The sequence below is a fragment of the Crinia signifera genome, chromosome 11 (genome assembly GCF_055691185.1).
Source record: "Crinia signifera chromosome 11, ASM5569118v1, whole genome shotgun sequence".
Classification (NCBI taxonomy): domain Eukaryota; kingdom Metazoa; phylum Chordata; class Amphibia; order Anura; family Myobatrachidae; genus Crinia; species Crinia signifera.
The window spans coordinates 69,544,044-69,616,132 of NC_139227.1; the positions used below are offsets into that span (position 1 = coordinate 69,544,044).

Here is a 72,089-nt window from a genome sequence, read left to right on the forward strand (position 1 = left end):
TCAGGCTAAATTGTGAAAAAATGGTCTTCTATTTCCTCATATAGGGTGAGGAACACAGTGGTTAGTTTGATTGGGGCAAATGATAGAATCATTTGTTTTTAGTGTATGGAAGAAACCATGTGTGTATAAGCTGGGTCACCTGACCTGTGGGGAGTGTGTGCGTTTACAAGTAGTAATTGCCAGGAATTGGTCCCATGGGGGAAGGGTTGATAAAAGTAGGAGGTAAGATGTGATGGAATATTTGTGTAAGGGTGGGGGGTGGTGGTTCTCCTGTATGTGGAGGGCATATTCCATCATCTACAGTTTCTGTGTGGTAGTGTGTGTCTGATTGTCTCATTTAATCAGGCAGGACCGCAGAATGCTTTGCATAGTAATTCCTCTGTGGGGTGTACCACTGCTTTTACCAAATTTGTGTTGTGGTATTCGTAATGAATCTTTATTACCCTTGTTCATTTTATGGCTGCACTGTGTTTGTATTTAAATCCTCTATGTATAGCTATGCTGCTAGGAATGCCCAGTACTCGTTAATCTGTAAATTGTGCTCTTGTGGCAAAAAGCTTTATCTGCGGTGAGAAATGCATTGTTTTGTAAAACCGTCAGATCAGGCTTTCAGTCCATGCAAGACATGTATAGCATTTAATTAACAAAATTATAAAAATATTCAACATTTTACTGCTTAGTTTGGTACCGTCAATTCCCTGTTCTCCATACAATTATTCTAACTTGTCACACATTGTAATAAATTAGCTTATTTGTGTCGCAAGACAACCTGTATAAAGTTAAACTAGCTCACTGTGAAATGTTTAATAAAAGTGTTTTTGTTAAAAGTTGTTTTGTTATTTTCATGATCGACCAAGGTTTTTATACATACATACATACATACATACATACATACATACATACATACATACATACATGAGTCATAATTCAAAATGGAAGAATTATTGTTGCCCTATTTAAGAATTTGACACCTACATTCTTAGGGGGTTATTCAATCTTGGGTCACGGCTGTCAAGTTGGCCCGACAACTGTGACCCTGTCCCATGCTCGGTCTGCTCGGCCGAGAATTTGCAGGCGATATTCAATGTCCCGCCTGCAGAGGGACGAGAAGGGGGCGTGGCCGCGAGCTGTGGCCGGGAAGAGGCGAGCTGCAGCTGGGAGCTCGTCACTTCCCATCTGTTTTCAGCAGAACGGGCCCGACAGCTTGTGAAGTTGGGCTCGTTCTGCCGAGATCCCCTGTTCAATGCTGTCGGGGAAGACCGCTTTGAATAGGGCCCCACAGTAGTCGACCCCCCCCCCCCCCCCCCCCTCTCTGTCAGGAGATGGCTGCAAGAGATTGAATACCCCCCCTTAAGCTTCAATATGTGAAACCAGATTATGTGATTGTGTTATGAAAAAAAGTGTAGTAAGCAGCGTGGTCTACAGCATTCATCCGTGACCACACCAAAAGAAAACGCTGCAATGTTTTGATACATTAGAATTACTTTGTATCAGTGCAGCAAGTGTTATGTCACTGTACTACACAAACTTGCCATATTACAGATGGCGCCGGGCTTGTCTTTGCTGGGGATGGCGGAGGACTCGCCACCCGCCATCCCCCGCCCCGCGCCATCTGTATGTCGGAAGGGGACGCGCGTGCACGAGGTGCACGCGCGTCCCGTTCCGACGGTGCTTTTGCCCGGGTCCCCGCCGGCTTCCCCGGGTCCCCGCCGGTCCACACCGCCCCCCCGCAGCCCTGCCCGTCTCCCTGAAGCTGGAGACGGGCAGGACTGCACCCGCCGCGCCGCCTCGCCGCCCGGCTATTGAGACGCTCGTGCGTGGGAGACGCACGAGCGTCTCATTCAGCCAGAGCGCCAGATTGCTGGCGGATCGCCAGGGACACGGTCCTGGCGCTCCGCCAGCAATAATAAGGCCAGCTCCATCTGTACATGAATGCTTCACCATCTGTCTAAAGGAAAATCTTTGGCCGATTAATCACTCATTGATCGATTTATTTCTTTTTTCACTCGGACAAAAAATTTCACAGTGGGTGAAGCACTTTTCATAGTAGGAAAGTGGTTCACTCTGCCTGTAATAAAGGGTCAGTGATGATGCAAGAGCGGGCATCAGTGCTAATTGCCAGCTCATACACACTAGGAGATTTTGTTACTTGTGCATTATCACAGTGCCCTTTACGAAGTTTGCATAGTGGTGTATTAAGAATACCAATACACCACTATGCTGCCTACGTAACTTACGTAAACTACATAAGTTATGTAACTTGTTCAGGAGCTGTGATTATACACAATGGTTCATATCCCCATTGTCCACGTGGGTGTGGAGTTAATTTTATAAAGTGTGGCGAGTGCATCAAGCCACCGAGGGGACGCATATCCGCAGGGCTCGCTGCGCTTGCCACGCTTCGGGCTCAGTGGCTCGCCACGCTTTATAAAATTAATTCCACGCCCAAGTGGACACTGGGGGTATGACGTGGATAGTGGGGATATGATTGTGTTAGTGTGGGAAATGTGTGTTGATAGTGTGTGTGTGCGTGTGTAGTGCAGTGTTTTATACTTACCCTCAACAATGTCCCCGGTGCCAGCGTTCCCCTTCCCAGGCACTCACCCCGTGTCCCCGGCGCCAGCGTTCCTCCTCCATGACACTCCCCAGCGGCACAAATGTACGCAATTAGCGTAGCGCCGCTGGGGGAGCTGGGAAACCATGTGATGCTCCCCCAGCGGCAGTACACTGAATTACGTACATTGCTGCCGCCTTAGCCCAGGATGCGTGTGTCGTCGTCGTCCCCTTGCCGGTTGCTGGTGTCCGCTGGGTGCTGCCGGTATCTCCCCCCTCCGCCCACACTCAAGCCCCAGTCACGTACCAATTATATTAATAAACCTGCAAATTTAGTCTCATGGTAGCAGAAATGCGAGGGGAGTTCCTGGATGGTGCATGGGAGGGAACTGGTAGCTAAAAAAGGGATTTTTGTAAGAACTTACCGTTCGAATCCCTTTCTCTCATATGGTCCTGGTGACACAGCTCAACATTGGGATGCAGGAGGGTCCGTAGGAGCCAGGCACCTATCCTAAAGCTTTAGAGGGTAGGCTCCTCCCTTCTGCATCCCAGACTCTTCAGTTCAATCTTTCAAAGCCACTGGAATACATTAACTCAGTACAAACGCCTGCACACATTACATGCACATTTTTCAAAAATAACTTTTAACCATATAACATGAAACATCATGAACCTGGCATACTTACTGAGCGTAAGGGAGGGATCGCTGTGTCACCAGGACCATATCAGAGAAAGGGATTCGAACGGTAAGTTCTTACAAAAATCCCTTTTTCTCTTTCAATGGTCCTGGTGACACAGCTCAACATTGGGACGTTCCAGAGCCGGTCCTTTGGGTGGGTACGCTCAGGTCTGCAGCTCTCATCACTGCTCGCCCGAATGATGCGTCCTCCGACGCGAACTCATGGAACCTATAGAATTTGGCAAAGGTATGAACAGATGACCAAGTGGCAGCCCTGCAAACCTGCTCAGCTGTTGCCCCATGTCGAACCGCCCAAGAGGTGGCAACCGACCTGGAACCCTCTGGGGGTTGAAACCCAGGCAGAACGATCTCCTGATTTAGATGAAAAGCAGAGACTACTTTTGGTAAAAATTGGGGTACTGTCCGAAGGACAGCCTTATCATGAAATATAAGGAAGGGAGACTTGCATGACAATGCTCCCAACTCCGATACTCTTTTTGCAGACGCCACTGCCAACAAAAATACCAGTTTCTATGTAAGGAATTTAAGGTCAGCCGACCTTAATGGTTCAAAAGGTGCCTTTTGAAGACACTCCAGAACCAGAGATAAATCCCATGGTGCTACTGGTTGCTTGTAGGGAGGTTTCAATCGAGACACCCCCTGCAGGAAGGTCTGTACTTCCGGTAATAATGCGATCCTTCTTTGGAAATAAATTGACAAGGCCGAGATCTGTACTTTGAGTGACTGAAGGCCTAACCCGGAGGAAAAGCCATCCTGTAAAAACTCCAACAATTTAGCCAATTTAAAGCGCGACGTGTGCGACTTCTGTCTTTCACACCATCGAATATAGGTCTTCCAGACCCTATAATAATTTGCAGAAGACACTGACTTTCTGGCTAATCATAGTGTTAACCGCCTCCGAGAAACCTTTATTCCTCAAAATGGCGGTTTCAACAGCCAGGCCGTCAAATTTAATCGAGCTGAATCCAGATGGTTGAACGGTCCTTGTTTTAGAAGGTCTGACCTCAGAGGTAGACGCCACGAGTCCACAGACAATCTCTGAAGCCTTGAGTACCAGGACCTCCTTGGCCAATCTGGGGCCACTAAAATCACTGGGATTGCCTGGGCCTGTATATTTTTCAACACTCTTGCCAGCATTGGAACTGGTGGAAAAACATAAAGTAGATTCCCCTCCCAGGGGATGGTCATGGCATCCACTGCTTCTGCCAGTGGATCCCTCGTCCTGGCATAAAACCTGGGTACCTGATGGTTGAACCTGGATGCCATCAGGTCCACATCCGGAGTTCCCCACCTCAGTGTAATCTGGTGAAATACTTGTGGGTTCAGGCTCCAATCCCCTTCCATCAGCTCCTCCCTGCTCAGGAAGTCGGCCTCTATATTCTCCACTCCTGGTATGAATATTGCTGATAATGCTGGAACATTCTGTTCCGCCCACAAGAAGATCCGGGACACCTCCCACATAGCCAGCTTGCTGCGTGTGCCTCCCTGGTGATTCAGATATGCCACAGCTGTGGCGTTGTCGGTCTGAATCCTTAAAGGGAGCCTCTGTAATATTTCTCCCGCCAGAGAAATCACATTCCACACAGCCCTCAGTTCCAAGATGTTGATCGATAAGGCAGACTCCTCTGAGGTCCACAAGTCTTGCAGACGCAGGTCCAAGACTACTGCCCCCCAGCCCCTGAGACTGGCGTCGGTAGTGACTACCAGCCAGCTCCAGGACTGCAGGGACCGACCCCACTGAAGGGAATCCACCTCCGTCCACCATTTCAGGGAGGATCGAGTTTCTGAAGACAGCACTATCTGTTCTGACTTCATGGTCCGAGTATTTCCTGACCAAGTTGTCAGAATGTTCCACTGGAACACTCAAGAGTGGAACCTGGCGAACTGCAACGTCTCGAAAGACGCCACCATCTTCCCCAGCAGCTTGAGGCACCTCCATACTGATGTGCTCTAAAACCCGAGGATCTCCTGGACCAAGGCAGCCAGATCCCTGGCCTTTGCCTCTGGTAGAAATACCCGATGTAGGTGGGTATCCAGAACAACTCCCAGGAATTGGAGTCTCTGTGACGGCACCAACTGAGACTTTTGTAAATTTAAAAGCCAGCCGTGAGCCTGCAAAAACCCGATGGCTTCTGCCAAGTGACTCTTCAACCTGTCTGCTGACTCCACTTTGAACAGCAGGTCGTCCAAATATGGAATCACCGTGATTCCCCTCCGTCGAAGCACAGCCGCCATCACGGACATTGTCCGGATCTTGTTGAATACCCTTGGCGCTGTGGCCAGGCCGAAGGGCAACGCCTAGAATTGCAAGTGCAGGTCTCCTATCGCAAACCTCAATAGAGCCTGATGTTCTGGGTGGATAGGAACATGAAGGTACGCGTCCTGGACATCCATGGACGCCAAAAATTCTCCCTGGTCCAGGCTTAGCCGCACTGACCGTAGAGACTCCATTTTGAAATGGTCTACCCACAATTGGGTATTCAATGACTTTAAATTGAGAATCGGTCTGAAAGATCCGTCTGGTTTGGGCACCAGAAACAGAGTGGAATAAAAGCCTTTTTTTCACTCCGCTCTGGGGACCGGGATCACCACCCCCTTCTCTAAAAGAGAGTGAGCCGCTCCCAAGAGAGCTGTACGGAGCCGAGCCTCCTTTGGTAGTGGTGTGGGAATGAATCTTCTCGGAAGAAGACCTTTGAAGGGAATTCTGTAACCCTGGGATATAATGTCTAATACCCAGGAATCCTGGTCTAACAATGCCCATGTGTCCCTGAACTGTGACAGACGCCCCCCCACCTTGACCACCACCGGGCAAATCCCCTGGCAGTCATGCGGAGGGTTTGTCCTCTCCTTTGGTGTTTGGTTTCTTATGAAAGGAACCAAATTTTGCCTTTGGGGCCTTACCCCTGGATGACTGGAACTTTCCCCTAAAAGACTGTCCTCGAAAGGACGCACCCCCTCTAGGGGAGGGCCGAAAGGACGGCCTGAAAGCAGAAAACCTTGATGTCTGCAGGGGCAGGCAGGAAAGTACTTTTGCCACCTGTGGCCTGCTTAATAATCTCTTCCAGTTCAGAACCGAATAACAGCTTTCCTTTAAAAGCTAATGCCTCTAAGGCCTTCTTAGACTCGTTAACTGCCTCCCAAGCCTTAAGCCAGAGCACTCTCCTGGCATTGACAGACACTGTGGAAACTCTGGCAGCCATTTTGAGAGCTTCCTCCTCAGCCTCCAGCACATACTCTGCAGCTGCTTTAGGCTTCTCCGCAAGCAACAACACACAAGGGTCAGCGTGTAAAATAGTACACAAATCATTGGCCCACACAGTCATGGCCTTAGAGACCCAGGCTGAAGCAATCAGAGGACGTAGGGTGTATCCCACCCCTTCAAATATTGCCTTGAGGTTACCCTCCAGCTTTTTGTCCACGGGGTCCTTAAAAGCTGCTCCCCCTTGCACTGGTAGCACAGTGGCTTTTGACAAACGTGCCACAGAAGCATCTACCACTGGAACTTTCTCCCAGAGGTCTGCGTGAGCCTCAGGCATGGGGTATAAACTTAAGAATCTCTTTGGCATCTGTAGCCTTTTATCAGGCATTTTCCAAGCCCCTTCCAATAAATCCTGTAAACCTTCATCTGAAGGGAAGGTAACAGCTTCCTTACGCTGCCGTTTAAATACACCTTTTGCAGGAGTTTTATCCTCCACAGACAAGTTCAAAGCCTGTTTTACAGCAGTAATCAAATCCTCCACCCCTGCGGCTGAGGAATCCTCAGAATCATCACCCTGCTCCCAGGGAATGTCTGTATATGCTCCATCCTCTTCATCAACCATTAAAGGCACTGAGTAAGACCTTTTAGGGGTCCCGACAGCATCAACATCAATCTTGTCTAGCAATTCACTAAACCTGTTAATCCCCTTCGCAGTATCCTGCATCACCTGAAGGAAACCAGGATCTGCCTGAGTAAGAGGCAAGGAGCCAGAGGACTGCTGAGATGATGACATAGGTCTCTGATAATCTACCAAGACATCACTCTGTCCAGCAATTGCACTAAAGCATTTACAGACCTGCCCAGGGCACTGGCCCACGCAGGTTCCAATTGCTCTACCCTCTGGGGTTCACTCCCCATGGGTCTCACAGCAGCGCAGGTAATACACAAGCCCCCCTTGGCCATCTGCTCCGGGAAAAATTTCAGTGTACAGACACTGCAAGCGCTCAATGTATTAAGGGCTCCCTCCCCCAAAACCACAGCCTGTTGCTCAGACATGATATAAAGTAACAATCACAGTGCATTCAATGTACAATTGCGTTTATACAGAGTCAATGCACCCAGCCACTTATCTGTCTGTTGGTTTCAGATGTGGGGAAACGATGCCCAGGAAATCCAAACACTCTGTCAGGATCTGTCAGCCAGCTCAGCTCCGCTGCAAGCGTTCCGAATGGCGCCAAAACAGAGTGAGGGAAGAGACCAAGTCCCTGCTGCTGCGGGGTCCGTGACTTTTGGCGCCAACCACCCCCAGCCAGCCGCTCCCTTAGCAGGATCTCCTAGTTCCAGTATCTCCCCCTCAGCTGGGGACCACTTGGAACATGCCTGTAACACACTGCTGTCCTCTCATATAGGAGCTCAGTGTGTAAGCTCCGCAGAAAATGGCCGCCGCCATCACGGAGCGCCTGTCCCCCATGATCCCCACCTAGCGTGAAGCTGGTTTCAGAGCGCTCCGGAGCCCAGGCAGCTTCTTAAAAGAAGCTGTAAGCACTGCACAGGGAGGCCAGACAGCGTCTCCCCTGTGCACAGCGAGCTGACAGGACGCGCTTCTGTCAGCTCCTGCTGCGCTAGCAGTGTGAGGATTCACTAATAAGAATCCTCACACTGTGCCTACCTAGCTAGAGTAAAAGTTAATAAAACAATAAAAAACCCTAACTCTAATTCTTCGGCTGCTCCCGCAGCCCTTTAGAATAGCACCCACTCCAGTGGGCACCTAACACGAACTGAAGAGTCTGGGATGCAGAAGGGAGGAGCCTTCCCTCTAAAGCTTTAGGATAGGTGCCTGGCTCCTACGGACCCTCCTGCATCCCAATGTTGAGCTGTGTCACCAGGACCATTGAAAGAGAAAGACCCATAGCAATGTTGCACATTATGGGAGTGTTGCTGAAAGCAGTTGCATACCAACACTCTGTACTATTCACATAGGATCCTAAACACAGACATAACCTGCCATAGGACTTGTGCAAGTTTTGATGGTGCAAGAATTATTACTCAGTCTATGGTCGCTGACCGTGTGCATCTCACTACTTGCACATTCAGATGCTTGGAATGGATCTGAGAATGCTCTGTAGTGGCATTAGTTTAGGGGTGCACGGCTGCTTTTACCAAATTTATGTCCTGTCTTTATTACCCTTGTTTGTTTTATTGCTACTGTTACATAGTTACATAGTAGGTAAGGCTGAAAAAAGACTTGCGTCCATCTAGTTCAACCTGGTATAGATATCCATTGCTGATTTGGTAGGTTCTGGTATTTTACAGACAAATTATATTTCTTATTTGTACCCATGGATGTTTTTCTCCAGTAAATGTTTGTCCAACTTTGCCTTGAACGCATTTAATGAGCCAGCCGTTACCACCTCTCTGGGAAGAGAGTTCCAGAGTTTGACTGTTCTGACCGTAAAGAAATTCTTTCTACTAGCTGAAAGAAATCTTTTTTCTTCTAATCTATACTCATGCCCTCGCGTCCTAGATTCCTTTCTAGTAGAAAATAGGGTGTGTGACAGTTCCTTATATTGGCCCTTGATATACTTGTACATGTTGAGCATGTCCCCCCTTAAACGTCTCTTTTCTAATGTAAATAGTCCCAAATTGCTTAATCTCTCCCCGTAGCTTAAATTCTCCATTCCCCTAATAAGCTTTGTTGCTCGCCTTTGGACTTTTTCTAATTCTATGATGTCCTTTTTATAGTGTGGGGCCCAGAACTGTACTCCGTACTCTAGGTGAGGTCTCACCAATGCTTTATATAGTGGCATAATTACCCTTGAGTCCCTAGTTTCCATTCCCCTCTTAATACATGCCAGAATTTTGTTGGCCTTTTTTGTAGCTACATTACAATGGGCACTACATCCCTGTCTATTTGGACTCCTAGATCCTTTTCAAGTATGGAATTACCCAGTTCCTCTCCGCTAAGGTTGTAACTTGCACACTGGTTGTGTCTCCCAAGGTGCATAACCTTACATTTATCTACATTGAACCTCATCTTCCATTTTTTTGCCCACTCATCTAGAATTGCAAGATCATTTTGAAGCATGGTGACATCTTCTGGTGATTTGATGACTTTGCTAAGTTTTGTATCGTCCGCAAAGATGGATACATTGCTGAGTAACCCTATCCCAATATCTTCAGAAAAAAATCAAACAAGATTTATGAGGTTCTTCCACAGCGCTGGACCTTTGGAATCAGTATAACCAGGATAGTTCTGATACTCTCAGATAAATGCAATCCACTCCTCTTAAAAAATTCGCAAAAAATTTATTCAGAAAAAATCATGAAAAACTCCACACAAAAAATGGCTTCCACATATCATAAAAAAACTTTAAAAATGTCACAAAAAATACAGTTCCTTCCCACAACACGGTCACTGTTTCCTAGGGAAATGGGTGATTTTGGCTGTAACAAACCAGACCTTCTCTGGGCGACTTGTGATTAAGCTAAAAAAGCAAACAACTCATAGGGACAGATGGAATTCCCGGGTATCTCCTATGGGGCTTTTAAAACACAATTCACAGTCACTTCTCCAAAGGCTTGGAGCAAAAATAGATAAAGAAAAGGACCACTCTCACCCCTCCGTTGTGAATACTGTTCAAGACCCCACCTCGGATCAGGGACGTCACGGCCTTCCACGCTGCCACAGTGGTTGTCCGCGTTGCCCCTTCTCTCTGGATGTTGCCTGTTCAGGGGAAGATGGTATTCACAGAGGCTGCCCTGCCACTGCAGTCTCTGGGTCTCCCTGTCTCTCAGTATCTCCGACTTTTCACTGGCGTTAGTGGAAGCAAGATCTGGATTGCACCAGCCCGTCTCTCACTTCGGTGCGCTGTATGTTATACGGCTGTAATCAGCTGTGCGCCTCTCACTTCCCCCGCCACTTGTAGTCAGGCTTTTAACGGATGGGTGGTCTATGCGTCACTGTCCGTACACCTGTCCGCTCTCACCGGTATTACGGGTGTCGTTCAGCTCACCGCCTATCAGTGGTCCTCCTCTCCTCTCCTGCTATCACCTTAAGTCCTTGTCTGCGAAAACCAGTAGACCGATCATAAAACTCCAGGCTGCTGCCGCCAACGCGTTTCTACCCTCTATGGGTCTTTTTCAAGGCACAGCTGGAGTCAGCGTCTTCTAATTATTTATACCCGCCCTGAGAAAATCTGGTTTGCTCGTTCTGGGGCGCTTCTGTACATGTTACATGGTTCTCTTAAAGTGACATAACTCTATCCCTATCACTCCAATAGATTTTAGATTTCAATCTCATAAAACCATACATAATATAAAACACAATCAAACTATAATAACAAAAACCACCTAAAATTATATCTGCTAAAATAGACTTTGAAGCAGTGCAGTACATATTTTAATCACTGGGGAAATATCACCTATAATTATTACAAGAACCACTTCATCTCGAACTCTCCGTTTAACCCATTAGGTTGCAGGGTGTCTAATTCGTAAATCCAGCGCATTTCTGCGCGTGCCAGATCACCCATTACATCCATTTTTCTCCAGTTACCCTTTATACAGTCAATGATTTTAAAACTGACTATATCACTAGGTGAACACTGATGTACTTTTTTGAAGTGCGCTGACATACAGTGGGACTCGACACCTTTTCTTATATTGTTCAGGTGTTCTCTTAATCTTATTTTGAAGTGTCTTGTAGTTCTCCCCACGTACTGTTTTCTACATGCACATTCTATTAAATAGATAACATTTTGACTGTTGCATGTAGCAAAATGCTCCATTTTATATGTTTTTTTAGTTACATTTGACATGAAAGTATCTATTTTATTTCCTTCAGAGCTTTTACAGTGCTTACACCCTGCGCACTCCCCGCACCTAAAGAATCCTTTGCTTTTGATCCTTGTTATCATATTGGGTTTGGGGGCTGATGCACTCCTCACAACCCAATTCTTCACATTTGGGGCTCTTTTGTAAATTACATCAGGTTTGTTTGAAATAATATTACATAAAATTGGGTCAGCTTTCAAAAGACCCCAATGTTTTTTCAAAATTTTTTCTATTTCTTTGTGGTCTCTATTATAGGTGGTTATAAACGCTGTTGAACAATCCTTTTTCCCTTTATTTTTATTGTTTGTCAGCAGAGATTTCCTATCTATTTTATCCACTTCTCCCAATGTTTTTTCAAGATCAGTATTGTTATAACCTTTGCTTAGAAATTGATCTTTTACAACCTTCACTTGCTCTTGATATACCTCATTTTTTGTACAGTTTCGTTTTATTCTTCGAAACTGGCTACCCGGCACCCCTCTCAGCCAGTTCGGGTGATGGTTGCTCCCCTTCCTGATGAATGAGTTGCTATCTGTGGGCTTACTGTAGTTTCTAGTCATGATCTTGGCATCTTCTACATATATCATCAGATCTAGAAAATGAATCTGTACTTCGCTTGATTCGAAGCTTAGTACGATTGTGGGAATCGTACTAAGCTTCGAATCAAGCGAAGTACAGATTCATTTTCTAGATCTGATGATATATGTAGAAGATGCCAAGATCATGACTAGAAACTACAGTAAGCCCACAGATAGCAACTCATTCATCAGGAAGGGGAGCAACCATCACCCGAACTGGCTGAGAGGGGTGCCGGGTAGCCAGTTTCGAAGAATAAAACGAAACTGTACAAAAAATGAGGTATATCAAGAGCAAGTGAAGGTTGTAAAAGATCAATTTCTAAGCAAAGGTTATAACAATACTGATCTTGAAAAAACATTGGGAGAAGTGGATAAAATAGATAGGAAATCTCTGCTGACAAACAATAAAAATAAAGGGAAAAAGGATTGTTCAACAGCGTTTATAACCACCTATAATAGAGACCACAAAGAAATAGAAAAAATTTTGAAAAAACATTGGGGTCTTTTGAAAGCTGACCCAATTTTATGTAATATTATTTCAAACAAACCTGATGTAATTTACAAAAGAGCCCCGAATGTGAAGAATTGGGTTGTGAGGAGTGCATCAGCCCCCAAACCCAATATGATAACAAGGATCAAAAGCAAAGGATTCTTTAGGTGCGGGGAGTGCGCAGGGTGTAAGCACTGTAAAAGCTCTGAAGGAAATAAAATAGATACTTTCATGTCAAATGTAACTAAAAAAACATATAAAATGGAGCATTTTGCTACATGCAACAGTCAAAATGTTATCTATTTAATAGAATGTGCATGTAGAAAACAGTACGTGGGGAGAACTACAAGACACTTCAAAATAAGATTAAGAGAACACCTGAACAATATAAGAAAAGGTGTCGAGTCCCACTGTATGTCAGCGCACTTCAAAAAAGTACATCAGTGTTCACCTAGTGATATAGTCAGTTTTAAAATCATTGACTGTATAAAGGGTAACTGGAGAAAAATGGATGTAATGGGTGATCTGGCACGCGCAGAAATGCGCTGGATTTACGAATTAGACACCCTGCAACCTAATGGGTTAAACGGAGAGTTCGAGATGAAGTGGTTCTTGTAATAATTATAGGTGATATTTCCCCAGTGATTAAAATATGTACTGCACTGCTTCAAAGTCTATTTTAGCAGATATAATTTTAGGTGGTTTTTGTTATTATAGTTTGATTGTGTTTTATATTATGTATGGTTTTATGAGATTGAAATCTAAAATCTATTGGAGTGATAGGGATAGAGTTATGTCACTTTAAGAGAACCATGTAACATGTACAGAAGCGCCCCAGAACGAGCAAACCAGATTTTCTCAGGGCGGGTATAAATAATTAGAAGACGCTGACTCCAGCTGTGCCTTGAAAAAGACCCATAGAGGGTAGAAACGCGTTGGCGGCAGCAGCAGCCTGGAGTTTTATGATCGGTCTACTGGTTTTCGCAGACAAGGACTTAAGGTGATAGCAGGAGAGGAGAGGAGGACCACTGATAGGCGGTGAGCTGAACGACACCCGTAATACCGGTGAGAGCGGACAGGTGTACGGACAGTGACGCATAGACCACCCATCCGTTAAAAGCCTGACTACAAGTGGCGGGGGAAGTGAGAGGCGCACAGCTGATTACAGCCGTATAACATACAGCGCACCGAAGTGAGAGACGGGCTGGTGCAATCCAGATCTTGCTTCCACTAACGCCAGTGAAAAGTCGGAGATACTGAGAGACAGGGAGACCCAGAGACTGCAGTGGCAGGGCAGCCTCTGTGAATACCATCTTCCCCTGAACAGGCAACATCCAGAGAGAAGGGGCAACGCGGACAACCACTGTGGCAGCGTGGAAGGCCGTGACGTCCCTGATCCGAGGTGGGGTCTTGAACAGTATTCACAACGGAGGGGTGAGAGTGGTCCTTTTCTTTATCTATTTTTGCTCCAAGCCTTTGGAGAAGTGACTGTGAATTGTGTTTTAAAAGCCCCATAGGAGATACCCGGGAATTCCATCTGTCCCTATGAGTTGTTTGCTTTTTTAGCTTAATCACAAGTCGCCCAGAGAAGGTCTGGTTTGTTACAGCCAAAATCACCCATTTCCCTAGGAAACAGTGACCGTGTTGTGGGAAGGAACTGTATTTTTTGTGACATTTTTAAAGTTTTTTTATGATATGTGGAAGCCATTTTTTGTGTGGAGTTTTTCATGATTTTTTCTGAATAAATTTTTTGCGAATTTTTTAAGAGGAGTGGATTGCATTTATCTGAGAGTATCAGAACTATCCTGGTTATACTGATTCCAAAGGTCCAGCGCTGTGGAAGAACCTCATAAATCTTGTTTGATTTTTTTCTGAAGTTTGTGCCTAGTATACAGTTGTACTATCGTCTGGGGTTATACAGCTGCAGGACTTTGCTTTGGCGCTTGAGGAGTGACTCTGTCATTTTTCGTGATATACCTATCCCAATATCGTTAATAAAAATGTTAAACAAAATGGGCCCCAAAACCGAACCCTGGGGCACTCCACTTAGTACCTGTATCATATCTGATACGGCACCATTCACAACCACTCTTTGTTCTCTATTACATAGCCAATTCCCTACCCATCTGCAGATATTTTCACAAAATCCTAGGTTCTCCATTTTGTTAATCAATCTCTTGTGTGGGACAGTATCAAATGCTTTAGCGAAATCTAGGAAAATCACATCTACAGCATTTCCATTATCGAGGTTTTTGCTAACCTCTTCATAGAACCCTAGTAGATTAGTTTGGCATGAACGATTTTTCACGAACCCATGTTGGTTAGTACTGAGTAGACGGTGATGATCTAAATATTCCTGGATACCATCCCTTAAAAATCCTTCAAATAGTTTACCCACAATTGATGTTAAACTAACGGGTCTGTAATTAGCTGGATCTTCCTTTTTTCCTTTTTTGAATATTGGCACTACCTCTGCTATTAATATGTAGATATTTATAGCTACTGACCCGTTTTGGTCTGGCTTCCATCCTCATCACTCCACTGAAATCACCCTCGCTAAAGTCTGCAATGACCTCTATACTGCCAAATCCAAGGGCCACTACTCTCCGCCTATTCTAATTGATCTCATATATTTTTTTTTGTTTTTAAATGCAATACTTTCTATTTATTTTAAGGAACTTTGTACAATCCAAATACATTACATCTGAATAAAAATTAAACAATGCACCTTGTTAATTTGTGCTGTCTCAACTGTGAATCCTTGCAATCAGTGTTTTGTAAGGTATCCCAGGAAATAATTATGCTCCAACAGTGTGTCCAGGTCATGCTGCTACTGAAGCTTGATGGATATCAGATCCGTGGTATGATACGCATGTATCAAATGGTAGTATAAGACAGATACTAAAACAGGTATATCCTATTACACACGATCAGCTCAGAAAAGATATATGTGCTTTGGCTTATCGGGGATATTGATTCACCTGCCTGATGCAAGAAAAGCAAAAATCCCTGAAAGCAGGAAAAAAAGGTTGCTGCTGCTGAAAACGTATAGGTATCACTGAACCTGTGTGTGTTCATGAGAGCTAGTGCTATCCAGATGGATTCCAAACGGTAATCAGTTGTTTGACTAAGGGAATCTTTATAGTTTTACTTTGTCACAAAGAAGTATACAGGAGTATGACCTGGGGAGGCCCGAGTCACCATCAGGCAAGGCAGAGCATTCTCACTTTCATTAATCCATTCCCATAGGTGGGCGGGAGTGGTATAGTAATATAGTTGGAAATGGGGAAGCGCTAGTCCTTTAGAAGCACAAGATCTGGTATGAGTTCAAACGAGCTCTGTTATTAACCCATATGAACGGGGATGTTAAACCATCAATCTGCTAAATATTTTCCTAGGCATATAAATAAGAGGTTGCAGAATCATTTTTTACAAGATTTATCCTACCAGTAACTGGTAATGGTAGCTTCCCCATGTTTCCACATAAGAATGCAGTTATTCAATCTGCGGTACTCTATTTAGAGAGGGTTGTTTGTTATCCAAACTCCTAGATGTTTTAATGATCTAATTTTAACCCATCTTAGTGGCAAAGGAAGAAGAGAGCTGGGTGGGTGCTCTTAAGGGAAACTACAGTATTTGTCCCAGTTAATTATACCCCCTTCACACTGACAAATGCGCAACAACCCAGGAAATTGGTCAGTGTGAAAAGGTTCTGAAAGATGGTCCTGGGTCCACCGTCCCAGTATTTCAACCCAGGTCTTGACAAGGGTTGGTCTCTGGACCATCGCAGGTCCAGGGGCAGTGTAAACGGGTAATCCGGTTTGATGTGACATGGGTCCCATTCACCATACCTCCCAACAGTCCCGATTTTATCAGGACAGTCCCGATTGTCAGGGCCTGTCCCGCTGTCCCACCTGCGGGCGGCAGTGTCCTGCGGTGCTGGGGGGCTGTTGGGAGTCCCCCCGTCAGCTGCTAAGCAGCGGGGAATAAACGCTGTGCGCATGCGCACAGCGTCTATTCCCGCAGCCAGGGGGCTGGGGGCATGGCATAGCGGCAAAATGGGGGCGTGGCCTCGCGGGGGAGCCGCGAGTATAGGCCACGTCCCCAAATTAGGCCACTCTCCCCCCCCCCCGAAAATTTTCAACGCGCCTCCGGCGCGCAGCAGCAGCGTCCTGCCTGCTCAGCTACCAAAGTTGGGAGGTATGCATTCACTGTTCTGTAAAGGCGCAGCTGGGAGATGTGTCAGCACTAACCGTGTATGTGCACCCCCCTGACACCCAGCTGAGAGCATCGCAGGAATGGGCTCCTTTCTGAACCCTGTCACTGCGTGTTGGAGATAATACATTCCGGTGATAGGATTGCATTTTATGCGATCTTGGGCGGTAATATGCCACCCAGATCGCATTGTAAATGCAATCTTTAATTAATGGGCCCCATAAGGTGGCCATACATCAGAAAGTCACCTTCAACTCCCTGGCAGGTGGTTTTTGGACACACAATGTACTCACAATCTGTCATAAAATCAGTCAGACAACCAGTTGAGATTGTACGATTGGGTACAATATATTTCTGATGTATGGGGGCCTATAGTCTGCTACCATCGATAGCGGGATACACTATCGCCATTGTTGACGACTGCACCGATTTCCATTCCTAGCCGTGTGTGTTTTGGTGTGTGTAAAATTTATATAGAAGAAAGGTTTCAGAAATGTATTATACGCTTAGAAAAGTTTATTAAATAAGCGAAAAATAGATACACCGTCTCAAATAATGGTACTTATATGTTAGTTGGGCGCTGACGATAGTTACTACGCTCATACCCCCATTATCCATGTCAGCATGAAGTTGATTTCATATAGTGTGGCGAGCGCAGCGAGCCACCGTGCCCGTGAGGGGCTGCGGAAAACTAAGCAAATAGCTTAGTGGGTGCCCAACTAACATATAAGTACCCACAGAACAAATGTTTATGACTAAACAACGTTTTCTAACCAATGTTAAAAAAATTATAATAATAATAGTTTGACCGATGTTTTCCGTTTGGGACCCTTCTTCTCCTTACTCCTCCTCCCTCCACCCCCGGCCCTCTCCTCCCCTGTGACGTCAGGAGGTCCTTTATCCCACTTCAATTTAGACCTAACCCAATTTAGACTCTAACGTGACGTCATTACAGCGCGCCAGGTCGGACTCTAGTCTCCATGCCGCGGGGTCACCGAGAACGACATGCGTCTGCTGCGGGTGCTAGGAGACGTCCGGGTCTGGGCCCAGAGGAGACCGGGAAATCCTTTTCCGAGCCGTGACTTCAGGGCGGAGCCGGTGCCCCGGGATGTACTACTGTTTGAGCACAAGAGGCCGCGGTTTTTCCGGCTGTTAGGGACGTTCTGTGTGGCGCAGACCGGCTTCTGGGGTTACATGGCGCACTTTGGCTTCACCTCCCTGCGAGACACCAGACAGAGTAACTCGGCGCAGGGGAAGGAAGTGACGGGAAGGAACATGGGCTCACCGGTGTGGAGGACGATATTCACCATCGGCTGTTTGTCAGTGGGTGCGTGTGACAAGTGATTGGCGGCTCATTGCAGGGTGCTCTATACAGAGGAGAGGGCAGGGGTTCCACATGTAAGGGAACAGGTCATGTAAAGGGGGCCGTGCAGTCCACCTGCTTCCTGTGTATAGCAACAGATGGGGTCATTGCTCTATTGTACAGGTTCTCAAAGTCTGTCCTCAGGACCCCACGCAGTGTATGTTTTGCAGGTCTCATCAGGATCAAGTGAAATAGTTGGCTCCACCTGTGGATGGATCTTTTAAAATGTGTCATTGAGTGCACCTGTCAGGTAACCTTAAAAACATGAACTGTGTGGAGTCTTGAGGACCGAATTTAAATTCCACTACACTATTGTTTCCCTGCCCTTACTAAGTAAAAACTGGAACAGGACTGGACCCCAGAATGCCGGGGGGAGGGGAACGACACTGGCGATGACTACATTTATTATACTGCATGCAGTATAGTCAGGCGCGTGGGGCCATATGCATGGAGGGATCCATGCTTCACTTCTAAGCGATCTAGGCAGCACACTTATGCTGTGTACACAGGGGGGCGATAGGGGCTGAAATCGCTGGGAATATGGTCGCTGAGCGCTCCCGTTTTCAGCCCCTGAATGGTCGCTGGTCGGAGGAGCATGCTCCTCCGACCAGTGACATCCCCTGCCTCTTCACCCAGCAGTGTTTAAATTTTCATCTGCGACCATCTCTGGTCGCAGATGAAAAAGGGACACGGGGTAATATGATTGCTGAGCAATATATTGCTAGCGATCATATTGCCCCGTGTGTACGCACCTTTAGAAATTGGGCTGAAATCAACCCCATGTGTATGGCCCCAGTGGCGTAACTATAGCTCTGCAGCCCCTGTGGTGGCAGGGGGGGGGGCTGCAGGGCTATTGTTACCCGCTGCCGTCTGCCCGGGACCTGCTCTCCCAGCTCTATTTTGTCAGCGCCATTCTCGCCGCTCGGCATAATGCCGCCGCTGGTACCTGCCGCATCAGTCCCGGCTCCTGCTAATGAAAAGTGACATTTAGAAAATGGCTGCCCCCATACTGCAGACAGTTTTTGAGGATGCTACAGGAGGCGGTGGCCTCCTCTAGATTCCTTAAAAATGGTCTGCTGTACTGGGGCAGCCATTTTGTTAGTGTCACTTTTCATTAGCAGGAGGGCGCTGCCAAAATTAGTGGTGGGGGTGGGGGGGGGGGGAGCATATTTAATAGTTATGCCACTGTATGGCCCATTACAGTTCATAGTTTAACCTTTAGTGGTATCCCAGTCTGCTGAGAAAGCATTTCATGTTTTTGCCGGTGTTGTAATATATTAGTTGAGGGCCATTGTTAATCTGAAGGGTGGGTGTTGAAACCAGTGAATTTTTTTAAATGTCAAATGATACTGTAAGTGGATCTGTGGGCAGGGTTTTCCTGCAGGCGTACATGACCTAGTTAAATTCCCAGATATCTGGAGGTACTTCTACAGGTGTACTCCAAATCCATGTGACTGCTGTCCCAGTCTGGTATATTGCTCACCTGACGTATAACTGATATCAGGGATAGAAAGACACCAATGCAAAAGGACAGAATGCAGACCGTAATGGGTATATTTACTAAAGGTCCATTTTAATCAACCTAAATTGAGTTGGGCATCTAGGGCTAAAATACATTTACTAATCTATAACTTTTTTTATTTTAGTAAATGTGTGTTTTAGCCCTGGAAACTAGACATCAATTTTAAATCAATTTTTAAAATCAACCTTTAGTAGAAAATACCCTTAGATATATAAACTTTCAGCAGGTAACTGCAAAACTTCTGCCCATAAAAAAGTCCTGCAATTGGGATTAAACGCATTGTACACTGCCACAATCTAATTGGACTTTATTTTATTTCTGCGATTTAACCAGAAATCATTGCATATGCATGAACTGTACATCTTGAGGTGGCTGTGTACAGAGACTGTTGTACCATTATATTTAAATAAAAGTATTCATGCTAAGCTGGAGTGCATGTTCCTTTTATCCTACTCAAGTTTGGCTAACACTGCATCCCTTCACATGAACGCACTCTGCAGGCGCAAAAGAACTGGCGCAATTAATACCAACAGACCTCATGGAAGATATTCGGGTAAGTAAACCTCACCATGTCAGTTTGCATTATAGTGGATGGCCATCCCTGATACTGTTTTCTGAAAGGCGTTGAGTAATATACCAGTTTAGGACAGATACTTAAGCTGTGTATACACAGTACACTTATCGCTGGCAATATGGTCACTGAGCGACCATATTGCCAGCGATTGGAGTGTGCATCGGCGATAAATCCCGGGTGCGTGCTCCCGTTTTCAGCCCCCTAATGGTTGCTGGTCGGCGGAGCATGCTCCTCCGACCAGCGACTTTCCCTGCCTCTTCTCCTGGCAGTGTCATTTTCATCAGCGACCATCTGAGCAATATTATTGCCAGCGATCATATTGCCCCATGTGTACGCACCTTAAAGCAGCCCATACATGGTCCGTTTAACGGATCCGTTTGGGACTTAAATAGTACACATCGGATCGCATCCCTAGTGCATGCAGTGTGCATGCACTGCGATCCGATGTGTACCTAGTACAAAAAGTATGTGCAGCACATACTTTTTGTACCGTACTATGTGATGCGCGGGAGCGCGAATCGCATAGTACAGAACGGAGCCGTACACAACGGACCGCGTATGGGCTCCTTAACTCTCATCGTATACTGGGGTGGGAATATGTCACAAATATTTATTGATAAATAGGTCCATTGACGTAGTGTCTGACATACAGATGGAGTGGCTCCCGGCGCAACTACCACCATGCGCCAGGTCTGCCAATGCGCGCCCCATTCTCGGCAGTGGGTTGCGCACGCTCTGGTTTCCGCCAGCTTTCCCGATATGGCGAGCTGGCGGAAACAGTAGAGTAGCTGCATCTGTAAATTTTATCTGGCAAAATGAAACATTAGATATTGTTGCCATATAATGAGATATTGAGCTATTCCACAATGTACAATGTATCTGCAATATGTTTCCTCAAGCACAAACAAAACCTATTTACTGTAGTTACAAAGGGAATATTATTTTTTGGGATTTTAAGTAATTCGGGATCTATGCAAAGCTGCATACACTCAAACCAATTGGTGAAGCAGGTGGACCAGTCTGAACCAAGTTTCAGCTGCAGTTTTTTTTTACTCAAAACACATCCCACGCCTCTTGCGCTTGATTTGGGGGAACATAAAGTCCTAGAGAGACAGTTTGGTGTACCTGTCCCTAGTGACTCCTGCTGCACAAGTATGGTAGCTACATGATCAGTCTCTGACACAAAAACAGCCAACATCTGCTTGGCCACATTGTGATCGCGTCGGATCTCCTGTGGTCGTGCACCGCCAACTGGGGTCTGTAGATCCAGGATTTATCGCCACTGATGGTCCCCCAGACAGAATTTGAGCAACTCCATTAAACCTGGCCAGCATGTTGTGGCACCAAGCCACCCCCCTGATCTTGAGCCAGCTGATGGTACACCCTGAGTGCATATAAATCTAATTTTGGGGGCGATGACACATTAGCCTGTTCCTCCCATGCGAAGGAATAGGGGAAATGTCAGGCATACATACCAGATGCAGGCTACTAATGGATATTTTGGACAGTTTGAGCATGTCCGACAGCCTGATAATTACTGCTATACACATTCACTTATCAGCTGAGAAATCGCCCAATATTAGTGATTAGCACTAAAGGGGCCTAAACACTGGGAAATGAGCATACGGAGTGATGTGCTGCTGAGCGATCTGTCAGGGCCAGTGCTATGTAAGAACATTGGCCCTGATACCGGCGATTACACATTTATCCAGCATGCTGGGGTGATAGCAAATAGCAGGGCAGCGCATCACTATGCCCCTACAAGGAGCAATGTAGGGGCATTTTCTAAGTGATCTAGTGAGATTGCTTAGAAAATGCTAGGGAATTGTTATGCGTGTAGGTCCTATTAGCGTCTCAAGTCTACAGGTCACGGTCTAGTGATGTCACGAGCATGGAAGTGAGCAGAACAATAACCAGCCGCAGTAGTAGCTTGGAGCACAGACTAATCCAATTCATATTTTGGTACTTGCTTCCTAGCACGGTGCCCACGATTTTGATCGTATTACATCTTATACAATCACATCGCATGCAATATAGCGGCATGCGATCCGATTTTTAATTGTACAAGCGCCCTGATGGGTGCTTTCAATGTTAAATGCACCCCCATTGGCAACGCCACCCCCGATATCAATTCCAACCCTAAGCGTGGCGAGCGGCGGCGGTACGTGTCCTCCGACCTTTTCATACCCCCACTATCCACGTCGGCGTGGAGTTGATTTTACATAGTGTGGCGAGCCCGAAGCGTTGCAAGTGGACACGGATTACTTTACATGTATTACACGTACGCTCGCCACATCTAAAATCAACTCCACGCCAACGTGGATAGTGGGGGTATGAAAATGTAGGAGGACGCGTACCGCCGCCCCTTGCGGGCTCGCCACGCTTCGGGTTGGCGTTGATAGTGGGGGTGGCGTTGACAATGGGGGTGCATTTAACATTGTAAGCACCCATCAGGGTGATTGTACAATTAAAAATCGCATCGCATGCCATTTGCTGGCATGCAATATTTCATTGTACAAGCACTCCTGTTAATTTAAAATGAATATCGCAACGCACTAAGTATGGTATGCGATGGGCTCCGTGCTAGAAAACAAGTACCAATTTATTTATTTTTTGCCTGCAGCTAAAAATACACATGCTGACACACAGTGGTTATCAATCCCAGCCCTTAACATGTCATTTTTGTGTATTTCTTTCAAAAGCTAGGTACACATTGAGCGATATGTCGTTAACAATATGGGAGCAAGTTGTGAACAACTCCTGTCATCTGTACATGCAGCTCAATCTAACAATATCGTCAGCGACTGCATGTACAGAGCGAGCAGCGGGTTATGTCCCTGATTGACAGCGTGAATGTTATTAGCGACCGCATGAATTTCTTTAGTGTGTACCCAGCATTATGCACAGTTGAGTTATTTTGCTGGGTCAGTAATTTCCCAAATTGCTTAAGGGGCCTACACACGGGGAGATGCTGAAGTGTTCTGAGCTATGTTAGATTGCTCACAACACTTCAGCAAGATTACACAGCGATGTGTCAGCGACATGGGGGTTATTGTGGTTCACTCTTTTTGAAATTCCTTCTTAGATGGACAAAACCATGTGCACTGCAGGGGGGCAGATGTAACGTGCAGAGAAAATTAGATTTGGGTGAGTTATTTTGTTTCTGTGCAGGGTAAATACTGGCTGCTTTTTTTTTTTATACTACAATATAGACCTCACTTTGAAGTAAAACCCCGCCCAAATCTCTCTGCACATTTTACATCTGTCCCCTTGCAGTGCACATGGTTTTGTCCATCTAAGAAGGAATTTGTCAGAAAGAGTGAACCAAAATAACCTCCTATGTGCTGAGAAATCGGTTAGGGCCAGTGTTCTCCTATTAGATTTATAGATTTTTACAACATGCTGGATATTAACCCCTTCAGTGGCAATCCCGAGAATTTTCCAGGCTGTGCCTCAGTGCCCAATCTGGCAAGCCCGGAAAATTCTCGAGATTGACACGTTGTACAGCCGGGCAGCGCTGCTGAGTTCAATCATTGAACTCGGGCAGCTTTGCGCTGCCTCCTCCCCCCTCCCCTCCGGGTTTCTTATTGAAGTCCCCGGCCGCCGGGGACAGGTACACAGTGCGGGGGTGCAGGTTCGGGCAGCTGCTGACTGACAGTGCAGCGGCACTGCCCGGACCCAGGGAGGTAGTGGTGTTTTTTTTTTAAGGGAGCGCTCCCCATAAAAAACTCGCCCAGTGGGGAGCGCTTCCCCCCCCCCAAAAAAAAACACCACTGAAGGGGTTAAGTGACGTGCGGGGCCCACGCACCGTTATGGCCCCTACACATGGAGTGATGTCAGGGCATTTTCTAAGTGATAGAGTCAGTTGCCTTCAAATCACCTTGTGTGTAGGCCCTAATAGACACACATCCTCAAGGCATGACCCTTAAGCCCTGTACACACGCTTAGAAAATCGATCTAACCTTAAATCTAAAGCAAATCTATTAGATCTGGCATTAGATCATCCCATTCGATTTGGCATTAGATCTGTACTTTTGCATTCGATTTTACAATGTAGGCACAATGTACTCATTCGATTTACTGGATCAAATTCGAGATTTCCTTGGCTGCACAGTAGATTTTTCTATTCGATTTGAGAAAACGGAAGCGCGCATCGAATCGAATGTGTCCTAAAAACCATTCGATATGGATTTGATTTTGCTTCTATAAGCAAAAATCGAATCGAAAACAGAGAAAATCTAAGGGAAAAATCTAAGCGTGTGAAGGACAGATACATTGCCAGTATATTCAGTTGCAAGTGGTTTGAGATTATTTTGGTGATCTAATTCAGATAAAAGCTTTCCTTATTCAATTATGACTATGCCTATGCCTGTGATAGGTATCCGGTACATCAGCTGCTGTGGGAGGCATAGTTCCCTAGCAGCTGGAGTACATGATGATTACCATATCAGTGTATATATACTGTTTGTACAATGCAAGTCATTTTCCGGTTTTATCTCACTAGGCTCCCTCGTAATGGTGGCTGGTTTGCTGTTTTCCAGTCGTTCCGTCAGCGCTGTAACTCTGAAAGCAGGAGGAAATGTGGTAACTATTGTCACAGCTGGCATATTTGGCATTGGTTCATCGTTCACCATCCCTCTGAGGCATGTTTCTTGTATGGCCCACCGCTCCCAGGTTCCTGCTATGCTACCGCTCAAAATTAAAGGCCAGCCATTGTACTACTTATTGGACAAGCAGGGACATGTTTTCAATGGCAAATTGTTTGATCTCACTGTGGGAGCATATCGTAAATTGTGACCTTTTTTATTTTACATAAATTGTATGTATAGATGTACACTATATCATTAAAGATTGTTCTACCTCCATTTGTTCAGTAACTATCACATGTGAGGAGGTGCCCAAATCTGGGTTGCTGCCCAGAAGAGTAATCAAGCCTCCCAATGATTTGCGCTATAGTCATGTAATTGTACTTCTGCTTTACAATGCCCATACACAGTCTCTGTACCACCCACCTATGCAGCACCACGCCCCCTTGTCTTCACAGGCCTGCTTTCCTGCCTGTCTATTCCATGGGCAGCTGACAGAGAGTTGGCAAGTACACTTTACTGGTCTGTAACCAATACTTCTTTCAGCAATGTGATCATTTAGAGCAGACCTGGCCAAACTATGGCTCTCTAGCTGTTGTGACTAGAAATGGGTCGGTCTTGAACTTCTGGTGGAGGCTGGGGATGGTCGCATGCACGTGGAGCTCTGATTTCCCATCCACGGAGCTCCACCAATTTCCCCCCCCCTCCCCCCGGAAGCCCCCAACCCCCAGCAGGCTGCACTAGCTACGGGTGAACTCTGCGGCGGATGAATTACAGCCCTGAGTCAGAGTCCAATCCACACACCATGTCTGAGCTCAGTACTGCCACCTGTGGCAGCTGAGATGTACTAACTCTGGAGAGTATTGTATTGGATGCGGAGCTGGTGAGTGCTGTATAACAACAGGTGCAGGGCTGCTGCCGAACAGTCTGGAAGCACCGCAGGTCCCAGCAAAGTATTTGATGCTGCTCACAGGAGTGTACCCAGTACCAGAAGCAGCATAGTATCACAAAAAGGTGAGTAGCATGATCACACATTCTCACTCACAGACTTTGGCTAGGCAGTGCACATGTTTTTTTTAGTTATTACATCTGTTTGCTGGGCTGTGTAGTACTTTCATTTTACAGCACCAGATTCATGAAGTAAAGATCATGGGCCAGATGCACTAAGCTTCAAAAGTGATAAAATGGAGAGTGATAAACCACCAGCCAATCAGCTCCGGTCTGACATTTTTCAAACATAGGGGGAAATTTACTAAAGGAAATTTGTAAAAAAAAATAGGTGTATTTGTATCCAGAAATACACTTATTATTGACATTTACTATCCCGAAAATACGGCAATTCGTATTCGTATTGATGTGCTATCAATACGAATTGCCATATTTTCGGAATAGTAAATGTCAATAATAAGTGTTTTTCTGGATACAAATACACCTATTTTTTTTTACAAATTTCCTTTAGTAAATTTCCCCCATAGTCTGTGACATGTCAGGTAGTAGCTGATTGACTGGTGCTTTATCACTCTCCATTTTATCACTTTTCAAGCTTCATGCATCTGGACCCCAGTGAGCTGGGCTCAATCTGTCTGTGTCTCCCACTTGCTTTACTTCCTGGTGTATGACACCTCTATTACACCAGTGGACCACTAACAACCATGTGCTACATCATCGTCTGGTATTAAACGGTCCCCCCTGTCTGGCTTCATTTACACACTTGTGTGTGGTGTTCAACACCGTGAGGCCTGACACTGGAGATAATAATTTTATCAGACAAGTGGGTCCGTGGGCATATGGGTTCTTATCGGTGTTCAGCAGGATAAATTTAAAAATAAGCGAAAATAACCATCTGTGAGATTAATGTACGAAATTCGCTTTACATTTCTAAAATCAGTTGGAATGCAAATAATGGGAACCGATACTACACTTAGTACACTCAAACCATATGTGTTTTTCTCCCCCAAAGTGAGCCAGTGTGTAGCCCAAAAGAACCGTATCTTTTCACTGAGTGCTCATTTGTTCGCCGTTCTCGCTAGTGAGTCGCTTTGCCCATCTCTAGTTAGGACTCCACAAGTCCCAGGATGCACTGCCAGTTTTGCTATTATGGAATGCTAGAACTGTGGCAAAGCATGCTGGGATATGTAATATCTCAACAGCTGGAGAGTCACAGGTCAGCCAGGCCTGATTTACAGAAACTGCTTATCATTGTGTTTCAACCATTATAACATACACCAAAGTGACTGGATGCTCATTGTTCATACTGACATTCAGTTCTAGCCTTTCATCTGTAGTAAGAGTTATGTATCTACATGCTAGTGGTAGTCAAGGGCAACTACTACACAAGACATGGTTTACACATAATTTATACACACATATGCATAGCTCCTCCAAGTACACAGTTTTATGCATCCAGCTTTCTTCACACTGCATCATTATGTCCCACACCAGATCAATGGCAGTCTCACAATTATTATACAGTAATATAGCATTTACACAAAAGGTTCTTAATTTACACTTCAATTGTCTTTTCATTATAAAAAATTGGTCACAAAGGCAAATATAGTGACAATTCTGCCTGGGCACCCCTACGTCCAGCTTTTGCCACCCTCCCTATCATCGGTAACTTCTGGGCATAGCGGCTAGCTGTAGCTCCAGGTCCAGTGTGGAGCTGGAAGACACTCTGGAACTTGCGTCCTCCTCCCCCACGACCTGCCTGTCTACCACCAATGAGGAACGTAAAGCGGGGCGTGCCACGTGGAGTAAGTCTACTCCTTTGGAATGCTTCTCTAACTCCCTGCGCTCGGTGTCCTTGCCGTGCAGCTCCACGAGGGCGTGATGAAGATGCAAGCGTTATTTGAGGAGGGCGTTGGGATGGCTTGCCCGTACATGTTACCTCTTCTTCACCATGGGCTGTTAGTTGTGGCATCTTACGTGCTCCATCCACAGACCCTTCCTTTTTGGGTTCCTGCGGACCTCTAGGAACTATCCCTGGTTGTGATGGTGTTCCCCCAGTGCCAAAACGGACAGCTAAGCTGTCTCCAAAGAAACAGTACAGCTCAGTATACATCTCCAGCAGAGACACAGTAGGAGCAGGAGATAAGGAAGAATTGGATTGGGGAGGTGAAGCGTTTGTCTCTGGCTCACAACATCGAGCTTTCATTTTGAGAAGACGTTCTACAGCAACCTAAGTGAAGTAGAAAAACACATAAAGCTTTTGATTCTGATGTTTCCTTGCAATCATCACTTGAAATGTTTTAAAATTACAGAAAAAAAAAACGAAGTAATTTAAGAACCTGAACAAAGTCACTTTTACTGTACTTACCAGTATGGCACCATAGACTTTGTGGCCATCAGCTTTAACTTGAGCATTGGACATGGAGTGATCATCAAGTACGGTTTGCAATCCAGCCCAGTATGTTGGCAGCAATGGATACAACACTTGTTCTACCGCCTGAAAGAGAAAAAGTAGGGTCTGACTGAGCCACCACATGTACAGCTTCCCTAAAAAGATATTCCTTCACTACACTCTATGCCAGGCATTCCCAACCACGGTCCTCAAGGCACACCAACAGTGCAGGTTTTAGTGATATCCAGGCTTGAGCACAGGTGACTTAATTAGTACCCGAGTGATTCTGATTAAACCATCTGTGCTGAAGCCTGGATAGCACTGAAACCTGCAATGTTGGTGTGCCTTGAGGCATAGGTACCGATTTATGTTTTTGCTGGTGGGTGCTCAAGCCAAAAATATAGAGGAGTGGCTTCATGTGGCCACAAAATAATACCAATTTATATTACGGAGCACAGTTGTCTCCAATATTCAGCGATCAGATCGCCAGCAGCCACTCTAATGAGAGCAGCTTCATCTGTACACTGCTTAAATAACAAAATTAGGAAATACATTTAATAAACAAACAAAATAAAATAATATGGTAGACACAGAGTTAAAATCTGTAATTAGCAAGCAGTTCAAGCTTGGATATTAAATGGAATGCCTTAAAATGGTTCTACAAGATTATTTTAGAGTTCAAAGAAATGCAACATTGAAAGCCATCAGCCGTGCCAGTTAAGGCCATACCCTGGGACTACATTATCAGCATTTTCTGGGGTGTCACAATCCAATATAGCCCCTTAAGGAGTGTACACACAGGGCATTTCTTCTAAGCGATTTTGAGTACATCATCAAAATCACTGAGGCTTGCCTGAATCACCCGAGTGTACACAGTGCATGCAAGAATATTCTTGCTACACTGCATTGGCCACGGCTGGCAGGGATGTAGTTAGCTGTCTCTCTAATGGCTTAAGTACATCTTGATACAAGGGGCTGACAACGCACACAAAATCGCCGGGGCCGAGTCCCGGAGAACATGGCTTTACAGTAGGACAGAGGGTATTTTAATTTTTTTTTTTTTTTTTTAAAGATATGTTTATTGGATACATTTGCATATACAAGGGTCTGTCCAAATAAGGTGGATTAATTTATCAAGTCAATGACAACATGGAACATGAATCCAAAAACAGTGGAGTTCTAAGAAGTACTGTATCCGATTTTAGAATATGTAATAAGACATTAGGTATTGATTTAGCAAAATTATAAAAACAAAGAAAGTCTGCATCGTTGTCCAATAGGTGGACTAATAGGAAAATAGAGGCAGAGATGGACCAAAGGAGAAACAGGATTAGAGAAGAAAAAAAAAAAAAAAAAGGGGAGGAGAGAGGAAGGGGGGCGGATCCTCGGGAGAAGTTCCCATCGCGAGCCATAGTCAGTGGAAATGCAAGATAAAAATTCAGAAAAAAAAATGTTATACAAAATATTATATAGTATAAAAGGGCCTTCATCATTTTATTAGCCTATACATATGGAAGGGAGAAGAGATTTGTTGGCTGGTCAACCACGGGTCCCAAGTTTTATAGAAGGATTTAGAGGACTTGTTTATAATACTAGTCATAAATTCCATGCGATAAACGTTCCACATACGGGATATAATAGATTGCAGTGATGGTGGGTCAGCTTGTTTCCAATCTACTGCGATTTGGCAAGTGGTGGCCGAAACCACATGTCGCAATTATTTATTTTGATGCCTGGATAGTGCAGGAAGGTTTAAAGGAAGCAAGATATACTTGGGGTCATTCGGAATAGGGGTACTTAGCAAATTTGATATGAATGCTATTACCTCTTTCCAAAGGGCGATTAGCTTGGGACAGGACCACCAAATATGAAGGAAAGAACCTTCAGAACCACAACCTCTCCAACATCTATCAGAGACACCAACATACATCTTGCTTAAGCTAGTGGGGACATAATACCACCTGTAAAGTAATTTATACATATTCTCTTTTATTTTAACACAGATAGAGCTAGAGGCAGCGTTGTCCCAAATCTCTATCCATTCCTCATCAGATAGGGGAGAGTTCAGGTCTGTTTCCCATGCCTTTTCACCTGAGGTGCGTTGAGGAGTGTAGTCCTCTCCTGTTAGCGTATATAAGAGGGAAATTAAGCCTCTAGTAGATGTGCGCCGAAGGCATAGAGCCTCGAATGTAGCGAGAGGTCTACTGGACAGGACATGCCGCATTTTGGAGTGGAAGTGTCTGACCTTCAAGTGTTGGTAAAAGTCTCTGGTAGGGATATTCTTTTCAGCTTGGATCTGGTTAAATTGAGGAAAAGACAGGTCCTTTGAAATGTCGTTTAAATATAGAATATTTTTACATTTCCATGACGAAAATGACTAAATTTGTCTGGATTGTGGAAAAGAGGGATGATTGGTGAAGGGTTAGAGGCCAGTTGAAATTTTTTGTTGGAATAGTCCCAAATAACTAAGAAGCGGGAAACAACCGGAATTTGCCGTTTTAGGGTGGCGAGATCTAGGCAGCCAAAGTAGAGATAAGATTGTAGAGAGGCCTACTTCATCAGCCTCGATAGAGGTCCAAACCCTCCTTGCCTCCGGATTACACCACTGAACACATTGGGCCAGTTGGGCAGCTAAATAATAGCTTTTAAAATTGGGAATGCCGAGGCCACCGTTAGGTTTAGACGAACGAACCCTGGGGGGCTTATTAGCCCAAATAAACAGTGATGCATGAGGTTTTAAAAACTTGAATACATAGGAAGGTATAAATATTGGGAGGGTTTGGAAAAGGTAAAGGAGTTGGGGAAGCACATTCATCTTCACGGAGTTTACCAGGCCAATCCAGGAAATAAAGTGGCTCGAATTTCACTCTATCTAGTACTCTCGGAAAGTTTGTTTGGAATAATTGATGGTGGCGATGTGTTAGATAAATTCCTAAGAAATCTTTTAAATGGCATACATGCAAAATAAAATAATCAGCTTCTAAAAGGGAGTTTGGAGGAGCTCGGAATATAAAAGTCGAGAACTTCGGTTTTAGTGGTGTTGATTTTATATCCAGAGTAGCCAGAATAGAGATCAATCTCAGAGGAGAGGACGTAAGGACTCAACTGGGTGACTCACAGTTCGCAGAAAATCATCTGCGTATAGAACAATTTTGTGTTCAGATGGGCCTATCTTGACACCAGCAATGTCCACATTATTTCGAATCCTCGCTGCCAGGGGTTCCATAACAAGAGCGAATATTAAAGGGTGATAGTGGATAGCCCTGTCTGGTACCGTTCACAATTCCGAAAGAGGAAGAAGAAAGACGATTAACAGAGACCGTTGCCTTGGGGGAGTGATATAGCGCCATAATGCCTTGAAAGAATTTACCAGAGAATCCCATGATTCTAAGGACTTCAAAAGCAAAAGGCCACGATATGCATCTAGCACCAGGACCAAGGAAGGTAGCTTTTGTCTATGGATAGAGTGTATTAGATCAATAGCTGTTCTCGTGTTGTCAGGCACCTTGGTGGAGGTGCACCAGACGTCGGAGAAAGGGGGCTAAGTGAGCTGCTAGTATTTTAGCATATATTTTTAGATCATCATTAAGTAACGAGATTGGTCTATAGTTACCACATTGCGTGTGATCTCTATCTGGTTTCGGGATCACAACGATATCAGCTTGTAAGGAAGCTGGAGCGAAGTGTTCGCCATTTAGAATATTATTAAAAAAAGGGAGGTAAAGTGAGGGGAGAGTTCCTTTGCAAACACTTTATGATATTGGGCAGTGAAGCCATCTGGGCCCGGGGCGGCAGAGGATCGCATAGATTTTATTGCTGTGGAGTAAGTCTAGTAAAATGTAAACACCTGCGTGACCAGTCCATGTAAATGGAGTAATGCCTGCATCAAGTATGGGGGACGTAAAATATTGGGAGGGTATTTTCATTTGTTAATTATCACCGTTAGGTACAATTATTTGGGTGTTGACAGCATTTAGGTCGGCAGTCATTAGGTCAGCAGGTGGCAAGGTTGACAGTTGTCTAGATCGATGTGGGTGAAGGTCGACATGGGTTTAGGTCAACACAGTGTTAGGTCGACAGGTCGGACGGCCGACATGGTTTTTTTACCCGAGTGTCGACACGGACACAGTTGGAAGTCAGCCACTGCCCCTCGCATCGCTGGCAATGCTTGGGGCATATTTTATTCTCCCACCACACCATAGTGGATGGAAATACCTGTCGGCACATGTCGGCTCAAAAAAACAAGTAAAAAAAAAAACATGTCGACATTCCGACCTAACCCATGTCGACCTTCACCTATGTCGACCTTGACACCTGTCAACCTAGACACCTGTCGACCCAACGGTGTCGACCTAAGTGCTGTCAACAATACAACCGTATCCCAATTGTTTGGATGCAAGGTCTGGCCAGATTATTTACAATCTTCTGTTTAATAACCGAGCTGAACAGACAATTACTTATATTTTTAACTTCTTACCTACCACAATCATTTTATATTGATTCTTGTTTAAATCAATATTCTAATGAGCTTATTGTAAAGCATGGCGCATCTGTTTATTAATCATTTTCATTAGACACAGAATTTGTCTGCATACCAGAAATTGAGTTTTTTTTTTTTTAATAATCCCCTCAATTTAAAGAGCACTTACCTTCCAACCTAGGGCATGGAGACCAACTACAGCTCCATAATGGGAGCAAAGTGGACGTACAGGATCTCCCAAAACTTTCTGTAGGGACTGTAAAACCTGTGGATACAGCGACCCGTCCAAATCACGATGTGTCCTGGATAAAAGATGGGAATATATTTAAATCAATCCTCTTTCCATTGATAAATAACCATTTGCATGAAGAGTGTAGATACTTGTGTGCAGAAATTTCTTGTATATGTACTACAAATCTACATCCAAGATCTCTTGAACACCAACCGATCTACTGTATTGTGACTGACAAAGGCTGCGAGTTTCGTTACACTACCCCTGCAATTTTGGGCCGATTTCACCTGGTTATCGGATCGGCCCAAAGTGCCGAAATCGGCTGAAATTGTCTCAAAATCGCATAGTGTATGGCCCCCATACACTATGCGATTTTGGGACAATTTCATCCGTGATTACAATCTGTGATTTTAATTTGTAATTTTCTGTAAAAAAAATAAAATAAAAAAAATGTCAAAAAAATTGGGTATCCTTGAAACTGTCTTTTTTTGATATTTAATCACAGTTGACCACATGAAGCAAATAATTTTTCACTGAATAAATATAATGGTATCAACCCAATTGTAAACACAAAGAGATGGCCTAAATGTCTACCAATTTAATCAACCATTAAAAACATATGAACATAAATTGTAAAACATTAATAAACAAAGAGATAATTGCATTGTCAAAGGGGTTTGTCCAACCCCAGAAAAATTCTATATAAGAAATTACTATGTAGAGCCAGAGCGGAGGCAGTGGTTCTTCACATGGGATGCAGTTAAGATCCCGGCGGTCGGGATCCCGGCGTTCAGAATCCCGACGCCGGAATCCCGACCGCCGAAATGCAGACACTTTCTCCCTCCTGGGGTGTCCACGACACCCCTGGAGGGAGAATAAATTAGTGTGCCGAGCGTAGCGAGGCACCGGGCCCGCTGCGTGGCGAGCGCAGCGAGCCCGCAAGGGGGGGCGATCCACGTCCCCCCCTTGTCGGCATTTCGGCTGTCGGGATTCCGGCGTCGGGATTCTGAACGCCGGGATCCCGACCGCCGGGATTCAATACTGAATCCCTTCACATCTATTAAAAGAATTATAAGAAAATTAATTATTCAATTAATGTCAGTTCGAGCCACAACACTAACTCTTAAGGTGTGTGCACACGGGCATAAAATCACTGGCAATATGGTCACTGAGCGACCATTTTACCAGCGATTGGAGGGTGCACCGGCGATAAATCGCCGGGTGCGCGCTCCCGTTTTCAGTCCCCTAATGGTCGCGCATGCTCCTCCGACCACCGACTTCCTCTGCCTCTTCTCCCGGCAGTGTGTCATTTTCATCAGCGACCATCTCTGGTCGCTGATGAAAACGGAAAACACTGAGCAATATATTGCCAGCAATCATATTGCTCCGTGTGTACACAGCTTAAAAGGAGAGATTTTGGCTATGCATTTTCCCTTGAAATCTCCAGATCCCAGAACCATACAATCTTGACTATATTTACTTGACATTTTGACTGTACTAAAACATTACATTGTACACAATATAGTCAAAATTGGCTTGCCTAAAAAGTCTATTTTTTCTTGCAATGTAGATCCGCACATTGGTAATGCAAGGTGTATGCACACTGGACCTTATTCTGGTCCCCACGCAGCTATGCAAATTTTGCAGCACTGTGTGCGGTTTTTACCGCCGCGTGGCTGCGAATGGATGTTTTGCATAAACATCCATTTTCAGCCTTGGGTGTGGGGACCGTACACTCAAAACTACTTAGTGCCTTAGTTTTAGATGTACCCTGTATGGGAACAGAGCGGGTGATGACAGCTGCCCGCCCCCGAGAGCCACGTCCCTGCCATATCTCCATTGGACACCCACCGTTTTCATGGGAACACCAATGAAATGCTGGGCGTTTCCATGGTGGTGTCCCCTCACCGCCACCCCACACCCCCACTGGTGGGTACATACGGGACGGCAAACTAGTAGTTCGCCGTGCCTGCTTGCACCCATAGTATGCACATTCCCTCAGTCAATACTCTCTACTAAAGGATTGAAATAAGTTAACAAAATAATGGTGATCCATTGGGCGGTTACCATTTTTCTCTGTTTGGATTATTTATCTATCTGTTGTAGTCCTTACACGTTTTCTACACTTTATGAAATTATTTTCACATTCAAACACATCCATCTTTCTGAAAAAGATAGTTAAAATAAAAACCCCAAATGAGGGTGCATGCAAGAAGGACTGCTCTCACCATATACAACTAAGTAATCCTGCTCCATAGTCTCGCAAAGTCCAGTGGTCATTGAGAGGATTTATGGAGGCAGCAAGTGGTTCTGTTACACAGTAAAGTACACTCTGCATGAGACTGCATCCATAACTACCCAGATACAGATAGGGATTCCACAGCAGAGACCGCACCAACTGCAACAGGCGGCTCAGCTGCTCCAGGTCATGACTGACTGACTTAACCTGAAATAAAGAGAGCAAAACGATCAAATGGATTGGGAGGGAAAACACATTGACACAAAAATAAGCAAACATGACTAATCTTATACTATATTCCTTAGGATAACAGTTTTTACCATTACACAACTGTGTTAAAGGTGAACATTCCCCTCTACAACTTCTAGCCATGGGGTAAGACTTATGCCGTGTTCTCACTGCGAGTGAGAAAGACACAGCTTTTACCTGGCATTAAAATGCTGGGGACTGCCGCGCTGGACCCCCATTCTCACTGCAAGGCAAATTCCCAGGTGAAGAAGTTCTACCCGGGAATTTGCCTTTAAACATGGGTTTTTCGGCAGTGTGAACGGGTCAACCCGTGTCTGCATATGCGGATCTCAGACACGGTTTTACCCGTGTATGAAAACCGGATATGCAACCCGTTCACACTGCCAAAAATCCTGTGTTAAAAGGAAAATTCCCGGGAATTTGGCTGCAGTGAGAACGGGGTATTATATTAGCCTTTCACTGAAGCACTGCAGAGAGGGGTATGCAGAGCATATTTATTCTGACAGGATGTATTGTTTTTTTTTTTATTGTTGCCTTAGGATGTATTATGGTAGATTAATATCAAACTATATAAATTGCAAACTGAAATTGACAATACATCAGAATATTAATTCTTGTACATGCATACCTTAGAGCAGGGATGGAGAGCCTTTGGCCTTCCAGATGTTGTTGAACTACACATCCCAGCATGCCATGCAACAGTTTTAGCATGGCAATATATCAAAACTATAGCAGGGCATGCTGGGATGTGTAGTTCAACAACATCTGGAAGGCCAAATGCTTCCCATCCATGCCTTAGAGCCTAATACTAACCCCATGACATGCTCTCTGAAGAACCTCCTAAAGCTCTAAAGCTTTACCCCAAATTCACCCTCTCAAGAAATTCCCACCTGCAATCCATTTTGTATCTACTTGTACAATCTCATCCATCTGTTACAGACGTCCATATTGCATGAAAATGGGACAATATCGATAGAGGATACTCTTAGCTCACACTTCTGTATTGTTAGTGGGCAGAGACCAATCCTAAGGCATGTCCAATATGAACAAAGGTAACCTCCCAATCCATGTATTCCTTCACATTGGAAACTCTAGCGATAGGAAATCTCTTAATGTCATCATGTGAAGTTATAAAACTCTACAGCAAATGTTACCCTTTCTAAAGTTAGGAATAGTAATAAAGGTTTCATACAGTATACCAGCCTCGTCCATCTACTACCACTTTCACCTTAACCGAGATGCCCTATTAGATTTGTATATAAAACACATTTTCATTGGTAACTCTAGTTCTATAGGAAGGAAAGAAAAGATTGTCACTAATTCGGCGCACCTGAGAGAAAGAATTTACTAAAATATAGCTTTTATTGGTTTATTTATTAAGAACTGCGACATATAAAAACACAAAAATAAAGGTAAGACAGGGTAAGTATAAAAGGGGATTTGACCCTGCGTAGTAGCGTAGCGTATATATGATATAATATACCTGGCTATATCGCAGCAAACTGTCAAAACGCTGGAAATAGCACCACACATATACTTATCACTCGCCCTGTAACCAATTAGAAGGTATCTTAAGAATACCCAACAATCAAAAGCGCTGATCCAATCCTACAGTATCTTTTATTAAGAATTACCACAGACCTGTTGGGGATAGAGGGGACACACTACGCGGGGTCAAATCCCCTTTTATACTTACCCTGTCTTACCTTTATTTTTGTGTTTTTATATGTCGCAGTTCTTAATAAATAAACCAATAAAAGCTATATTTTAGTAAATTCTTTCTCTCAGGTGCGCCGAATTAGTGACAATCTTTTCTTTCCTTCCTATTGTATTCTATTCATTGTCCAATGGCAGCACACCCCACAATCAATAAATAATACCATGTATATAGGTGTATAGGGGTCCTATCAATATAATCGATACCTTCCTGTGCGATTGACAAACCCCCCTGTTTTTGTTAACTCTAGTTCTATACTCACCCCACTGACCACATACACAAAATATGGCAGCAGAGCAGCAACTTTTGAATTTGTCTGTAAATCTTGAAGAGCCACCTGGGCGAAATTGAGAAAGAACAGAACAGATGTCATCATGAAGATCAGCGTGATATTGGAACAAGCTAAAGGTCTGTACAGAGGTGCAAGGATCAAAGCAGAATATAGGGGTGTATTCAATGCTTTCTGCAAGCTGCGACAGCTAGCAGGGCTGCCTGCTCGCCGTCACAGCTCGCATGGTCAGTATTCAACTGACCCCCTGCACACGCCGTATCCCCCTCGCTAGGTTTTTGGAGCGAGGTGGAAATGGCGTGTGCAGCCGTAAAAACAGCTAGACTCGCGGCTTAATGGGGGGTGGGGGTTGGCAGTGGAGGAAGTCCACGCTGTCCTCCGGCAGCGAGGATTCCCTCGGAACGCTGAATACGGTGAGCGGCCTGCACGGGGGTTTAACGGCGAGGATCGCTTGTTTTCGGGGACCCCTGCCATTTAACCCCCTTGCCGGCCGCATTGAATACACCCCATAGTCTGCCTATCTTTAGCAACTAAGGCATTTCCTAGTGAATCAATTTTCCTGTCTAGGAATAATGACAGAATAACCTTCATAAGATGCAAATCATCCCCCAGAACAGCTCTGGTCACACGTTGATAATATTTGAGAAGGTCTTCGGTCAGTAGAGACACTGCTGCAGGAACTGGAGAAAGATGGAAAAGTTACCACGTTGTATACTATGGTGACCAGTGTAGAGATTTACAATAATAAGAATTGTAAGGCTATAACGTGCCTGTTCCCTGAGGCTCCAGATTCCCTTTACCATCCAGATAAGAAACTTGAACTGGAAAAATAGAATTTAAAAACAAAAAGCAGGATTAAGTAGATTTCCAAAAACATTCCTGTTGCTAGACAAGCAGAAGAGCCTCCTTACCTCTTACAGTAGTCTCTGCTGTTCCCTTCAGTACGTTTGTAGACAATGCCAGCTCCACCAGATTTATTTCACGGTCCTCAGCACAGTGACAGTCCCCATCTCTAACACTTCTGAATGAAACTGGATCTGGGGATCCATGGCCATAGATTGGCTAGGAGAGGAAAGGGTCAGGAAAACCGGTTTTGGATAGAATTTGATTTGCATACACACAATGAATTGGGCAGTTATGTAGCAAGCCTTCTAAAGAGTTGAGAAGTTGCCCATAGCAACCTGCTTTTAACTATCATTTTATAGAAGGTACTTGATAAATGCTAGCTAGAATCTGACTTTACTATGGCCAATTTATCCCCTTAATCTTTCAGTTATGAATGACTAGACAATGTGTAGATTACAACACTGGCAATTCTAGAGCCCATAAATTACTTGAATTTAACTGTATTTCAAAAATGGGTACTTGTGTACTATCACAGCGCCCATCGCATCGCAGACCATAAGGCATGTGATGGTATGCGATGCGATTGGCACCAGATGGTATACAATTTAAAATTGTATACCATTGTATTTGGCATACAATGCAATGCGATGCGATGTTAAATTGTATAAGCTCCCTAATGGGGGCTTACAATGTTAAATGCACCCCCACGCCACCTCCACTATGAACATGAACCCGAAGCGTGGCGAGCGCAGCGAGCCCGCGTGGGGCGGCGGTACGCGTCCTCCGACCTTTTCATACCCCCACTATCCACGTCGGCGTGGAGTTGATTTTATATAGCGTGGCGAGCGCAGCGAGCCCTGCGAGGGGACACGCCTGCTTCGGGCTCGGTGGCTCGCCACACTATATAAAATCGACTCCACGCCGACGTGGATAGTGGGGGCATGAAAAGGTCGGAAGACGTGTACCGCCGCCGCTCGCCACGCTTCGGGTTCATAGTGGGGGTGGCGTGGGGGTGCATTAAACATCGTATAGGGGGCTTATACAATTTTAAATCGCATCGCAGTGCATCGGGTGTATGCCATGCGATGTGATTAAAAGTTGTGTGACCAAATATCGTGGGCGCCGTGCTAGTACACAAGTACCCAAAAATGTGGTATCGTTCGTTACCTCTACATTGCTCCAGCGCAGAGCACGGTTAAAGTCCTCCACAGTCAGTCTTCGGCGTCGAGAATGTCTGAGCGATTGTGCACTCAACTGATGGCAAAAAAAACATAGTAGTAGTGTCAGAAGCAATTGTCTAATGTAATATTGGTATGAGAGTCAATGAGACACAGTGGTGTAGAATACTATGTATCATTGGCAAACGAATGTTCACTCTAGGATTTTTTTTATAGGGCATGGTTCTGCACCCTGAGCGGGCAACCCCCCAACCATCTGACAGCCGCGCCCTCTCAGGAGGATAAGTGGGGTAGGATGTGACTGGAAGAGCTTACACGCGACCCTAAGTTTAGCAGCGTGTCAGCTCTTCCAGCATCATCCCGCCCCCCGCCACACAGACATGCTGCTCAGCGCTGACCTCCTCTGATGAGAGCGTCTGTCAGCTCTGACAGCCACATCATATCCCCTGCCATTCTCAGCCTATGAGCTTGGTGGAGGGCAGCACAAGGGCTGTAAAAGGGGCGTGGTGGAAGCTCGAGTCGCATGGTGCTCTATAGACATTCATATATGTAGGTTGTAGACATTAGTCTGGCTCCTATACTTTACAGCTTACAATTAAATATTGAAAAAAAACCTTGTCAGGCCCTGCTGTAGGAAACCAATGTTTAAAATATTATATTCTGTGCATGGTTGTAAAGACAGTAACAAAGATTTTTAGGTATATTTAATCAAGTATTTTAATGTCCATCCAAATAGTTTCATATTATTATTATTAATCATCATTCTTCAAACCCTTTAATAGGCAGCCAAATATCACCACAAACCTGTGCGATTTCCCTTAGCCGATAGCACACATCCTCAGCAAGTAGCGCAGCCACGTCATCAGTGAGATCTACACCCACACTTTCTGCAGTAAGACGTATAGAATCCTGACAGAGTTCCACATAGCGCCGGTCCTCTGTATGAGACATTCCAAGACTACAAAACATATGACCAGAATCAGAATATTTAGATAGTGGGCAGCACGGAATTGTAATGGTTAGCATTACTGCCTCACAGCACCAAGGTCATGGGTTCAATTACATCTATTATTTATTTATTAACAGTTTCTTATATAGCGCATACATATTCCGCAGCGCTTTACAGAGTATAGTTGAACATTCACCAAATTTAGATTTCTGTTTGAACACACATCACCCAAATCTAACTCTCTCTGCATATTACATCTGCCCCACCTGCAGTGCAGCATAGTGGCGGGGGTCAGTCAGTGGTGGCGGCAAAGTGTTTAAAACACTGGGCAGCCCTCTGATTGGCTGAGATAGCTCAGCCAATCAGAGGGCTGCCTAGCATTTAAACACTTCTGCCGCCACCGCTGACTGACCCCCGCCCCCCACTAGTGCTACACAATGCTGCCCTATGCCTGACGTAAAGGGGGCACTTTAGCACCACAAGATGCGATCGGGTTCGATGGACATCGCACTTCGATGCTGCATCGAATCCGATAGCACAAGTGTATGGGCAGCATTAGTTTCCCGGACACTTTCAGTGTTTCTCTAGACACGCCTGTATTTTCCTAAAGGTAAATACACACTGGGCAATATGTCACTGGCAATATATTGCTAGCAATCATATTGCTGAGTGTCCTGTTTTCATCTGCGACCAGAGATGGTCGCAGATGAAAAGGTCAACACTGTCGGGAGAAGAGGCAGTGGAAGTCGCTGGTCAGAGGAGCATGCTCCTCCGACCAGCGACCATTCAGGGAATGAAGACGGGAGCGAGCACCCGGCGATTTATCACTGGTGCACACTCCAATCGCTGGCAATATGGTCGCTCAGCGTGTACTGTGTGTACATAGCTTTAGCACTGCCATGAACCAGACAGTTTCCATCCCCGGAAGCCTACTTCCTATCAATCACCTTGCAGATCATGACGTGTGGAAAAAGTAGCAGGATTTCATCACAACACGGACTCGGCATGCGTACTGTATACTTGCGCAGTGCATTGATAATTGGCCACCGAGCGAATTTGCACCCGTGCGATCGGGTCTATATTATACACATATACACCAACGCGTTTCGACTTGAAAAATACTTCTTTAAGTCAAAACGCATTGGTGTATATTTTTATAGATCAGGTCCACATAGACAGTTTGAGTCCTGCTTGAAGGCGAGTGTGTCCGGGTTCATTAACACCTTTTTTTGTACTTTCTATCTCCATGTGGTACCTGTATTTTTTTTTAATATATATATGAATAAAAAGAAAGAATTGTTTTTTTTAGACCAGAAGGATTTATTTGGAAAAGAATCCTTGGTACTCTTTACTTAGAAGGGCGCCCATCTCGGGCATTGAATGCACTAAAAAATCAGGTGCGATGCGACAGACGAGATGCCCGAGATTTCCCATAGGGAACAATGTTAAATGTCTCAATTGACCCGATTTTCCTGTTCAATGCCTCAATTGACCCAATTTTTCCATAGGAAACAATGTTAAATGGGCCACAGAGGCCAAATAGGCACCCTGAAGTGAATAATGGGCACCCGAATTGTTAACGCCACCCCACGATCAACGTCAACCCGAAGCGTGGCGAGCGCAGCGAGCCCGCGTCCTACGACCTTTTCATACCCCCACTATCCACGTCGGCGTGGAGTTGAGAATAGAAAGTGTGGCGAGCGCAGCGAGCCACCGAGCCCGAAGCGTGGCGAGCGCAGCGAGCCCCGCGAGGGGACGCGGATACCTTCACAGGTATCCGCGTCCCCTCGCGGGCTTCACAGCTGTCCGCGTGCGCTCGCCACACTTTCTATTCTCAACTCCACGCCGACGTGGATAGTGGGGGTATGAAAAGGTCGTAGGACGCGTACCGTCGCCCCTCGCTGCGCTTGCCACGCATCGGGTTGACGTTGATCGTGGGGTGGCGTTAACAATTCGGGTGGCCATTATACACTTCAGGGTGACTATTTGGCCTCTGTGGCCCATTTAACATTGTTTCCTATGGAAAAATCGGGTCAATTGAGGCATTGAACAGGAAAATTGGGTCAATTGAGACATTTAACATTGTTCCCTATGGGAAATCTCGGGCATCTCGTCGGTTGATCGCACCCGATTTTTTAGTGCATTCAATGCCCGAGATTTTTTACTAACGATGCCCACGATCAAAATCGTGGGCGCCCTTCTAAATAAAGAGTACCGAATCCTTGATATGAGGATACACAGCGAGTTGGTGTAAGCACCTATTGATAACCCTTGTATGTGGTATATTTGAATACCTGAAAAATACCTTTATGTGTTTTTCACTCCCTGAATGAATGTAAGATTCATGTAAGCAACCTTAAGCTGGCACGGTGGTCATCCCTTAAGACAGGGGTTCCCAATCTTTTTTGATTCACGGCACCCTAGAGAATCAGAATTTTTTTCACGGCACCCCAGGTCCAAAAAAATTAATTAGATTGGGTTTATATGTGATTCTTAGGGTCAGTTATGTGGTAAAGGACAGGATTTGCTTCTGTTTGTACACATTCTATGATTGGCAGCCACCAGCACTGGTTTTGCTCCTAAATAATTACCATTAATAATTTGAGTTTGTCCTGGACCACCAAGCCGCAGCACCCCTGTATATGTCCCGAGGCACCCCAGGGAGCCACGGCACACAGTTTGGGAACCACTGCCTTAAGAGAAAGAATACTACACCATCCATAAAGGGGAAGACCTGCATACCAGTTGGATATTCTTTTTGTGGACATTTTAGACATATTACACTATATATGTTCTTTTCCCCTCCTCTTGTCATTTGCATATATCCCCTGAGAAATACAGAGAATATAGAAGAATTATCACAAGGAAGACAGTACCCGTCACACCATTTGTATCAGGTGATAAGTGCCATTAGAAGGCCATCAGTTTTTTGTCTTCTATATTTTCAGTTTAAAGAGGTTTGGCAACCTTTTTTGATGGTTTTCATATAGCTGCTCTTGGCGCAGTTTCAAGTCTGTCATTTTGTTTGTATTGTCCTAAAGGGAATGTGTTTGAAAAATGACAGCTGGAAGCGGATTGGCTGGAGCATCATTTACCATACCCAACATTTTTTTTAATTATTCATAAGGAGTTTTAACATTCACTGATAACTGGGCCCCAAACTTTGATTTGTTTAATATGAGCACTTCAAATATTACAGCACTGCACTGCATCCATCATAGGCGTGAACAGCACATTTTATTAGGGGGTGCACCATCAAAGGGGTGTGCCTAGCACCACCTAATGGGCATGTCTAACACCGCCCATTTGTGTGTCTAACAGCAGCAATCAGGCGTGTCTACCATCTCTATTGGCACTCGCTACAATATAAAACATCTCTCAGCCACACCATAATCTCCTGCCTATTTCAGTTTTAATTATATAAATTACTCTGTGTAACAGTACATTCAACTAATGACAACAACATATATGGATGATGCAGGTATGTAGTAGTAAAAGGTATATCTAGCAGCAGGGAGGTGTTTATAATGGTGAGCACAGCATTAGGGGGTGTCTGTGCACCCCTAACACTCAATGTGCGCACACCTATGGTCCACATACACATGCTATAATTAGTCAAACCAAACCCCCTGTCCGGAGAGGGAACAAAGGAAGGAAGGAAGGAAAGGAAGGAAAGGAAAGGAAAGGAAAGGAAAGGAAAGGAAAGGAAAGGAAGGAAGGAACGAACGAACTGTACTGGGAACACTACAGGGGTATTGGCCAGAGGCGTACCTAGATAATCGTGGGCCCCATAGCAAAATTTTGTAAGGGCCCCCTATTTAGCAACTGATGGTGATAAATGTATGTAAAACATATACTTCGACAGCAAAGATGGGCCCCCTTCAGCTCTGGGCCCCATAGCAGCTGCACCCCTTGCACCTATGGTAGTTACGCCTTTGGTATTGGCCATTAGGTCGTCATACATTAGGTTGACCACAATTTTATTTTGTGCCGTTGTCATCGTAAGTCGGCATGGACACTATCAATGTACTGCTTTACTCGACATGCTTAGGGCACCCTATAATAGTCTCACTCTATGCCCACTTGGATAGTGAAAAATGAAAAACCACCTGTTTTTGAAAAAGAATGTGAAAACCTCATGCATGTTGACCTAATATAGGAGTCAACCGAACGACCATTTACCCACTACAGCTAGGAGAATTGCAACATGGTACCACTTGTTGTTCTGCAAGCATAAGCCGCTGTGCACACCCTCTTAACATATGATTCATGGCCATGTTCCCATTCACAATGACAAGTTAGAATGTTTTGCCAACCAAGGGCTGATTCAGACCTGGTTGCAAAACTGAGGGGGTTGGTTAAATCAGGCCCTAAAGCCCTGTACGCACGATCCGATTCTTCCAGGAGATTTTGACTACATCGTGTGCGATAGCAATCGTGCGGCCACATAGACAGTGCAGGCAAGTGTATTTTCACTAGGAGCCGTCAAATTCTATGTTTCTATGTTTATGTTTAAGCCGCCTGCACAGTGTATTTGGCCGTGGCTGGTGAAGGCAGTATGTAGTTGCCATCTAATCTCAGACAGCTACATCTTGATACACACAGGACTCAATCCAAAATCGCCTGGACTGAGTCCCGTGTGTGCACCCCTTAAGTCCGCTGCCATAGTTTGGTGACATCTAAAACACTGGGTGACACTATTAAGTTCTCAATGAAAAATAAAGGCCGCTCAGAGACTGACATTTCCTTACACCACCTGCACAACCCCTTACAAGGTAGAAAATGGGCTCCTTGGGCCCATACTCTCTCATTGAGCCATGGTCTGAATACCTGGGTGATTTCCCAGAAACCATGTTGCAACTATAACTATTCAAAGCCTGTGACCAACACAATGAACACACAAGGCAACATGGTTGCAACAAGGGTAGGAAGTCAGTTACTATGACAACTATAGTAAGCTAGGGTTCATGCTGCGAATCCCTAGTAGTAGGTAGCCTCTCTCTGACGTCACGACGTAAAATACCTCCCAGCATGCACCGCCACAGCACTATCCCAACGGCTTCTCGCTGGCAACATTATCTTACATTAGCTCTCTCACAGCTTACACTCACCAAGCTAGCCGCACTAGTCCCGCACTACGGAGCTCGCATTCCCCGCCACACGCAGATCGGCAGCATTCAGATGGTCGAAGCGGCTTTCTATTGGCCAGCGCTTACGTCCGTCACGTTATCAGAAGGCGGCGGGTTTTCCCTGCAATCATGGAGCGTCACGTGATCCGAGAGATGGCGGCGACCCTGACGTCGTAGGCGTCGTCTTATGCAGCAGTTGTCTTTCATACTAATTATGATATCTCTATGGCTGGGATGCTTCTCAGACCTGCAAGCATTAGTTGTGAGATAGCAGTCCTAGGCTCTCACACCCTATCTGTGTCAGAGACAACTCGCCCTATCAGGACAGGGAGTGGCGAGTGGGATACTTTCAAGGATACCACCTTTTTCAATTCAGTAACCCGAATAGGGGGTGTGGCCAAAATCGTTGAGAAAATTGTGACAGTAGTAGAAAGCATTAATGTTTTGGCTTTTAATTCAAAACATATTTCTATAGGAACTTCAGTTCACCCTAGACTAGAGTACAAAAGAAGGTGAATAAAACTGTTAAACTCTAAAGGCCCATACACACTGGGCGACTTTGAGCTGAAAGTTGCTCAAAACAGCATGTTTGAGCAACTTGGCATAGTCGCCCAGTGTGTATGGACCTTAAAGGTGCCATACGCTTTTGTGTCCAATCTCACAAAAAGTGACAAAAGTGCATGTGTATCACCCTAGTGCTGCGATTCTCAAACTGTGGGTCCCGACCTTCTCAGCATGGGGTCGCAACTCCATGTTGCTGACGTCAGTCTGATGACTTTTCTAATCTCAGTCATTGATTCAAGGAGTCTGAAAAATCTGTTGAATTGTCTGTTATTTTAGACTTCTCACATAATGTTGTGCTTCACAATCCTGCCATGTATCTGCCATCTGCTGCCTACACATGTGATGTGATGACCTTCTGCAGTAACTTGCTGGGGTCCTGTAATTACAGCAAACACTTAATTATAATTATTATTTATTAAGTTTCTTATATAGCGCATACATATTCCGCAGCGCTTTACAGAGAATATTTGAACATTCACATCAGTCCCTGCCCCAGTGGAGCTTACAATCTATATTCGCTACCACATGTACACGCACACTCATTCACTCTAGGGTTAATTTTTGTTAGAAGCCAAATAACCTACCAGTATATTTTTTGGGGAGAATATACAAACTCCGCACAGTTAGGGCCATGGTGGGAATCAAACCCATGACCTCAGTGCTATGAGGCACTAATGCTAACCATTATATCAGATCACCCTTCATTATTTCAGATCCATCCTTCTTCAGAAGCGTGGTTGTGGATCTCCTCCTTGTGGTATTTAAGTCTCCTGGTCAGAAAACACAGTAGACCTGCATTCGCTGCTGATCAACGTTTTGTCGCTAATGCGCATAGCCTGGCGAGCAGAAACAAGATGGTGATGCGTTCCACCAGCCAGGAAGACCATACAGATGCGTTCCACAGTGCACAACTATTTTCAAATAACAGTGTGGGCATCAGTTTTCTATAAATATAATGCCAAAGTGAAAATGAGAATAAAAAAATAATTTACAGACTTATTAAAAGATACGTCAGGAAATTGGATCTGGATATCTTTTAATTTACCAACATGTATCTTTTAGTGAGTCTGTAAATTAGATTTTTTTTTTTTATATAGCCATCTTGTTTCTGCTCACCAGAACATGCATGGCAATACGCTGATCAGTGGCGAATGCCGGTCAGCTGTGTTTTCTGGCCAGGAAATGCATGCAATCCTGCTGCCCAGGAGGGTTCCGAGCAGCTCAAAGGGAATTGGATGCGATATCTGCGGCTAGTATTTGGGTGCCTTTACCGTGTAAAACCCTGCAGGACATGAACTTCAAGGTTAAGAAATAACACAACTTATTTTCAAATAACAGTGCGGACATAAGTGTTCTATAAATATAATGTAAAAGGGAAAATAAAAAATATAATCAAATTTACAGACTCACTAAAAGATACATGTTGGCAAATTGGATATCTTTTAATGAGTCTGTAAATTTGATTATTTTTTTTTTATTTTTCCTTTTGCATTATATTTATAGAAAACTCATGCCCGCACTGTTATTTGAAAATAAGATGTCGATTCGCAAATCCAATTTATGGAATCCGATAACTAGCACTGTGGAACTAATCTGTATGAACTTCCTGGCTGGTGGAACGCATCACCATCTTGTTTCTGCTTGCCGGGACATGCAAAACGCCAACCTACTGTCATCCTAACTTGCCAGGAGGATCCCTGATTTTTCCCAGCAGTACAGTGACCATTTCCATCCTTAGACGCTCGCATGTGTATGTGGCTTTGCGTGGGCTTTATGTAACGTGCTATTTTAATAATGATATTTATATAGCACTTTTCTCCTTAAAGGACTCAGTGTTTCACCATTGTCTTTACAGATCAAAATACAAAACAAGCTTAACAGTATTTTATGTCTCTATTTTCTGTTTTGTCATAAAACATAAAATAGGCATATAGACACTGAGAAGTACATATTCTAGACATAAATAATTGCCCTATCAGAAAGGTAAAGTAAACTTAAATTAGGACAATTGCATGCCACCCACCAGCGGGCCCCTTCAGCCCTTATGTGAGACCAGCGCGCAATTGTCCTCCACTCCGGCAGCCGGTTCAGTAAAGTGCGGACCTCTGCGGAGGGGAAAGGAGGGGCGCCTGTATGAAGATACCGCTCAGCAGCCCGGGCACCTCTTCGCCGGGATCCGACACACCGCCCGCTCTGCTCCCCGACCCCAGAAGGGCAACAGGCGGGATACTGACCTACCTCTGCCTCAGCAGCTGTCAGTAGGGAGAGACGGGTCCAGCAGTAGCAGACATCCAGCTCTGGCAGCCCCAGCGCGGTGATAGCAGATGTCAGCACCGGGGCTGCTGGAGCCGCAGATCTGCTACTGATGCTGGACCCAGATCTGCTACTGATGCTGCTGTGCCGCCGGGACTCCACTCCATCCCCTGCAGTGGCAATGTAGCCACAGAAGCAGGAAAGAGCAAGGACCGAAAACCGTCATGGGGGGTAATTTTCGCCATCAGGGGCGGAGAGCCCCTGATGCATTGAATACAGCGGACGGGCGGCTGCTGTTGAATCTCCCAGCAGGGAGAATCACAGCGAAAGTGCAGCGAATCCTACACAGGATTCGCTGCCCCCCACGACCCCCGGCCATTGAATACTGGCCAGTGAAATCATGAAGGTAAGTCTAAACCATTAAAAGGTCACAGCGGGATGTGTAGGGAGGCTAGTGGACAGTCGGGTGGCATGTTTTAGCAGAGACCATGAGTGGAACTCCGAGAAGTGAAATATTTGAGTTTGCGTATCCATGTCTAAAGTCAAAATGTAGGGGTCCCAAGTTTTGTGAAAACAACGATGCCCAAATCCAGGGTTTGTGAATGACTGTCTGACTGTCATAGTGCATCTGTTAACAGAGCATTCTTTGCATATCTAGGACAGAGGGGGCAGATTTGGACAACCAATGTTTCAGGATTAGCGTCGCTATCATGAATAAAATGGAGAAAGGAGTATGAAAATGCAGGTTCACATACATGAATATTTTGCTCCGGAAGCATCTAATCTTGTAACAGTCCCAGAAACAATGAAAAATGATAGCTCTAAAGCTGCTGCAGGCATTGAAGTAGGCTCTGATAGAAGGTGGCATATACTGTAGGCTCTGTGTATCAGTGGCGTAGCTACGTTTTGGGCGCCCCATACCCGCGCCCCGCCGCCACCCCGTCAAGCACCCCCCCCCCCCCCGTCGCCCATGCTAACCCCCTCCCCCGCAGTCTTACCTATCACGCTGCGCTTCCCGGCGGCTCCGTTCTTCTGCTGAGGACCACCACAATATGGCCACCCCCATACAGCAGACAGTTTCAGAGAACAGTGTGCTATATGGGGGCGGCCATTTTGTGGTGGTCCTCAGAAGAACGGAGCCGCCGGGACCAGCGAGATACGTAAGTCTGCGGGGGATTGGGGGGTAACTATAGCACCAAATGCACAGCGCCCCCCGCGGTGCTATAGTTATGCCCCTGCTGTGTATAGTCTTTAAATGAACCTCCTGGAGATATGCCGAGGTAAATAATTTCATGGTGGGTTCATAATGCTGTAAAAGGCAGTCAGGAGAAGTGACATTGGGAATGTCCCATCAGTTTGTTGAGGCTGGACAGTGAAAAGGTACGTAATTAGCAAAGTGTAAGTCTGTTTGATCGTATAAGGGTGATTCTCCTAACAACGTAGAACCACTGCCAAACCAGTGGGGCTGGCAATATATTAGTGTGTCCCGTTTTCAGCAGCGCCCAGAGATGGTCGTTGATGAAAATGACACTGCCGGGAGAAGAGGCAGGGGAAGGCGCTGGTCGGAGGAGCAAGCTCCTCCGACCTGTGATCATTAGGGGCTGAAAACAGGAGTGCGCACCCGGCAAGTTATTGCAGTGCACACTCAATCGCTGGCAATATGGTCGCTCATCAATCATATTGCCAGCGATATAGGCTGAAATCACCCCCATGCGTACACAGCTTAAGGCAGGCATTCCCAACCACAGTCCTCAAGGCACACTAACCGTGCAGGTTTTGTAGATATCCAGGCTTGAGCACAGGTGACTTAATTAGTATCTGAGGGATTCTGATTAAACCATTTGTGCTGAAGCCTGGATACAAAACCTGCACTGTTGGTGTGCCTTGAGGACCATGGTTGGGAATGCCTGGCTTAAGGGAAGCAAAAGACAATTTGGTGTCCACACTCTGACCAAACAGTCAATCCACTGCATAAACGAGAAAGAATGTCTATTGGGAGTAGAAACTGAAATTAGTCAATCTGGGGCTGCTAGCAGATAGATCTAGTTGGATGACTATAAGGCTATGGGCAACTGCTCGAGGGTTATAGCGAAGAGCAGAGTCAAGAGGAAGCATTCCTGGTAGGTGCCCCTTTCAATGGGGAAGGGATCTGAGAGAAAGCCATTACAGGAAATGTGTGATGGGCTGAGTACATCATGTGGATGGCGTTGATGAAGTGCTCAGGGAAACCGTAATATATCATGGAATTATAGAGGTGTGGCCACTCAATAAGGTCAAAGGCCTTCTCAGCATCAAGGGAGAGTATTGTCGAGTGTGAGGTCAAAGGGTTGTTTTTGCATTCAAATTGGGCCGCTAGGACCTTCCTAACATTTACAGTAGAGTGCCTCCCGGCAGGAGAGATATGACTGAGTGAGAGATATCCAGAGACCCCACTGAACCAGAGAGGTATAAACCTATGGGTATTTTGCAGCACTTTTATAATCTTATGGCTGCAAATACATCAGAATTAAAGGTTAGAGCCCCATTGCAATTTCAAGCAAGCTATTTTTAGCAACATTCCAGTTTTAAAGCATTATAAAACCCCAGAGGTGGATGAGGTACTGTGGACATGAAGGCCTGCTGTGATGGTGCTACATGCATGTTATTCCAAAGATTGATACACTTCTACATCTATTCCCACACACCTTGAAGTACTTGCTGAGAGCTCCTAGTAACATGCAAAGAAGAGGGGAAAGGGGAGAGGCCAAGGGCACTGGGATATTATGACAAGAATTGTGAAGGCATACTCCAATCAATACAATAAAGTGTGTGTGTATATTACTCCAATCAATACAATAAAGTGTGTGTGTGTGTATATATATATATTCTCATTATATGTTTGTGGAGGTGCTCCCAGGGAGTAGGGTAAATGTACACAAAAAGGTTAGATATCCAAGAGAGGAAAGTCTCCGGGAGACTTTTGATATCCTCTCTTCGATATCTAACCTTTTTGTCTACAGCTCCTAGTAACACTCAGCAGGGCTGTCCCCTGCGATCACCCCAGTAACTAGCGGCTGGGGCGATGTTTTAACAGCCTTCAAGGTGTTAATCCATCCCAGCTGCTTTGCCAGCTCAGGGGTAGCATTGTCCTACCCCCACTGCAGGGACAATGCTAGCCCTGCTGCTGGCTCCAGGCTGCGCACGAGATCTCGTGCATGCCCAGAGGGAGGGGTGTGGTGGCAGAGAAGCGGGACCCGTTGTTTTACAATCGTTAAGGGAAGGTTAATCAGCCCAGGTGTAAGGAAAGGAGAAACACAGCTACAAGACTGATCATATATGCATTGGGATGTGAGATACTGGTGGCCCCAGGCATCTGAACACAGGTCACATTGTTCGACTATGACAATCAGCCTTGAGAACATAGATGGACAAATTAGACAAATTTTTAGAAACTGGTTTTTAATTAGTGATATAAACACATCTTGTCCAATAAAAACACCTAATGAAGGTCCATTAGAAATATTAAAGTTACATATAGGGATAAAGGAATAATTTAAACATTTATGTACATAAGAGCCACATAGGCATTCATTAAAATAATTTGCTCATCCATTTAAAACCGAACCTGAACTGTGCCTGGTTCTAACCGCCACAATACATGTATCTAGTAGCTTGTCAAGAAGAGTCTAGTCCCTGGGAGCTTCCATCCTCTGTAAAGTTTGGATGACTCATCTCAGATGGGTCATCTTCTCCCAGGATCTGCAGACGAAGAGCAAGTGGTAAGAGCAGACTTGAAAAGTTAAAAGCATTGTTAGCTGAGGCGTCACTGAAGAGATCATTCCCAGTATCTGTGTCTGGTTCAGAAGGAGAGATGGAGCCACTTCCAGCATTGCTTCCCGCTCCCCAGCGGTCTGGAGGTGGTGGGTGCTTAAAAAGACAGTGGACGCCATAAGGACAGACACCAAGTGCAGCGAAATGACGGCAGACATCACGAACAGCCCTTGGGTGCTGAAATAGACAGTTTGAACCATAAGGGCAGCCTGCAGGGGAGCGCCAGAGACGACATTGCTTTTTGCTGTAAAATGGCAATAGACGACGTTGTCGAAGTCGGATTGTGTCAGCCGATTCCCGCCGCTCATTGTCTCCATGTATAAACAGACACCGCTGGCCATAGTTGCAGGTGCCAAGCAAATGGAAGGAACGACATAATTCAGTCTTGTATTTTGGGTGCTGAAAAGGTGGACGGAGGTCACTCAGGCCATGGGCAAATTGGCAGTGATTTTTGTAAGCACAAAAGCCACTTTCTGCATATCTGTTACACAGCTCAGTCTTGTATCGTAAGGAGGATGACAGTCCTGTAACCTTTGGTGCAGCACAGGAAGAAACAAGTGTTGTTTCATCCATAGGAGGACTGAGCGAAGAGAAGATCTCCAGACTGTTTGTTATCATCTGTCAAGTATAAGAAGAGTGGTAAGCTTTCTAGATATGCAGTCAAAATATCTTACTTAAAAGGAATGCAGTACTATAAAAGCCATGGCAATATTACAAGAACATACCATGTGTTCATTTGTTGTGCAGAAAGGTGCATTACTGTACATTAGCCACTGCAGTAACCCACTTGTGGAACAACCAAGGCAGACACCAGATCAGAACTGAATACAAACCACATCCCAATAGTTGCACTGCACACGCACAATTTGCCAAACCAGAATATTGCAAGCTGGACATGTGCAAAGACATCCATCGGGAAGAAACTGCAAATATTTAGTATCAGCCCTATGTGTCAGTGGGACATCTGATGTCTGCTGCAATCCTATATTTCATAATTTGCACCCAAAGCCAGCTCCATCAAATGATGGGGTTGCCTATGCTACAGATTGAGACAGCATGGTGTTCCTCCACATGTATGAATGAGGAGACAAAACAGTTACAGTGGTCCCGCTATGGAAGAGGCAGCTCTGCCTCCACCCCTGATGCTTCGCCACATCCCCACTTGTCAGCGAACCAGTAATATTGCTGGTTCGCTTATGCGATCAACAGACTGCACATGCAGGGTCGCACCAGGACTGACCCGTATCAAAGTACCAATGCAACCCTGCATTTGCAGTCTGAAAGCAGTATGACTTCCTCTGGACTCATTCTATGTGTGCCAGCTAGAGGACCCATGTTCCTCTACCCACGGAGGTAGAAATATCAAAACAGAGCTAATCATCTTCCCACCTGACTTCTAGCCAGCATTGTATGCGGTGCCTTATCTTCTGCACTACTCAGACCCTCTCACCCACAGTACTAAGCTGGGTAAATACCTACAAATGTATCTGTCCAATCTGGTGGGAACAGAAGTCAGGTAGTGTAAGGGAGCAAATTTCCATTTGCTCCCAAATGCTGGAGATCAGAGAAACAATTACTAGGATCAAGGTGTTTGACCTGTTAGTTTGATTTAACCAATTTGTCTTTCTGGTTTCCAGAATTAGGGAGGAAATTTTTGATGGTCATTCGCTCCCATACATTTCTAGATTTTAGTTCCCACCAAATAATCTGTAGGTCCCCAGCTTTAGCCACTCACATCTGATAATGCCCCTCTCTTCCTCCCTCTGAATATTTTAGGCCACCCTCACTAAGCCAAGACTCAGTCCACACCAGCATTTGATCTTCCATCTGTTGGCTAGCGCATGTTCTGATCCTAGGTCAAGCATGCACATCCCAGTTATAAAGTACATATACCCTGTCAGGTGGCCCCGGCTGTTCTCGGCTTCTATCCATCAGAGATGTGGCAAAGGTGCTTGGCCAGAGTGAGGCGATAAAAGGATGCCTGAATGATGGCCACATACTGTGCACCACCAGCATGGGATCCAACCAACCCAAGTAGCCAGATGACTTGAAATCCCCCCCCCATAAACACTTATACATACACCTGCAATTGAAGAGTTGCATTGATTTGGACAGATCCATCCCAGCTTTGGACAAAACAAGAGCAGGTATTCAATGCTGTGGGCAAGCAGAGCTTCCTGCTCGCTGTCACCACTCACCCTGTCAGTATTCAATGCAGCCCCCTCATACGCCAATTTCCCCTCGCTCCATTTTGAGCGAGGGGGGGGGGGGGGAATTGGCGTATGCGGCTCCAGAAGCAGTGAGACTCGTGGCTAAATACAGCGGGATCACCGCATTAGCCGCGGGTCTCACTGTGGGAATCCTCGCCGTCCTGTGATAGCGAGGATTTCCCCAGAACATTGAATAGAGCGAGTGGCCGGCGCAGGGGGTTAAACAGCGAGGATTTTCTGCAATCCTCACTGTTTAACCCCCTCGCCGGCCGTATTGAATACCTGCCTCGGACCTATTTAAACTTCAATATTGAGAAAAGTTTAAGATTTTGTCTACTGCATAACACAACCTTATATGAAAGAGGAAACGAGGAGAAAGGAAGTGGCAATAAGTACTATGAACATCAAAATGACAATAGATTATTTCCCTCAATCATGACAATATGATTGCATGGGTGATCGACAGTCCTTGCACGTAGCACAGCTGTACGCACTCACACACAGAAACACGGAACCGTGAACAACAGATCAGACATTCCAATATCAGACTACCCACCTCCAGCAGCGTAGCAGCCATTACTCTCGTTGTAGGTTCTGCTCGTCCCACAGCTCGGTGCCAGGTACTAGAAGCGAAGGATGGACCCAGAAATCACCTTGCCGCCTGCTGCTTACTACGCGCCTGTCTGCTCACTTACAGCTGCTACCGCCTCCGCAGCTATTGACATACACAGGGACAGGTGCTGCTACTAACTCAGCGCTGCCGCCATGCATTTCATACACGCAATCAGCCAATCAGGCGAGCGCAGAGGGGCGGAGAGTTTGCCAGACCTAGACCTGATTGGCTGGTGTAATGGCGGGATTTCACTAGGAAAGGAACACTGTGATTGTTGTAGCAGTGTGAGCAGCTGTGCTCCGTGTGTGTATGAGAGAGGGGGTGTGTGTGTGACTGGGCAGCCAGCGCAGTCACACTGGCACCTACACCAGTGACACGCTGCAGTGCCACAAACTTTCTGGGGCAGATGTATTAAGCCTTAACAAGGGATAAATTCAAGGGTGATAAAGAGACATAAACGTCCAGCCAATCAGCTCCTTACTGACTTTTTTCAAACACAGCCTGTAACATGGCAGTTAGGAGCTGATTGGCTGGACGTTTATCTCTCTTTATCACCCTTGAATTTATCTCTTGTTAAGTCATCTGCCCCAGTGACTATTCGGACTCTGGGAGTATTATGCTGTATGTCAGGAACGTTTCCCACATAATGGATAGCACCGATGATATTGCTGTTAGCGCCATTTGTCCTTTGGTATTGTAAGTGGCATCTGTTACAAATGACATAATGATGGTTTATGTTTCTGACATGAATAAATAAAGTGGAAATAACACCCACATCTGACTACTGATAGGCTGCTGCGTCTGCCTTTATCTTTGTGGACACCAATTTTTAAAATAATTTATTCTGCAACAAAGGGAGTAGTAGTAGAATAAATTTTCAAATCTTAGCAACTATGTATGTACAATGTATATATGGACAACTTCAGTTGCTAGCACTGGAAAATACTGTTATAAAAAAATGATGGACAAATACATAATTTTAAATAACACTTGTGCCTTAAAACTACCCTTGATCCTAAAGGTGCGTATACACAGTTGCGGAACTACCGTGGGTGCAGGGGATGCAGCTGCTACGGAGCATTAGAAATTTTGCTATGGGGCCCACAAAGTCCTAGTTACGCCTCTGCGTATACACCTGCGATCTCCACAGCTGGCGACATCATCGGCCGTGGGAACCCATTGTGCATGCACAGTTAAGCCAGCGGATGACCACAGCAGGAGGGGGAGAGCAAGGGCCATTGCATGTATTCGGCATGGCCCTTGTTAACGATCTCTTGCTAATGACCCGCAGGAGCATGCATCGGACATAAAATGAAAATCGCTCAGAAGGGCTAAAATGAGCTAAATTCCTCATTTATTGACCAGTGTGTACGGGGCTTAACAATCTCTCCAGCTACCGGCCATCTCTCTGATTCCTATTGCCTCAAAACTTCTTTAGCGCATTTGTCTACAACCGCCTTACTGCCTTTCATTAATCACACTCCCTGCTTAACCCATTCCATTCTGGATTCAGTTCTCTGCACTCCACTGAAACTGCCTTATTGAATTATTTTGATGCGATATTCAGTTGCCACCACTTAGCATCAAATGTTTTGATGGCCGAAGCCCAGCCACCCTTTTATGGTGGGCTTCCGATGTATATCCCTACTGTGGGCTACAAATCCTTTACTGCCTTGGGTCTAGAGCAGTGTTTTTCAACCACTGTGCCGTGTCACACTAGTGTGCCTTGAGCTGTTCTCAAGTGTGCCCCGAGATCTAGAGATGCCCAAACCAGTTTACAGCCACCACCAGTTCGACTGTCATTTACTGGTCTCTTCTTTTCATGTAAAGGGCCAATGTATTTTATTTTTGTTACCTGTGGGGACCAGTGTGATTGCTTTTTACATGGGGTCCAAAATGTTTGTTTTTTTTCCTGTGGGGGCCAATGAGTTTTGCCCTGTGGGGATCTCATGGTGTGCCGTGGCAATTTTAAAAGGTTATTTAGTGTGCCGCAAGGTAAAAAGGTTGAAAGTCACTGGTCTAGAGGATACTGCCCTCTCCTGGCTGTCCTCCTTACTCTCTGACTCCTCTGTCTCCTATCATGACTCCACCTCCTTTGCACTTTCACTAACAGAAGGTGTGTCCCCAGGCTCTGTACTCATTTGATTTCCAATATCTACTCTATCATTAGCATAACTATGGAGGGTTTAGGGGGTGTAGCTGCTATGGGGTCCGGGCCAGCAGGCAATCCCCTGCACCCTTGTGAAGTTTATATTAATTTTTTTTTTTTTTACACAGCAGGGATCGGAGGAACAGGAGATCCGGTGGCAGAGAGCAGAGGAGACTGAGACCCGGCGGCAGTGGGAGGAGGAGCCTGAGACCCGGTAGGGGTGGCCAGATGAGCAGGGACCCAGCGTCAATATGCAGGGGAGCCAGAGACCCTCTTTATCCTGTCTTTCTCTCTCTCTCTCTCTCTGGGCCTTATTTTGGTTCATTCTTTCTGACAAAATCCTTCTTAGATGGGCAAAACCATGTGCACTGCAGGTGGGGCAGGTGTTACTTGTGCAGAGAGAATTAGATTTGGGTGGGGTTTTACTTCAAAGTGAGATCTATATTGCAGTGTAAAAATAAAGCAGTCAGTATTTTCCCTGCACAGAAACAAAATTACTCACCCAAATATAATTCTCTCTGCACATGTTACATCTGCCCCCCCTGCAGTGCACATGGTTTTGTCCATCTAAGAAGGATTTTGTCAGAAAGAATGAACCAAAATAAGGCCCTCTGTATTAGCAGCAGCAGTAGCTGGGAGAGCCAGGACCCGGCGCAGACGGATGCGGCAGGAGGTAATGGCCAAACAGGGGTAGGAGGGGGGGCGCCCCCCTGCATTTTCGGCAGGGGGCGCAGAATTAATAGTTACACCACTGGGGAAGCAAGAGAGAGAAATGGAGGGATGTGAACAGGAGTGAGAGAGAAAATGTCAGGGAGGGAGAGAGAGAAAGAGGCGAGCAAGATATAGTGAGGGTGCCAGTTGGAGAGATAGAAAGAGAGGGTGTCAGGGAGAGAAAGGATAATAAAGAATGTCAGGAAGAGGCATGAAAGATAGACTGAGGGAGCTTGGTAGAGAGACATGGAAGGAGGGGGGGGGGGGGTCAGGTAGAGAGAGAATGAGATAGAGATAGAAAGAGAGAGAGAGAGGGTGTCAGGGAGATAAAGGATGAGAGAGAAAGAGGGTGACAGGGAGATAAAGGGGGAGAAACAGAGAGAGAAAGAGAGAGGGTGTCAGGGAGAGAAAGGGGTTTTAAAGTTTTTGTTTTTTTTAAAGCGACAAACACTGCAAAATCAACCAGTTTGATTTTCTTACCAAATCTCTCACTTTCTGAATCTCTCATCCTATTAAATTTCGGTACTCTTTACCTAGCACGGCGCCCACGATTTTAATCGTGGGCATCGCAGGTAAAAAAATTGCGGGCATCGCGGGCATTGAATGCACTAAAAATCAGGTGCGACGCGACCGATGCGATGCCCGCGATTTCCCATAGGGAACAATGTTAAATTTCTCAATTGACCCGATTTTACTGTTCAATGCCTCAATTGACACGATTTTTCCATAGGGAACAATGTTAAATGGCCCACAGAGGCCAAATAGCCACCCTGAAGTGTGAAATGGCCCCCACAATTGGTAACGACACCCCACGATCAACGTCAACCCAAAGCGTGGAGTTGAGAATAGAATAGTGTGGCGAGCGTAGCGAGCCACCGAGCCTGAAGCGTGGTAAGTGAGTGGTAAGAGTGGTAAGTGACCCTGGCACTAGGCCAGAGTCACTTGAGTAATTGATTAGTCAGGCTCTAGGCCTGCACCATCGCTAATGGCCTGTCAGTCATTTTAGGCCTCTTGAAGGGAAGTGGTGATTTTCATCCTCTTCCAAGAGGTCCTGTACCTGGGAACAGTGGGCTCCGTGGCGGCTCTTATTAGTATTGCCGATTCTAGGTAAGGGGAGGTTGGTAAGTAAACTTCCATTGTATTCTCTGTCCCTATTGTTGCTGTTTGTGTGTTTTTGACATGCTACTGTTTTGTATATTAGTCAATTGTTTGAGGGACTAGATACCTGAGGCTTAATGTATTGATGTTGAAGGCAATTAGTCTCGTGTTAGGGAAGGTTACAGGATAGGTTTCCCCTACAGGTGCTGGAGAGCGCCCGTCAAGGTGACAGGAGCCTGGGAGTGAGTAGTATTTACGTTTGTCTGTCTCCCCTCCCCCTACGTACCGGCTTAGGGACTTTTTACAAACGTGTGAGTCCCCTATCTAAACACATGGGTGCCCAAGTGCCTATAGGTGAAACTGGGTGGCTGAGGCTCCGGCCAATGATGACCATTCACCCAGCTGGTGAAGGTCACGGCCACCCATAACCCCTCCACCTTCAACTCTCTGAGTTAAATGGTGGAGCCTTATTAATCACCCTTTTGTTCCTGACAGTGCAGTGAGGAACATTGGAAGAGGAATCCATCGGGAGGAAGGTCCATCGTGTCCGGGTGCCGGAGTTTCCAGGACCGTGATTTGGCACGGCCTGAAGGTGAGAGGGTTTGATGCCAGGTAAGTGGTCCGACGACCCCTGCACTGCAGCGGGCACCACACCGCACCGCCCCTACACCCCTCTCACAGTTACTTAAGGCCCCCATACATTAGCCCGACTTGTCCCCATCAAGTGCCCGGAGAGGAGAGTTTCAGCAGCTGCTCGGGGGTGAATTTGCGTATCTCCGTGGAGGGGGTGGGGCTAAAATGATGCGATTTTGCCATTTTAGCTCCGCTCCCTCCTCGGAGACCCGCGGATTGCGGAATTTAAATGATGCGATCGGGGGCACAGCGGGGGTCCCCCCTGAATCCGGGAGGATTGCCCACCCTTCTGGGGGGCCGGGAGGGGGACCCGATTTTCGGGAGACTCCCGGCCATTTCGGGAGGGTAGGCAACCCTGAGCCAGAATGCAGAGAGGCTACAACCATGGGACTAACTGTGACCCTGTTAATAATCCCCTTGTCTTGTTTGGTTAATCCTATCTGCCAGACACACATGGGTGCATCCCATAGAATAGGTAGTGTTGTCAGGTACTGGCACAGTTTTTTTTAATTTTGGTGTGCAAGTATGCATAGGTGTAAACTGGGGTCAGAGGTCATTGTGCCCTGTTGACTTTTTCTGGATTACTGAGATAACCTCCTTATTGTCTATCCTGTCCCTGTCTTGTATTTACATGGTCACTACGGTACATCTACAGTGACGTCATCCAACCTGCATTCCAGGATTGGCTGCAACATCTTCAATGACCTGAAAGTAGGGATGGGTAATCATATGATGTTTCATCGGTAACATCGGATTTTTGGTTCCAATGTTCAATGTTTAACCCTGCAATGTTGAGGATCCAATGTTTTCTCAACATCGCTACATTTCTCCCCCAATGTTTTTCTCAATTTTCCAATGTTTTTTTTCTTTTATGTGTCACTGTGTGGTGCTGCCACTGCTTTCGGCAGCCAGCTCACTCCTTGTTTTATATCCATTAACAACTAAAAAACAGATACAAAACGGTAACACACACCGGGCCAGATGCACTAAGCTTCAAAAGTGATAAAATGGAGAGTGATAAACCACCAGCCAATCAGCTCCTACCTGACATGTCACAGACTATGTTTAAAAAATGTCAGGCAGGAGCGGATTGGTTGGTGGGTTATCACTCTCCACTTTATCACTTTTGAAGCTGAGTGCATATGGTCCTGTGTGTGGTGATGATACAGACTTCAGTTGAGAGAGAAGAAAGAAAAAAAGATTTACTAAAGAAGAAGTGATAACATTAAACGTACTGTATAGTATACTCCTATAATATATTGCAACAAAATAAGGCCAGTTTTTCAACGTACAGTATGTTCTATGTTGCATTGTATGTACAGATTTTTGGTATTTTCTATGTTCAACTTAAGTTATTAGCCTGTTCTTACTGTTATAAATCAAGTTAAAAATTGTACTTCCTCATCTTTGCAGCCGCTTACGCTATGCAACTTATGTAGCATACGGCGAGCCACGAGGGCTATTTTCGGGGTCCACGCCACCATCTATTACCTTTAGTAATGTTGTAGCGAGCGAAGCAGAGCGAGCCACCGAGCCTGAAGCGTGGTGAGCAATCGTGAGGGGACAATCACGATTCACATAGCGGCTAATGTAACTGGTGTAAGCGGTGGCCGCAAAGACACGGAAGTACCTTCAAAATATTTAAAAATAGCAGATTGTGAGTTGCTGCAATAAAGGGCAGCTAGTTAATGCTTCATTTTTTCCCCCTCTGTAATGTTTTTGTTCCCCTCAAAACATGAATCATATATCCAATGTGTGTGTAAACTGTAAGCCTCCAACAAGATAAACTTAATAGAAGGATTATTTATAATTTCATAAGTGTATTCTTAAGTAGACAGTTTATTGAAATATATATAGAAACATTGGTTAATATCGGTTTTAGAGTACCAATGTTTAGGTCTAAATGATGTTTTCTAACCAATGTTGAAAAACATCATTCAACTGGTTTTCTTTCGATGTCCCATCCCTACCTGAGAGTGGAGAGCGTGGGAAGTGAGGGAAGTGCCTGACTATACCTGTTCCCACCACATCTTCACAAATCATCACTTTAGCAGAGGCGTAGCGCGGGCGGTGCCGGTGGAGCACCAGCTCCGGGCGCTGGAAGCTATCAAGGCGCCGGAGCTGTGCCGGCACCGCCAGCTCGCTCGCTCCCCTGCACTTTCTCTCTGCCGCGCCAAGCACCATCTCCCCCGCTAGCTCCCGGCCGGCTCCCCGCTACTGTATGGGAGACGTCACGTGGTGCTATTTAAAATCCACGGCTCCCTCTGGACCACTAGCCAATAGTCGCTTGCGGTCCAGCAGCCAATCAACTGGTGGCTGCTGGACCGCGAGTGCCTATTGGCTAGCGCCGTCCAGCGGGAGATGTGAATTTTTAAATAGCAGTGAGTGCACGTCTACCGCGCCATCTCCCCCGCTAGCTCCCGTCCGGCTCCCCGCTACTGTACGGGAGACATCACGTGGTGCTATTAAAAATCCACGTCTCCCGCTGGACCGCAAGCCAATAGGCGCTTGCGGTCCAGCAGCCAATCAACTGGTGGCTGCTGGACCGCGAGCGCCTATTGGCTAGCGTGGTCCAGCGGGAGATGTGAATTTTAAATAGCAATGAGTGCACGTCTCAGGTCAGGTAAAGCGGGGAGCCGGGAGCGGGCGGGGGTGCCGACCGCACACTTCCCCTGACAGGGGGGGGGGGGGGAACGGGCTCCACACTACTCCCTCCCTGTTCCACACTACTCCCTCCCTCACCCCCTGTTCCACACTACTCCCTCCCACCCTCTTTCCCTGCTCGGCACTATCACTCCCTGCTAGCAATTTCAGGCCCCCTTGGCATCAATTTTAGTCCCCCTTGGCAACAATTTTAGTCCCCCTTGGCAACGAGCATGTTTAGCCCCCCTTGGCAACGAGCAACTTTAGCCCCCCTTGGCAACGAGCAACTTTAGCCCCCCTTGGCAACAGTTTTAGTCCCCCTAGGCAAAGAGCAACTTTAGCCCCCCTTGGCAACGAGCAATTTTAGTCCCCTTTGGCAACGAGCAATTTTAGTCCCCCTTGGCAACGAGCATGAAGCTCCTTGGCATCGAGCATGAAGCCCCTAGAAACGAGCAGTTTCTAGCAAAGAGCATGTAGGTAAGTGGCACTTATGTGTCAGATGTGTAATAGGCATTATGGTTTGTTATAAATGTAATGGGTATCATGTGTGACCTTATGCATAATTTCCTTCCACAGGTACCCCTATGGATTTCTTCTGGACCAGCTGATGGACGGACGGAGAGCTACCTACGGGGTCAGGATAGATAAGTATCAGTATAAAAGGGCTGTGTATGTAATAAAGTTTTATTTTTCAGGTGTATTTGTGTATTTATTTAAATATTGCTTCTGCTGTGGAATTAAGAGTCCCACCAATCCCATTAATGGGCCGCATGCTGGGACTTGTGGTTCTGCAAGTCCCAGTATGCAGTCCAGGCTTGCTGGGATTCATAGTTCTACAGCAGAACCCAATGGTTTTAATCTATCTTTTACACATTTATCATCCCGGTAGACACCGCTCCAGGGCCACCGGGAACAGTCCCAGGCTTCAGCCTGGGTAGGTAAGTTCTGAAGGGTGGGGGTCCCCAGGACCAACAGTGCTATGCAGGGACATGTGTGGGGAGAGAAGATTAGAGGTACATGGAGCCAGGGTAACTTGGTTCTTTAAGCTGTGTAGCACTCTTCGGGTGATAAAGACCATTCTCCTGTTTGCATACTTTTCTCACTGCGCAGGTAACTACTAGCGATGCAGAATCATATTCATTTCAGTCGCATCTATAACAGTGAAAACAAGGGATTATCTGAGGTCTCGTGTAACCAGAGTTCAGAGAGGGCAGGTTGATGCATCTTCAGGCTATGAAAATTTGACCAAAAGTGTAAATACATGTTTCCAGGTGAAGCATGGACCGGTGCAAGTGCACCCAGCTGGTAACAGCTGTCAAACTAAACATACGGATAATTGTCAAGAACTCTACATATCAGCAAAAATATGACTTTATTCCTGTGAACGCAATGCAGGAGCCATTGTGGCCAACTTGCGTTTAACTCTGCATCAGGCTGTCATTTTGTGAATAGGCAATATCACGTATCAGACTGCTACAATTGGTAAACTAATGGTACCCCTACCCAAGAGGTACTCACTGAGATGGTAGAATCAGCCTTCATATTTCAATAACCGATTATCTCAATTAATATTTATCTGATACTTAACCAAAGTGATCCATTTTCTAAAACTGGGTACACACTGGAGTGACCAAAAAATCGTTTAGACTCTAATGAGTTCCCTTGAGCCCAGAACTAGCGAGATTGAGCATACACACAAACACACTGCAATCTTAATGAAAATGATATATTGTATCGTTTGCTCACATACAGTTTATTGTTGCTCCTGTACACACTATAACAACCATTGTTGGGATTCCCTTTAAGTTGTATTTTGAGTGGCAAGGTGATGTCAAATCAGACTGACATAGCGCATGTTGGCCGATTTGCCACACATACTTGGTAATGTGCACAATATCACTAGCGATATTGCTAGGATTGATGTGCAGCACATCAAATCTAGCGTCTGCCACTAGTGACCATAAAAGAGCAGTCACTTGTACATACTGAGCAATATAGGCGATTTGTTGCTAGGAAACGGCGCATCGGGCCAACATCACTTCAGTGTGTAACCGGCTTACACCTCATGCCTGTACCACCCTTCTGACAAGGAACATTTTCTTAAAGAAGGAATGACAATTCTGATCTGGTATCCTGATCTGTTATCCATCCATACCCTCACATCAGTCCTGTTTCTTAGGTTTGATGGGACCAAAATTCAACAAGGCTGTTCCTCCAGGATCTAGGACTTGATGACTAGATCAACAAGGCATTGTGTTTGCCACGGCACAGTCCCGAGGTATGCAGACATAGAAGCAGAGCAAGGTCTGCCAGTGCAAAGCTGCAACTGGAACACTGGAATGACCAATACTGGTGGGTCCAGCAGCTCCACCGCCAGTTCTAAGGCAGCACTAGGGTCTTCAGGGTGGCTCAGACATGGCTCAAGGCCATGATCTATGGGAAGCTGTGACATGTCATCATAGGACATGCAGCCTTACCATACATCACCATCCCCTCGGAGAAGTCGCAGTAATGTTTGGCCAGCTTTAAATGCATGAACAGTCGCAACTAAATGAATAATTCTCCCATTCTCTACTCCCTTCATTGGCTGCCTATAAAATATTAAACCATCTCCAAGATTACCAGTTTCAAAGCCTGACATGACCAAGGCCCAAGGTACCTGGAGCAGCTTCTGATTCCATACTGTCCCATACTGAAGGACTTTTAGCAATACCTAGAATTTCCCTTAATTCATGTGGGGGTCAAGCTTTTATACATGCGGCTGTGAGTCTATGGAACTCACTTCCCCGCACAGTCTGAGAGGCCCCACTATAGAATTCTTCAAAACTTTCCGTAGTACCATTAAGTATCATGTATGAAAAGCTTTACGTTACCTCATTGTTCCTGTACTGTATTACACTCATTCTGTTAAGCGCCTTGAGTCTGATTGGAGAAAGGGCGCTATATCAATACAATAATTATTATATATTTGCTCTATTTGGGAAGAGTATAGATTTAATATACACACTGGGGTAGATTTACATTTACATTGAAGATGGGATGTTGCCCATAATAACCAAGTAGATTATATATTTTATCTTCTAGAAGGTGCTAAACAAATATAGAGTCGTAAAGAATACTCTCCGAAGAGTGGTATCAAATAGCTTCCCAAAAATATTAGCCATGCAGGTGACTTCAGATTGTTTACTTTTTTGGAGAATCGCCCAGTGCATGATAATTAGGTGTAAGTGGCAGAACATAAGGGGAAAGCTGTAAGGAGAGGGAGAATCTACATAACTATAATTGAATGAAGTGTGTGTGTGTGTGTGTGTGTGTGTGTACGTTCCACGATAACTCTCAAAAGCTTTAACTAATCATCTTCAAACTTTGCAATCTAAGTTCGAAGATGGGTTTAATGGAACGACCCCGTAAGGGTGCGGTCATAAGGGACCATGCTATTTCTGTTGTTTTTATGCATTGTGATATGTTGTTGGAAAGCTTATGACTTTCTAAAGACAACCTGGGCCACTGAAAGTTCCACCGGGCCCCAATAAAAAGGGGGTGTGGTCAGTGAAGGGGGCATGGTGGTCACGCCCCTGCAAAAAAAAAATATATATATTTGCAGGGGGTACCAATGCACAGGCTGCTGCGGCTGCCTCTCTCCCCTGCTCAGCCCACTGGCCTATGCTGCTGCCATTGACCGGTCTCTGCAGTGGGGGAGGGGTGCGCGGGCCCCTTCAACAGACCAGAGAAAGCACAGCTCAGTCTGAGCAAATTTTCAGTCATACCACGAAGGGGTTAAAGGCCTATAAAGGGTCCATTAAATGTAAAACATTTTCACTTTACAAAACTTGAAAATTGCATAAGCATAAACTTTTGCCTGTCAGTCGAACGTGCCCTAGTTTGTTATAATATCAAAAAAACCTTAAGAAAAGTATGGTTAGACACTATGGGGCAGATTTATTAAGCTTGGAGAAGAGATAAACTGGAGATAAAGCGGAGAAAAGGTAAAAGGAGATAAAGCACCAGCCAATCAGCTGTGTTTGAGAAAGACAGTGGGGAGTTGATTGGCTGGTGCTTTATCTCCTTTTTCCTTTTCTCCGCTTTATCTCCAGTTTATCTCTTCTCCAAGCTTAATAAATCTGCCCCTTAGGGCCTTATTCTAGTTCACTTTTTCTGACAAAATCCTTCTTAAGGCCCCCATACACTATGCGATTTGGTTCCAATTTCACCCGATTCAGATGGATCGGGCAGTGAAATCGGGCCAAATCGCAGGTAGACACCCGGTCCGACCCAATGCGCGGTCCCGTGCGCATCGGGTCACAGTTGGGAGGTCGGACCGGCTGCACATAAGAATTGCTAAATCTTATGTGCAGCCGGGCAGGGGACACAGGCGGCGGATGCTGGCGAGGGAGATGGGCAGGGGGAGCCGGAGCAGGGAGCTGTCAATGCTCCGTCCGGTGGAGGGAGCAGGGGGATGGGGCGGGGGACGCTTGTAGTAGCCCAGAGGCAGCGGACGCTGCGGGGGACACAGGCGGCAGTAACGTAGAGGCAGGCAGGGGGAGCCGGGAGCTGTCAGCGCTGGAGAAAAAAAAAGCCCATACAATGAATGGGCAGACTGTGATTGGCTGAGCGCTCTCTCAGCCAGTCAGCAATTGGCTGAGAGAGCGCTCAGCCAATCACAGGCCTCCCATTCATTGTATGGGCTTTTTTTTTTCTCCAGCGCTGACAGCTCCCGACTCCCCCTGCCCGCCTCTACTTTACTGCCGCCTGTGTCCCCCGCAGCATCCGCTGCCTCTGGGCTACTAGCAGCGCCCCCCAGCCACCTCGCAGCGTCCTCCACCCGCCACCTGGATGTCCCTTGCCCCCCTGCTCCCTCCACCTTGTAGCTCCCTGGGAGTTGCAAATGATACATCGCATGCGCAACTTGGCACATCAGTGCCTAATCGTGTGTCCCCCTCCCGGGGAGCTGCAGGGGGAAATCAGGTCCGACTTGTCCTTAGGACAAGTCGGACTAATGTATGGAGCCTTTAGATGGACAAAACCATGTGCACTGCAGGGGGGCAGATGTAAAATGTGCAGAGACAATTAGATCTGGGTGAGTTATTTTGTTTCTGTGCAGGGTAAATACAGGCTGCTTTATGCAATATAGATCTCACTTTGAAGTAAAACACCACCCAAATCTCATTCTCTCTGTACAAGTTGCAGTGCACATGGTTTTGTCCATCTAAGAAGGATTTTGTCAGAAAGCATGAACAAGAATAAGGCCCTATAGGAGAGCCCATATTGAATTGAAGACATTTTGGAGATGAAAGATATAAAGATCACTGCTTTTTGCTCTCCAAAATATGATTCCCTATTGAAGGGCCATTGGTATGGGGTGAGGCCACATCCCAGGATGGAATGAGTTGAGTGTTAGTTGAAATACTATTGACATCTTCCTAGTTCTTGGTGTCTGGTCTAGATCTTTTAAACCCTTGATGATCCAGAGGAGCAGCTGCCCCAAATACTCTGGAAAATAGTTCCAAGAACTGTAGCACAAATGTGAATCATATTTTGGACACTGGAAGAGTGCAGGATGTGACATTTATGGTTTGGATTTTTAAACTGGTACTGAGTAAATTCAATCAACACTACATTGTCAATGTATAAAAAGGAAATATAGGGTGAGATTTAATAGGATGAGAGATTCAGAAAGTGAGAGATTTGGGAAGAAATCTCCAGGTTTTTTTTAAAGCGGCAATCATTTACACTGCAAAATCAAACTGGTTTTGCAGTGTAAATGATTGCCGCTTTAAAAAAACTGGAGATTTCTTCCCAAATCTCTCACTTTCTGAATCTCTCATCCTATTAAATTTCACCCATAGAGTACTACCCTGTTGGATCTGCTGTGTTTTGCCTGGATGTCAACTGCTCGAGAACCCCAGTCATATGAACATGCATAATAATGAGCTTAATAACCATTCAGCATATACAACCATCAATGGGCCTGATGCAGACCTGATCGCTGATCTGCAAATTTTCAGATGACTGCTTGATTAGCCGATGCCCAAAGTGAAAACCCGCCCTATGTAAATCTGTGAGAGAATCGCTAAAAATTCGCTACCCTGTCACACATTCATACACAGTTCACTCACCAATGATTTTCACAGTCTGAGCAATGGGGCATACACACGGGACGATTAAAGCCCCATTTCTAAGATAGCACTGTCTATCCTGCTAGATCGCAGTGTCTTGTCTAGCAAAACACTGCTCAGCACATCTACCCCCAGCGGTGTGCTACCAACCATGCATGGTTGTGGAATCCAGCAGGGAGAAAACCATATTGATCATTAAAATTGTACCAAAGAGTGTTCCCCATCCAACCAGGACTGAGTAATTTGAGTAGTCACTGAGTGTGCCCCCATTATTGTTTTAATACAATATATATTTTATATATGCTTATGTTTTAGTATTGTTAAAATAAATATTTTATACCTGTAAAATTGATCTAACTCTTATATATTACTTTTAGAGTTGGCCTCTCTTTTTTGTTCTGTGTATAACCCCTAGGGAATTGACTATTCCCACAGATAGCAGCTGAATAACACCCCCACGCAGGTGCCAAATTTGCCCTGGTAACCCCCCGCTACTGCTCAGCACAGATCGTGGTTGCATCGCTTATGTGCTGCGATGTGTGCTTAAGCACCTCACTCAGCACGGATAAGGCGTTACCCCGTGTGGGCGGGGCTTAAGTCTGGCCCTTCAATAACTCTGCCACTCCCAGAAAATAAAAAGATAGCTGTGTGCTCCCTAGGGTGCACGGACAGGCGCTACCACGGGTGCTGAGCCAAGAGCTGCCACTTAAAGAGGGGTAGTCGGCCCCAAAAAAATCCGAACAAACAAGAAAAAGAAGTGGCGCTGGTTTTGATGAAATAATCGTACAAATATTTAATAACAATTTAAAATAACATATCATCAAACAATTGCATACAATAATAAAAAAGGTGGGTCAATAGCTGGACCGGAGGCTGAATAGATTGGACTCAAATAAGATGGAAAATGGGTAATAGCTGTGGTGATCGGGGGGGGGGGGGAGAGGGTGTTGCCCAATAGTTACAACTGTGGGTGATTGTGATCCAGTCCCAAAAGCAGAATTCCAATGGTCCTCAGGATGATGCGACTGTGGGGGCCACAGTAGGTTGGAGGCCCGGTAGATGTTATAGGGCTTAAAACTGTTTAGGCCACAGTATCTCACGTCGCTTAGAGGCTCCAATGGGGGGGTTGGGATCAGATGGCAGGTGTCCTCAAGGTTGGAAATTTTTAAGACCAACTGGTCAAGATCTCAGTCTGTTGTGACCAACCGTGATTCCTGCTTGGAAATGTATCCATACAGTGTCGGCAACAATAAGCCGCTGGTGCGGGATGGTATAGGGGCAATTGTCTCCCAAAGCTTGAAAATGGGCACCCAGTGTGCTGAAGAGTCCGGTAGATAGGGTCCAAGTGTATTCAGCTAATCCTGGTCCAGGTTAGGGCCTGACGCGTTTCGCTGCTTAGGGCAGTGCAGCTTTGTCAAAGGTAGAATGAATGCTTGTAACCCTGGGGTTTATATACCCCTATGTAAGTAGTTAAGGCTTGACACCTGTGTGATTGCTTAATATAAAATAGGACATGAAAAAACAAACATCAACAGAAGGCAAACGTTATTAATACATGAAATAATGCACAAAGACATCTAAAGTTAAAGAAACGAGTGTACATTCGAATTATTAAAATATTATAACTTCTGACAGGAAGAAGATAGTTAGCCAATCGGTTAGAGAGAGAGTGATTATCATATTGTTGTTGCGTGGTGGTCATAGTGATTGGCAGTGCGTCCAATCACTTGTTAGAATTGTCCGATCACATGACCTGGAACTGCTGGTATATCGTTAGACCCGGAAGTACGGGTATCTGGCGTGCGCTGCACGCCTCGTTTTGGTCTCTGTGGCGTGCGTTGCACGTCACGTACATGTTGTATTCAGCCCGATCACGTGTTCAGTGATGGGCGTGTCGGGTCCTGCTCTGAACAATCGCAGAGGTGAGCACCCTATATTGGCAGAGATCTACAGTATGTGTACATAACTTATATTGAAAGGAAAATTAATAGTTAATTCTGGTGTTGATGTATAATCTGCAAGTACTTAGAGCCTAGATATATAAATAAAAAGAAGGAAATTGTGTCCAACAGGAAAGAGAGATATTCCACTTAGGGGATAGCGTGGTTGGTTCAGAGTGTTGTCATGGAAACCATGACAACCATCACAAAGCGAAGCAATTAGTGTAACTTGTCATCCCATTATTCAAATGGGGCATATGTAACAATCATAATCTTAAAGAAATGTCAGGGTATAGATAAATCAGTATATACACGTAATTACCATAAAGAAATAAGTACACAAGAGACATATATATATATATATATATATATATATATATATATATATATATGAAAAATATAAAGAATATATATAATAAATAAATATATATAAAGATATGTAGGGGAGTATATAGGAATATATACAAATCATATGTAAAGTCAAAGATATCAGTTACAGTGCGGATGCAACACATTGAGGTCATTCTGAATTTAAATAATAATTCATAGTAATGGCTGTACCCACACTTTCCCCTCCCCTCCCCCCCCCCTCTCCCTCCCCCCCTCCAATTTCCCCAGATCCGTCTGTCCCCCTAATATTGGGTGGATACCCTGTAAGGCTTATATCAAAGGTAATAGGGATGGGTATAAATATAAAAATAAGAAAAATAAATAAAAATAAATATAAATAAAATAAAATAATAAAATAATAAAAATAAAAATAAAATAAAAATAAATATAAAAAATATATATAATATATAGAATATATATATATCTATTATGGTATTTTGCTAAAGATGTAGGTGAAGTGGGGAGGATGATGGTAATATCTACCCCAGTGATGGTAATATTATTGAAGTGAACATATGTCCCCTTCAGTATGGGTATGGGTTTTCTTATAGATATTAAATCAAATTACACTATTAAGTTCTACGGCCTCGTTCAGGCCATTAGGAAAGAGGGAATCCATCCGGTACATCCAGTGGACTTCTTTTCTACATAGGGATTTAAAGCGATCCCCACCTCTCTTTGTGATCGAAATGGTTTCTACTCCTACCAAGGTCAGAGAGCTGGGATCCCCATTATGTACAGCAGAAAAGTGTCGTGAGACACTGTGTGTGGCTATTTTGTTTATAATGTTCCTCCTATGCTCCAGGAACCTCTGCTTCAGTGGGCGGGTAGTTCGGCCCACATAGCAGAGGCTGCAGGAGCAACGTAGAACATAAATAACATAACAAGTGTTACAATTTATGAAGTTTTTTAGGTGATAGGTTTTGTCTTCGCCATTCATATAGATTTTAGTGCAATTTTGAGGTACATATTGACACGTGAGGCAACGGTTTGCCCCACATTTAAAGAAACCATTGGGTTTTGGACCTAGCCAATTAAGTTTGTTGGTGCTCTCCTTCTTGGACACTTGTGATGGTAAAAGGCTGGGTGCGAGGAGGCTTTTTAAGGATCGATTTTTCTTAAAAATGAATTTTGGTCTCTGTGGGAGTACATCCTCTAGTAGAGGGTCATTTTTAAGTATATTATAATTCTTCGAAATTATATTTTTGATCTTGGAATAATGATCATTGTATTTTGAAATAAACGCAATCTCATTATTGTTCTGATGTTGGTCTGTTTTTCTTTTGTTTTTGTCTGTTTTCTTTTCAAGGAGAGACGCTCTTTCCACGGAGTGAGTCTCCGAGAGAGCTTTATTTAGAATAGAATCAGGATAATTACGATCTTTGAAAGAACCAGTCAACTCCTCTGCCTGCTCTAGAAAAGTTTTATGGTCGGAACAATTTCTTTTTAATCGTAACAGTTGTCCCTTGGGTATATTCTTTTTCCATGCGGGATAATGTGAACTAGAATAATGGAGGAAGTTATTTGTACTCACTTCCTTGAAATAAGTTCTCGTTGAGATTATGTTCTCCTTAATTTCAAGAGTCAAGTCCAAGAAATCAATTTTTAATTTATGAAATGTGTGAGTAAATTGCAAATTAAAAGTGTTAGTATTAAGGTGATTTACAAAGGAAAGTGCCTGTGAAGAGTCCCCATCCC

At 45.2% G+C, this 72,089-nt stretch overlaps 3 protein-coding genes across 4 annotated transcripts; 1 reads left to right on the forward strand and 2 right to left on the reverse strand.

Moving 5' to 3' along the window:
- The first annotated feature begins 17,490 nt into the window (after positions 1–17,490).
- On the forward strand, positions 17,491–24,892 carry TMEM223 (transmembrane protein 223). The gene is made up of 2 exons (XM_083163857.1): positions 17,491–17,895; positions 24,532–24,892. The coding sequence occupies exons 1-2, from the start codon at positions 17,574–17,576 to the stop codon at positions 24,822–24,824; spliced, it is 615 nt and encodes a 204-aa protein (XP_083019983.1). The 5' UTR covers positions 17,491–17,573; the 3' UTR covers positions 24,825–24,892.
- Positions 24,893–26,954: 2,062 nt separating this feature from the next.
- Positions 26,955–45,442, reverse strand: TAF6L (TATA-box binding protein associated factor 6 like). Of its 2 annotated transcripts, XM_083163680.1 has the most exons (11): positions 45,244–45,442; positions 39,988–40,141; positions 39,173–39,259; positions 38,071–38,221; positions 37,930–37,980; positions 37,745–37,839; positions 37,133–37,207; positions 34,894–35,111; positions 32,603–32,735; positions 27,930–28,058; positions 26,955–27,791 (listed from the first exon to the last, which is right to left on the reverse strand). In XM_083163680.1, exons 2-11 carry the CDS (start codon positions 40,132–40,134, stop codon positions 27,153–27,155), a joined length of 1,725 nt encoding a protein of 574 aa, XP_083019806.1. In that variant the 5' UTR covers positions 40,135–40,141; positions 45,244–45,442; the 3' UTR covers positions 26,955–27,152. The 2 variants fall into 2 exon arrangements, with proteins under 2 accessions (XP_083019806.1, XP_083019805.1); XM_083163679.1 differs by lacking the exon at positions 45,244–45,442 and having other exon boundaries at positions 39,988–40,152.
- A 6,057-nt stretch (positions 45,443–51,499) lies between these two features.
- Positions 51,500–54,833, reverse strand: LOC146046327 (uncharacterized). The gene is made up of 2 exons (XM_083165585.1): positions 54,655–54,833; positions 51,500–52,506 (listed from the first exon to the last, which is right to left on the reverse strand). The coding sequence occupies exons 1-2, from the start codon at positions 54,673–54,675 to the stop codon at positions 51,733–51,735; spliced, it is 795 nt and encodes a 264-aa protein (XP_083021711.1). The 5' UTR covers positions 54,676–54,833; the 3' UTR covers positions 51,500–51,732.
- Positions 54,834–72,089: the final 17,256 nt, after the last annotated feature.

What these genes read in the sequence shown, in the direction of transcription:
- TMEM223 (XM_083163857.1), top strand. Translation starts at nt 17,574, where the DNA reads ATGCGTCTGCTGCGGGTGCTAGGAGACGTCCGGGTCTGGGCCCAGAGG. An exon ending in CATCGGCTGTTTGTCAGTGG is followed by an intron (nt 17,896 to 24,531) that starts GTGCGTGTGACA and finishes TTATCTCACTAG; the next exon opens with GCTCCCTCGTAATGGTGGCT.
- TAF6L (XM_083163679.1), bottom strand. Translation starts at nt 40,152, where the DNA reads ATGTTTTGTAGTCTTGGAATGTCTCATACAGAGGACCGGCGCTATGTG. An exon ending in AGCAGAGACTACTGTAAGAG is followed by an intron (nt 37,981 to 38,070) that starts GTAAGGAGGCTC and finishes CTATTTTTCCAG; the next exon opens with TTCAAGTTTCTTATCTGGAT. An exon ending in GGATTACTTAGTTGTATATG is followed by an intron (nt 32,736 to 34,893) that starts GTGAGAGCAGTC and finishes TCTTTTATCCAG; the next exon opens with GACACATCGTGATTTGGACG.
- LOC146046327 (XM_083165585.1), bottom strand. Translation starts at nt 54,675, where the DNA reads ATGGCTGCTACGCTGCTGGAG. An exon ending in TGGCTGCTACGCTGCTGGAG is followed by an intron (nt 52,507 to 54,654) that starts GTGGGTAGTCTG and finishes TATACTTGACAG; the next exon opens with ATGATAACAAACAGTCTGGA.